At 37.7% G+C, this 72,089-nt stretch overlaps 1 pseudogene; it reads right to left on the bottom strand.

The window, feature by feature from the left end:
• Positions 1-15,497: 15,497 nt before the first annotated feature.
• LOC114087282 (PAX3- and PAX7-binding protein 1-like) lies at positions 15,498-68,036 on the bottom strand (annotated as a pseudogene).
• Positions 68,037-72,089: the final 4,053 nt, after the last annotated feature.

The following is a 72,089-nucleotide window of genomic DNA, read 5'->3' as shown; positions in this document are numbered from 1 at the left end:
TCTTAGTACTGCTTTCATAGTGTCCCAGAGATTTCGATATGTTGTGTCTCTGTTCTCATGTACCTCTAAGAATTTTTAAATTCTTAGAATGAGAATAAGATCATGGCATTTTCAGGGAAATGGATGGCATTAGAGAAGATTATGGTAAGTGAAGTTAGCCAATCCCCAAAAAACAAATGCCGAATGTTTTCTCTGATATAAAGGGGGTGACTCACTTATTTCCACTACCTCTAGATAGGGAATAGGGGTGGGAGGGAAAGGGAGGGAGAAGGGGAATAGCAAGGATGGTGGAAGGAGACAGTCATCATTATACAAAATACATGTTTAAAGATGTGAATTTGTTGTCAACATACCTTATATACAAACAGAGATATGATAAGTTGTGGTATAAAGGTGTATTAAGAATTGTAATGGGCTGGGGATGTGGCTCAAGCGGTAATGTGCTTGCCTGGCATGCGCAGGGTGCGAAGTTCGGTCCTCAGAACCACATAAAAATAAAATAAAAATGTTGTGTCCACCGAAAACTGAAAAATAAATATTAAAAATTCTCTCTCTCTCTCTTTAAAAAAAAATTTAAAAAATAATTGTAATGCAAAAAAAGAGAGAGCTCATTGTATAATGGCATAATTTGGCGTGAACATACTTTATATACAGAGTTATGAAAAATTGTGCTGTGAATGGATAATTATGAACGTAATGCACTCCACTATTGTCATGTATGTAAGAAATAAATTAAAAAAAGGAAATTTGCTTCTTTGCTCTTCCTTCAGAATAGTTTTTATAGCAGTCATAAAGAACATCTTGACAAGAAAAATTAAGAAGACAAATATTTCTGAGGATTCAAAAAGCCCTGGAAGTGGCTGTGACTTGATTGGTAAAAACAAATTAATTACTGCTGCCTTGTGTTCTCAAGTTCCATTCATTCATTACTATAATGTATTGGTGAAGATTATGGAGTTTTGATTTACCAGACTGAAATTCAAACCTGATTCCAACACTTATTTCCACTGGCAATTTACTCAGTCTCTCTCTTATGGAAGCATACTGGATTCTTTGCTTAGCACCCATCTCTGGGTGTAGTGGTTACCCCATACACATTTGCTATCACTCAATTCCTTGATCACACTATATGGGATTAATAGGTGCTATCCTGGGATCACAAATTTGGTTTTCTTCTTTTGGATATTTGTACTAGGTTCAGTCTTTCTCTAGGTAGCAGGACCATAACAAGTAAGATTAGGGGTTGGAGGTAGCCATGATTTTTATTGTGTGGTTGGAGATGTAGAAGAATTGTTTGTTGTGAAGGACATCCAGAGAGAGTAGCAGAGAGATCTAGTTCTTTCTAGACTTGGTTCTAGTTCACTCTGAAATCCACCTACATTCCTCCCAAGAGACAAATTAGATGGCTGTTAGTGGCACAGTTGAAAGGGAACTTTAGTAGGTCTGAGTTAGCACAATAGAGGAGGTGCCCATATCAGCCACTGGGCTCAGGAGACCCCCTTTCAAACAAAGCCATTTCAGTTTCCAGCATCTTCCGTTATTACAGAGTCACGTAGATATTCCCTGACTGCTGGCTCTGTAAGTAGAACATTAGGGGGACAGGGTTTGAATCTTACTTAGTTTGGGCTGCTAATAACAAAATACCATGAACTGGCTGGCTTGTTAATGTTGGAAATTTATTTCTCATAGTCCTGGAGACTGGAACTCTGCCATCAGGATGCTGGCCCTGTTGGGTGCTGGGGAGTGACCTCTTCAGGTTTGCACACTCGTGACTTCTTACTGTATACTCACATGCACAAAGCTAGCTAGTTGTCTGGTCTTTTCTTATAAGCACACTAACCCTATTCATGAAGGCTCTTCCCTATGACCTAATCATCTTCCAAAGCCCCCTACCCCTAACATCATCACCTGAAGATTAGGTTTTCAACATGAATTTTGGCAGAACACAATTTTCAATTGAAATTTTGGTGTGGGTGCATGCAGATGATCTATATCCTGCTTGACCTATGGGACATTGAGATTCAGGAGGACTCTTCCCTCTGTATTTCTTCACCTTTAAGGTTTTACCTGGTGATCCCTATTTTACAACTGGATTGTGTGGTGCTATTGGTTCTTACTCTTGGGCTTTTGTATGATAATTTCTTATCTTTGGAAATGGGCACCTAATATAAATAAATCCACTTTTGTCTCTATAAGTTGATTAAAGTTGTGTTTCTGTTATTAGTAAAGGGTCAAAACAATTCAACTATAGTCTCTTTAAGCCATAATTATCACTTTTTGAAATATGCAGCTAATAATGCTGAGTGAGATAATTAATGTAAAACGATTGTTAAACAAAACATCGTTGCTAAATTTAAGCTGAACAGTTCTTGAGGGATCATTGGTAATATAAAAATATGTGAATGATTGAAAATTCTTGGAATGAAATTACTTTCCACTCTTAGCAATTTGATTTAGTTTCAGTGTTCCATGAGGATTTGCAGAATTCATTTTGATCTTTATTTTTCATTCTGTTACATTTGACCTTTTTTCTTTAGTCTCTCAAAATTTATTTTATTTTCTTATTTTTACTTTTCTGTTAGTTTTAGTTCCCAACTCATTTCTTGTCATCTATTTATCATTTTTAAAAAATATTTGTTCATTTTATTAACCCTCAAATTTCCTCATTTTCCTTCTCATCTTATAGGCTTTGTACAGTTAGGATGTTATTAGCTGTTAGTAAAAATCTCCCAACAGAATTAGTGGCCAAAACAACATCTTTATTATTTCATGTGAGGTGAAATTTTATTTACATGTCTATAGCTGGTTAAGCTGAAATCTAAACAAGATGTCAGGAATGTAAAATCCGCCCACTTGTTCTCTGTCCTCATGAGCCTGTTGGCTCTGTGTTGAAGGTGCCATCCCTTAAGATCACGATGGCTGATGCTGTTTCAGGTTTCATATCTTAAGACAACATCCAGCCAAGAAGGACTTCTCATCATCTGTTTCTTTTTAGAATCAGTGACTTCCTTCCTAGAAGTCTCCAGGGAACTTTTTCATGTCCCAGAAGCTAGAAGTATACAAAACAATTCTTAAACCAATTGTTAACAATGGGAATAAGATTAATGTTACTGGATTCAGAAAGAAAATGCATAATTTTACACTAATGAAAAGCAGTCTGTCCATAGGGGGACTCCTTTGGGAATGTAGTGGACAAAGCAGAAATGAAGGAAAACACAGAACATTTAGTCACTTAGGGGCCATGATACTGGCCCAAAGAAAGCAATAAACTCTTACAGCTCTTAGTTTTGCCCCTTAATGTTCTTACATGATTTCTTTTGGCTTGGATTTAAATCCTGGCCCTGCCAATTATTGCATATGGGCAATTAACTCATATTTAATTATTTCCTTATCTGGAAGTAGGGATAAAAATAGCACCTAGTTCATAAAGCTGCTTTGAATATTAATATATGATAAGCATTTAGGGTGGTACTGAAATGTAGAAAGAGATCAATTATATTGTACAAATCCACACAGGCACACACGTTTGTTTATATTTATTGAATCAACAGGAATCAAGAGGCTGTCAAGGTATTGTTACATTCATGATAAATCCTCCTTTAAACTCCTTTTGTCTTAGGTCAAGTTCCATGGAAAAAATGAGATTTGCTTGCAGGAGTTTTACTGGGAAGTGCTCTTGGAAACAAGTCCTGTGAGGGGTAATGGAAGCAGGCCAGGGCAAAGGCAGACATTGGGCAGCAGTGCAGTTGCCTCAAAGGGACCCCCAGAGCTGAGATGGCCCTTCTGCATCATTCCAGATTGAGGCCAGGAAACTGGGCCTTTGTAGCTCACACACTGAAATGCCATTCTTGCACACTGAAGGGAGGAGGTATAATTTGGGGTTAGGCAGTATTGTTTGGTGAGAACAATTCCTGAAGAAGGATGAATCTGTCGGCTAGCACTCTAAGCTTCTGGACATTCAGAGTGTCTCAGTTCTGAGGTGCCAGGAATCTCGGAGGCCCTTCACAGCATATATCTACTCCACCTCCCCTCCTACCAACTCTGGGAAATAGTTGCTATCAATATAGTGGATAGAACCAAAGGTCACAACACACACGAATGGCATAGGATGAATTGCCCAAGGCTTCTAATGCTAAGGCTTCCAACTGCAGAGAAAAATCAGTCTCTGGTCAAGGAGGTGCTAAGTGTGAGCCCAGGAACAGATGAACTGATGCTTGCTGGGAGACCATAAGGTGCCACCTGTCTGTTAATGTGTCTTAGGCTAGGAAAATTTTATATAGTTGAAAGCTGTAGTTTTGGGGAAAGGACACCTTAGTATTCTCAAAAAACTTTAAATCGCCATTAAAGAGACTGCATGAAGAATTGTGAGAGCCTAACACAGTTAATCTCCAAAAGACGAAAATTTATATAATTATATTGTGATTAATTATTAGGATTAAGTCTTGCACTTTCCCTTAAATTCTGAGGCCCATTTCATGTCTTGAACACAGTTTTTTATTCAGATTTCTTTCTCCTGCTTAGCTCTCTCAGAACATAGGTCTTATGCATGATAAAGGCGTTAAGTATGCAAGAAAATATTGGAACCACCAGGGTCTACTTTGAGTTGATAAATATATGCAATTTGGTGCTTGCACAACAGATGCCCTCTATTAAGCGAGTAATAAATATTTTCAGGACTAAAAGAAAGTGGTGAAAAAGCAGCACCTTTGGGCTTCTTGTGTCACAAAGATGATTACTCAGCTTCAATGCACAGAATATATGTGGAAGTCAAGGCTGATATTGCACTTCCATTCTCTATTTTCCAAATTTTAATTTTGAGAAACACCTATTAGAGCTGCCATGGGGAGGAGAAAGTGAAGAGGATTAATCTTACCAAAGTAAACTAATGAGTTGAAGAGGTAAAGAATTGATCACTGGAGAGGTGCAGCAAGGAAAGCAAGGTGATGCATGCTTAGATCTTCCTTAGAATTCTCTTTTCATGCAAATTTGGAAAAGCAGTATGGTGTGGGGAGAAAGAATTGGACACACTTACAGAAGATTTGGATCCTCAAGAGTCCTTTCCTTTGCTACCTATGTGATTATTTAATGTCACTTCTGTGTTATTATTTGTTCTTTTTAGTTATACATGATAATGAAATCTATTTTGATATATTACACAAGATGCAATGTATCTTATTCTAATTAGGATCCCAGTCTTGTGAATGTACGTGATGTTGAGATTCACTGTGGTGTATTCATTTTGTACATAGAAATTCAGATTCATTTAATCTTTCATATTCCTATTCCCTTTCCCTTCTCTTCTTTCCCCATTGTCTAATCCACTTAACTCCCTCCACCTTATAGTGGGTTAGCTTCCACATGTCAGAGAAAACACTTGACCTTTTGGTTTGGGGGCACTGACTTATTTCATTTAGCACGATAATCTCCAGATTCATTCATTTACCAGCAAATGTCATAAAGTCATTCTTCTTAATGGCTAGTATTCCACCATGTACATATACAACACTTTTTTAATCCATTCATATGATGAAGGGCACCTAAATTGGTTCCATAGCTTAGCTATTGTGAATTGAACTGTTATAAACATTGATGTGGATGTGTCACTATAATATGCTGATTTTAACTCCTTTGGATATATAGTGAGGAGTGGGATAACTGTGTCAAATGGTGGTTCCATTCCTAGTTTTTTTGGGAAATCTCTATTGCTTTCCATAGTGGTTACACTAATTTGTAGTCCCACCAACAATATATCAGTATACCTTTTCCCCTCCATCGCCACCAACATTTATTGTTACTTATATTCTTGATAATTGTCATTCTGACTGGAGTGAGATGAAATCTCAGTGCAGTTTTAATTTGCATTTCTCTAATTGCTAGAGATGTTGAACACATGTTTTCATATATTTGTTGACAATGTATTTCTCCTTTTGAGAAGTGCCTGTTTAGTTCCTTTGCCTATTTAGGGATTGGATTATTATTATTGGTGTTTTGTCAGTTGACAAAATGAGGTGATTAAAGTAAAGTAGGATTATATGTTCACTAAGACTCCTTGTTCTTCATGTTTACATGTGCACATTTTTACACTTACTTTCTAAAGTGCTAGTGAGAGCATAAATAGCTCTCTTCTATTATGAATGAAATATTATAGAATATCTACTTTGGGGAACAACTTCCTCACCTTGAATTAGAACATTGATATATATCCTGGGTGGAGAGTAGCTCTGGCTAGTTCTTTAGGTCATCCAATAATTTTAAATAGAAAATATATCATAAATTGCTATGTTCTTTGGGGAATCCAGAGATATAAAAGAAAAGTTAAATCGTTTAGAAATCATTTTGCTAATCAAAAATATGTCCAATAGTATGGAAACAATTCTTATGTTATATTTTCACTGATGGTTGTGCAGAAATTTTTATTTATATGTGAGAAGGATGATAATTTGAGTCAAAATTGAATTCATTGAGTGTAAATATGTGTCTTCCTGAGGACTAGTAGGTTGAATGGGTTTTCTAGCAAAATACTTTTTCATAGAGAGCAAGGTGCTTCTAGGAAAAGATGTGAACTTCAGGGAAAGAGAACTAATAATGCTTTGTCCAATAACTAAAAAAAAATTAGAAGAATGAGGACCCTGAAATTCAGATTTATCTTTGGGTTGCCTCAGAGTCCAGAGAATGGCAGAAGGGCTACAGATGAAAAATATCAAAATTCAACTGCACTAAGTTGGGAGGCCCAAGGCATCAGGCTTTAGCACAATGAAGTATGGGGGAAACAGTTCCCTGGCACTGTCAGTGGGCAGGTACCCCTTCTAAGTTCTGTTTGGAACCTCAAAACCATACTGAAGGGTTTTACTACAGGCAAGTTGTAGCTGAAAGGAACATTCTGAGGGGGCTCCTAGAAAGAAATGAGTTAGACTGTGAGTGAAGCTCACAGCAACAAATGGGGGTGAAAGTGAGAGAAAGTTAATTTGTTCTCATTAAATAATTTAAAAAAATTTTTATTGATTTTTACATATGACAGCAGAATGCATTACAATTTATATTACACTTACAGAGCACAATTTTTCATATCTCTGGTTGTACACAAAGTAGAGTCACACCATTTGTGTTTTCATACATGTACTTAGGGTAATGATGTCCATCTCATTCCACCATCTTTCCTATCCCCATGCCTCCTCCCTTCCTTTCCCACCCCTTTGTTCTATCTAGAGTTCATCTCATTCTCCCATGCTCCCCCCACAACCCCATTATGAATCAGCATCCTTTCAGAGAAAAAAAATGGCATTTGGTTTTTTGGGATTGGCTAACTTCACTTAGCATTATGTCCAACTCCATCCATTTACCTGTAAATGCCATGATTTTATTCTCTTTTAATGCTAATACTATTCCGTTATGTATATATACCACTGTTTTTAATCCATTCATCTACTGAAGAGCATCTAGGTTGGTTCCACAGTTTAGCTATTGTGAATTGTGCTGCTATAAACATCGATATGGATGTGTCCCTGTAGTATGCTGTTTTTAAGTCCTTTGGGTATAGACTGAACTTGTATTCCAATAAAATATAAAATATCAAAGGCATCATAAAATTTCTAGAGTCATATGATTTGCCCAAATTGAATCAGGATGATATACACAATTTAGACAGATCAATTTGAAGGGAGAAATAGAAGATGCCATCAGAAGCCTACCAACCAAGAAAAACCCAGGACTGGATGGATACACAGCTGAGTTCTATAATACCTTTAATAAAGAACTAGTACCAGTACTCCTCAAATTATTTCATGAAATAGAAAAAGAGGGCGCACTTCCAAACTCATTTTATGAGACCAGTATCACCCTGATTCCAAAACCAGGCAAAGACACATCAAAGAAAGAAAACTTCAGACCAATATCTCTAATGAACATAGATGTAAAAGTTCTCAATAAAATTCAGGCAAGTTGAATACAAAAACATATCAAAAAGATCGTGCACCATGATCAAGTGGGGATCATCCCAGGGATACAAGGTTGGTTCAACATATGGAAATCAATAAATGTAACTTATCACATCAATAGTTAAAGATAAGAATCATAGGATCATCTCAATAGATGCAGAAAAAGCATTCAACAAAATATAGCACCCTTTTATTTCAAAACACTAGTAAAACTAGGATAACAAGAACATATCTCAACATCATAAAAACTATCTGTGCTAAACTCCAGGCCAACATCATTCTAAATGGAGAAAAATTGAAAACATTCCTTCTAAAAACTGGAACAAGATAGGGATGTGTTGAGAGCCACAGCCGAAGGGGCCCCAGCAAACTTCCAGCTGCCAGCTGATTGGCTCCTCTGCGGTGATGCTCATTGGGCTGTTTCCCCACCCTTTCAGACCACGGAGCTGCTCATTGGGGGACTCTTTTGGCTCTGCCCACACGACCCAGCCAATCGGCCTCAAGAGTGGGAGGAGAGGGGGGTTGAGAGGCTTGCCAGAAGCCCATGGTGGCAGTTGGGCTCTGAGGGAATTCTTGAAGAGCTTGTGTGGTGTGGCGTGTGTGTTCTAAAAATAAAGTTCATTTCTGCTTGACAAGTGGCTCGTGAATTGTGCCCAGCCAGACTGCGGCAGGGATGCCCTCTTTTACCACTTCTATTTAACATAGTTCTTGAAACACTGGCCAGAGCAATTATACAGACAAAAGAAATTAAAGGGATATAGATAGGAAAAGAAGAACTCAAATTAGCAGTATTTGCCAATGATATGATTCTGAACCTAGAAGATGTAAAAAATTTCACCAGAAAACTTGTAGAACTAATAAATGAATTTAGAAAAGTAGCAGGATATAAGTGACTCAGTTTTAATCTCTAAGGGTGGCAGAGAGTGGTATACTGTGTTTCATCCCAAAACTAGTTCCTTTATCCTTTTGGAGATATTACCACCAACACTTTCCAGTTTCCTTTGCATTCATCTGTGGCCAGGGGACTGAGTTCTGGCCGATGAATCTGTACAGAAATTTCCACACCACATCTATGCCTGGCCTCTAGGAACTTCCTTCCTAGGCATATCTGATTGCAGCTGGCAAACTTTACATTGATAAATATTCCCATGTTTTTGTGGATTTAGGGTATCATGTAATGTTCCTAATTATAATTCCAATCATTTGTGAGTATTTTTTCTTTCCTTCTTTTGTTTATATTTGAGTGTGTGTGTGTGTAGTCAGTTAGTTTTAGGGTGTCTAAAAGAATGAAACTTTTTGAGTTTACAAGCTACTGACTGATAGACTATATCAAACCCCAGACCCAGACTTATTTTTTCTTTTAAATTTGGCCTGTACAGTAATGAAATACTATTGGAATTAATTTTCAACACACACACACACACACACACACAAGTGAATACACACATGCATCCTCCATGTCTCATTGTGATAAAGGCTGATGTTTTGTGCCTCACAACTCAATGCAGATGAGTTTTGTTATTTTTCATCTGTAGCCCTGCTGTGATCCTCTAGGGCTCTGAGGTAGTATGGAGATAAATCTAAATTTCAGGGTCCTCATTCTTCAGTTACTGGACAACACTTACTATATTAGTTCTTTCCCTGAAGTTCAAATCTTTCCTAGAACCACCTTTCACCACCTTTCTCTCTCTCTCTCTCTCTCTCTCTCTCTCTCTCTCTCTCTCCATATATATATTTATTTTATGGGGAAAAACACCTTTGGATGTTTCTATTTTAGTCTTATTTGTGCTGTTGTAACAGAGTGAGATATGGTTATTAATAAGATTAACTTTTTACAGTTCTGGAGGCTAAAATCCAAGACCAGGGGAAAACATCTGGTGAGGGCCTGTGTTGGGGCAGGCCCCAAATGACTATAGTTTGGCTCGCTCACTGAGGCTTTCAGTGGGCTATGTTATGATTTTAGTGTGTGACCAAGGCCATGAATTGGCTATGTTATGGTTTGTGAAGGCCAGAAACATTCTGATTCAGCATAAATACTCAAGGTCATGGACATTAATTTGTGAGCATGGGCCTCTTTATATAACCTGTTGGCAGTGTGCCTTCTTTGATGGGACTGTATATAAATAATGCATGTCTGCTATCCTAATCTTGTCTTGTATCATCTTCCACTGCCAGGACCCTGAATCTGTTTCCTGGATCTAAGCCCTCACCCCAACAGCCTTAAAACTGCATCGTTGCATGGCAGCAGGTAGAAAGTAGAAACCTGAAGGTGGCCAGGCAGGAGTCAAAAAGAGATCAAGAGTCTGAACTGTCAGTGTCAAGCCCTTTTATATTTGGCATTAATCCATTCATGAGAGTGGAGCCCTCAAGGACTAAACACTCCTCCCAACACTGTTGTATTAGGGATTAAGTTTCTAACACAACTTTTGGGGACATATATTTAAACCACAGCAGTTTTCTAACACTGTAGATAGTAACCCTTGGCTGGGCTGAGCAGAGGCTATACCTGTTCATTGAGTGAGCACGTGTTCTCCCTTTTTATCTGTCCCTCCCTTTCCCAATTGCATCATGGACAGCCCTCCTCCCTCATTTGTCTTCCGTCAGGTCTCGGGAGCTCTTAGGACTTGTTAGCCCTTTACTTTAGCATGTGTTTCCTAAGAGTTGTTTTTATTTTGTTTCTACCAAAGATACTTCAAATGCTATTGTAAGCTCTACAAGGCAGGATGACTTTCTTTTACTCCCTTTGTTTGGATTTTGTAACATTTTCTATACTCCTGGATATAGAATATTTACTCCATCCAAAAACCTTAAACCTATCAAGCCTCTCTTGTCTTCTTCTTGGGGAGCTTTTAATCCAAAATGATCATAGAGGAGCTCTCCTGCTGCATTTAAAAGAATAAATCCAACTGAAACCCTTACACTTGAGCTCTTGTTCAGCTATAAGACATGCAAAGCAGTGGGTGTCAAAAGAATGGAACCACCAAGAGTCATGAGCCATCCCCTCACCCAGGGATATGGAACCACCAATTACTGCAACCCTGCTGCACTAACACAGGGAGCAGCCACCATGAAGCCCCAAGGCCAGTTAGGAGAGAAAGTAAGCCCTGTCACTAGCTCTTCACATAGGTCCAATGGGCAGTGTAAATTGGAACATGGAGAAAGCTTTCCTTTGTGGATGATAGGGTGATGAGGACCTTTTCTTTAAAAGTTTTACTGGGGAAAATGGTGAAGTTTGTCTTAAAAAGAAGCACTTGAAATGATTAAAATTGGTATTACATAAGGAATATGCTGCTTTAGAGAAACAACTCATGGGAACAGTATAATATCCTTTATGGACTAAGAAAGCCAAGGAAATCGTTTAAATTCTTCAATTATTGTAATTTTTGTTTAATTGTTAGAAAGTCACAAAAAGACAGTCCTTTTCCCTCATAGCTCTCTCTTAATGACTTTATTCACATCTAAGTTTCTTTCCCCAGAGTCTAAATGAATGAATCAGACTTGCATTAAGTCAGGCCCAGTGAGAGAAATGGGCACTAGTTAATGAAAGTAATTTCAAATTCTGTCAAAATGTTGCTTGAATGTTTCCCTTTTCCATCTACATTTTAATCCTCCTGTGGATTCAGAAGCAGCATCTGCCCTTCAAATGACCTTGCTTCCTCTCAGGCCAGGCTTGTGATCTCAACTACATTTGGGGATTAGAGTTCACTCTATTACTCTCCTAGCTGATGTGCTTTTTCTATGAGCAATATTATAGTTCAGACTAGCTGTGTAATTCAAGATTCATTTTTCCTTTCTGGATATTTAAAGGCAAGGCTGCAGATCAGTTTCAGCCATTCCATCACAGGTGAGGCCAATTTATTGAACAGGCTCTGTGTAGAACTTTTTCTTTGATTTCCAGTTGGATCCACAAGTTAGGTCCTTAAATTGCAGGTGAAACTTTTTCAGGCAAAGAAATTTTTACAGCTTAGTACCAACATCATGTGGTCAGTCTCAACGACTTCTGAGGTTATTTTTAGTACCAGTAGGGTACTAATTTCTGAGTCTGTAATATTACTAATTCAGTAAATCTCCAATGTTAATCAAACCATTTCTGACACATTTGAATCTTGATTTTCTTCCTTTCTAGTTATGTACAGAAATAGAATAATGTTTATTTCACAAGCACTATATATAATGTGGCAATGAGAAGAGGCTGGGTGGTTCTTGGATAGTTCAAGAATTGGATGACACTTTTTCTACTGTTAAATATGATAGATGACAGGATTAGGGAGAGAAAAAGAACTCAGACTACATTTCTCATGCAGCTTGGTAATAAACAAATGTGGGATTTGGATACAAGCTCATTTATATATATTTATGTTGGCATACATATATCCCTTTTTTTGTACATGTTCTATGGGAACTGTCTAATTATTTTGTAATCTCATATGTTTCACCATAACACATAGCCTTCTACAGTTGATTAATAAGTGAAATTCTGCACATGGCAAATGGATCTGACATTCTATCCAGTGTTTAGCATGTGGTCACCTATGAAACCTATTTGTGAATTTAAATCTTGGTCTACTTTGTTCTAAGTCTGGAAAAAAATATTCTCTCACTTTAAGTGTGTTTCTTAGAATTTCTTTCATGAACTAGACCTCTGAAGTACTTGAAAATGATTGCTGAAATGTTGGCAATTCTTAAAAGGATAGGAAGCATCTGAAAAGCAAAGAAGTTTCTGAGTAATATGATACTTAAAGATAACAAAACCTGCCATTTTCTGGTTTTCCACACTAATGTGAAAATCAGTGGTCATGGAGGCATACATAGAGTAGAGTAGCAATTATTAAGGGGTTTTTCTTCTCTTTCTTGGATTCCAGGTACATTTGGTAACTTCTGTGGTCTGAATGTATGTGTCCTTCCAAAGTCATGTGAGAGTTGAAACTGAATAACCAGTGTAGTGATATAGGATGCAGAGCTTTTGGGGAGTGACTAGGTCCTGAGGATGGACCCCTCATGAAGGAATCAGTGCCCTTTTAGAAGAGGCACAAGGGTATCAGTGATGGATGTGGACCTGTGCCTGCCACTCAATTTGCTGGTGCCTTGATCTTGTACTTTCCAGCCATCAGAACTGTAAGAAATAATTCCCTTTTTCATAAATCACAATTTTATGGTATCTTATAATAGTAGCTCCTTAAGGATGTGTTTTTTGGTATAAGAATCTTGAGTTAATGGTATAGAAATTTAAATTCAGACTACAGAAAATTTATAATATATTCTTATTTTGAACTTCACTCAATATCTAGTTAGTCTATCTGAGAGCCATGAAAGTACAATCTCATCAGCAAATTAATATTAGCTAATGAAAGAACTCTGATGGTCACCTCTATATCCCATAACAAATGTACATTATTATTATTACTTTTGTGTTAGTTTTCTTGACTCAGTCCCTTTATTTTAATTGTTCTCCCAAAGAAAGTACGATGGTAAGAATTCTAAGCCTGGTAGGAAAGGAGGCTTATATCAGATAAATAGAACCAAATAAAAGAAAGAAGTCTCCCAGAACAAATAACATTTTTTCCCCTGTTTAAATCGGTAAGGAATTAAATCAGTCATTGGGTGATCATTTTTTAGCTTCTCATACTCAATTCAGTAATATATTGGTATTTATAAAAAAGTCCTTTCAGTCAAGGTTAACTAAGAATCATAACAACAGTAATAGTAAATTTTACTTATTAAATGCTTACTATGTGTCAGATACTGCTAAACTAATTACTCCCAATGGATTATCTTATTTAGACCAGGTAGCATCCATGTGAGGTAGGTATAGTTATTGTTGAGAGCCACAGCCAAGTCGGGATGGCACCTGGCATTTTGCCAGAAGGAGTGGTTGGGAGGTGGCGCCAGCGAGCCATTGGGATGATGGTGATTAAGTTAAGCTGTCTATAATTATTGGGATGGTGACTGATTGCTGTAACTGGATGATGCTGGATTGGGGCAAGCTGTGTATTCAGTTGTGTATGTGGACCTCTGCTGTCCGGCAGTGGGGCGGCTCCTGCTGCCTCGGGTGCCCGCTACTTTTGAGTTCCCGCGGAGTTCCTGTTGAGTTCTCGCGGAGTTCCCGTTGAGTTCCCGTTGGCTCTCCCAGAGTTTTGGTGGAGTTCTAGAGAGATCCCGTAGGGTTCAGGCAATAAAGCAGTTCCTGTTTGAACCTACAAGTGGCTCGTGACCTCCTGGTTATTTTGTGCCCAGCTAGACTGCAGCAGTTATTTTATCAGGAAACAGAGCATAATGATTTTGTTCTATTGAATTGATGAGAAATGAGAAATGATGAAGTCTTGCAATTGTTCCAGCCAGCTAGCAGCCATGCTGGTTAGTCATAAGCATCAAGAGTAGCAGGACAATTTACAGAATATGTGTCAGATCAAGAAGAAAGTCCCAGAGGCAGTCATGGAATTTTGATCTCCAAGAACCAGATGGTTGTGAGGCTGACAAAGTCAGGGGAATGGTACTTGGGGCTTGTTTAGCATCATTCTCAAATTTGGAGTTAGAAGTGGACTGGCCCTGCAGCAGAACTGTAAAGCCAACACCCGTGGCCTTGGTTCCCTGTGGATTCTCTTACAAAGTGCCACACTACCTATACACTGGCTTGGCATGGAATGATATGGTGCAGAGGAACAGGCTTGGAGTTTGAAGTGCTTCAGGAGAATCAGACTCCTGATGGACAAGTTTTAGAAATACATTCATCATCATAAAAAAAAAAAGAAAATCATTCATCAATTTTTTTCACATATATTTTCCACACAGAAGTGATCTATGAATAAAATCTATGGCTAAGTAAATTTAAATGGATTCTTTTATGAATTATAAAATAAGATATTCAATAGATAAGAATTATTGTGTCAGTCTATAATCACTAGGTTGTTTTGGGGGGGTTTAAAGAGACAAAAGTTTGTCTCTTTAAAGAACATTTTCTGATATGGGCCATGGCATGGAGTTCCCTATGCCTTTGTCACATTATAGGCATGTCAAGACTCTTTCACCATTTTTGGTGACTATGTCCCAAGACAGAAATATCATTAAAAACAGTAAAAGTGAGGATGATGACTAAAATACCACATTAAACTTACGTTGTTCTTTATAGTTTGCACAGTTCTTTCGCTAATTTAACTTGTTTACTCTTTTTAATAATCCTATGAGATAGAAATTGTTATTATCCCCTTATCACATGCAGAAAGAATGAATACGAATCTTTACATATACTTGTTGTTTTATGAGGGGTTCCTTAAAGAGGTCTTTGAGCTGGAAATGTTTGTTCAAGAAAATTTTTGGTGAGTGCCCTCAGGAACAATACTCAGTGGGGTTGGAAGGAGCAGGATGGGGCAGAGGGACAAGTTGAGCTGCAATGTGGTTACAGTAAGTGATTAACATGATTCCCCGGAAAACTCTGGCATTGGGACAGCCATTCAGAGCTGTCCTCAACTTGGCAAGGGGCCAAGCTTGTGGTGCCCTGCATCAACTAGTCATGAGATATGGACTCATGCCAGAGAAGGGGTATAATCTTGAATGAGGTTACTCTTTTCAGTGGATAGCAGTTCCTGAGATGGGTGTCATCTGTGAGTCATTGGCTCTCAAGGCTAACTGCTTGACAATAAACGCGCGGTTCTGAAAGGGGAAACGGGGTGGCATATCACATCATATACTAAAGTATACTTCTTGTGCTATTCAGATCTACCTGCTGTATATAATGAGGTCACTATTTATGGTTTGGATGAGGTGTCCCCCAAGAACTCATGTGTTAATGCAGGAATGTTTAGAGATAAAATGATTGGCTTATTAGAGCTGAAACCTAATCAGTTTATCCTAGTTTGAATGAACTGGGTGGTAATTCTAAGCAGGTAGAGCCTGGCTGGAAGAAGTGGGTCACCTTGGGTATGTCCTGGAATGGTGGATCTTCCCCGTGGTCCCTTTCCCTACTCTCTCTGCTTCCTGGTCAGTAATTAACTGAGCAGTACTCTTTCACGACACCCTTCTTCCTCAAGGTGCTGCCTTACCAGAGCAATGGACTGGGACCTCTGAAACCATGATCTCCAAATAATCTTTCACTCCTCTAAGTTTTTCTTGTCAGATATTTTGGCCACAGTGACACAAAGCTGACTAAAGCAGCCAACCCATCTGGGAACAGCTCCTCTGTGACTCTGGTTGCTTTCTTTTCCTGGGAAGGCTAAGGAGGAAGCTAGTCAGATGAACCCAACCCACTACTTTTGCATATTGCTACTCTTCATCTTTTACCTTTCTTCCCCGTTCCCCTCACCCTTGCTCAGACTTCTTCTGACTAGTGGTTTACCAAGTGAGGTAACAGACTTTGATCCCTGAGAGGCCTAAGCCCCTGGCCGCCATGGCTGTCTTATGCCATGTCTTCTGTATCTTTCTGTTTATCATCAATTCTTGGCAAAGGAGTACTAGGTTATACCTCAATGGATCGCCTGAGTGTCAGATCTGCCCCCATAGTGCAACAGCTGTTCTACCTCCTGATGACCATGGCCAAAGAAAATTAGTCCTTTGGGGGCTGATTGATCAATCCTTCTTTGCCTTTCCTTTGATTTGAGGTGCACAAAGTGACTGGGTGGCAGATATACTGAGAGTTTAATGGAACTTTCACTGGGTCCTCTGGTACAAGTATTCCCCTACTAGCTACCCAGTACCTAAATACACAAAGTCCAGAGTTTTGGGGATAAGAAATGAAAATCCTCCAACTGAGATCCTAGGAGTGATGGAAGCAAGGACAGTTCTGATTTCCTCCTTGTGTCTCTAGTGGAATCTCTTATCATCCTTCATAGTATACAGAGAAGAGCCAGCCCCAACTACTCAATGATAGTGATATGCCTTTCTCCAAAATTTCATATGGCTTGCTAAATGGAGCTCAACAAAAGTGGCCTATAGAGAACTGAGTGAAGAATTTTTAAATATCTGCACTATTAGAAGCTATGGAAAGTTTGCTCTTTTTTTTTAAAAAAAAAGGTAAGAATGTTTTAACAGATCTGAATATTGAGAAAATTTAAATATATAAAGACTTATTTTTTTTTGCCTTTTATAGTTCTAAAAACTACAGGACAAATCAATCCCATTACCTGTTTTATAGTAGGCATAGAGTAGGCATAGAGTAGCCAGTCATTCATCTAACTGTCTATGAATATTTTTGTGCTATGACATCAGAGGTGAATATTTGAAATAGAGACATGATGGCCCACAGAGCCTTAAAATATTTACTCTTTGGCTTTTTTTTTTTTTTTTTTTTTTGGAAGAATTTTCCAACTTCTGGTTTGGCTAGCTGAATTGTGATTAATAATTTGTTTGATCATAAAAACAACAAGTTTGTTATATTTAGAAATAACATTATTAATAAAAACTTTTATTTGAGCATAACATGCAAACAAGAGAGCAAGAGTGACCTCAGATCTGGCAAGAGGTATGTCACTCTTGCTCTCCTGGTGCTCCCTAAACTTTGGCTCTTTGGAGTTCTTTTTGATTTATTCTTCTCAGTTACATTTTTCTTTTAAACAGTTAGCAGTTAAATCTTCACATTTTATGTCCAACACTTGGGTGTAGGGTCTTGGTAGGACTTAGTTCTCACTTGTGCAAGGAACATTCAGCAACAACAATCTGGATATGAAATCCGCCCCTGGCTTTAGTCCAGGGTTATTTTTCTCCTGTGGATGACCAGGAATCGTTGTGGTGTGTCTGGTTACTTTCTGCCCTAGTTTGTTGAGGAGCTTCCAGAAACAGATTCTGTAGTTGGAGCCATAGTTCTGGTCTGCTGCCCTCACTATGTCAAGTGAAGACACAGATGTCTAAACATCACTTGAGAGCTTTACTGTCCACAGGCGAAGTCCCTACTGAGCAGATCAACATAAGAACAGCCATTTTTCAAACTAGAACTGAACAAAACAAGCCCCCTTGAGTCATTCCTCAAAACAAATCTTCTGTGTCTGATTCTCTTATTAGGGATGAATTTAGACTCTGTAAACTGACCATAAGGGAGGACAGGAAAGGGCAGAAGCAGGAAAAGAAGTATTATATGTTCACTTTTCAATTTTTTAAAAAAATATTTCACAGATGACATTGTATGTATTCATCATACACAGTGATGTTTTAAAGTCTACATACGTTGTAGAATATTTAAATCTAGGTAATCAACAATAGCATTATATTAATAGTTATCAGTTTGGGGTACAGAGCACTTAAAATACACTATCTGTATTTTTTTCCAGAATATAACAAATCATCACTAATTATAGTCATTTTGCATTACATGCATATCTGTTTAAAGAAAGGATCTCTTGCCCCCTCCCTGAACTTACTCACTTATAGATGTGTGTGAGATCCTTCTGTATGGCTGCTCACCAAAGCCCTTTGGGGTGGTGAGATTGTATTTGGGGTTTGGGGAAAAGTTTTGAATGCTGAAATTCAAACAAAGAGGATGGAAGTGCTTTGTAGGTACCACCGTGGCCACCCTCATCTCCTCTGTGCTATCAACATTCTGTATTTTTGTGTCCTCAGAAACTCTTGGTACTTTGCATCCATTTGATAGCTCCTGGGCCCCCTGAGCCCACAGATACTGGGGCAACACCACAGCATGTCTGCTGCCCTGCGGAGCTGAGCAGAGCCACCTCATTGCCCAAGCCTGCTATCTGATTGAAATCACCCTAGAAAACAAGTCTTGCCTTAGGGCAACCTGTCAGCAGTGACAGTCCAATTTTACTTTAAATAGACTTTTCTATCCAACTCTTGGCAGCTAAAAATTCTAAAGAATCCAGTTACATTTTTGTTTTTGTTTTTTAATTTTTAAATGCTACCCAGGACAAGAAATCTAATAAGAGCAGCTTGGCACATAGTAGGCATTTGATAAACATCTGGTTTTTATACCAATGCCTCCTATACATAGCCTGAGGAATTTGTAGTCCGTGTCATTATTTTCCCTTTACCTTTTGTTGAAGATCCACCAATGTCCCAATCTTCACAAAAATTCTGAAAACTGAAATGTATGGGAGTGCAGTATGTTTCTGCAGGGATGGGAGTGTCTCCGGGTTTGATAAATCTTCCTCTTAGTGTGAATTGAGGACAGAAGTCCATTATCTTCAATCCTCATCTTTCACCAGAAAGATAAAAGGCATAAGTCAATTGAACAGCTGGGATAAGAGAGCAAAGAGATAATCCTCTGGAAAAGGAAATCTGTGCAGATACCTGAGCAGGGGCAAGAAAGAAGAAAGAGTCTCTCAGCCCACCGAAAAGAGGGGATGGCGCTCTGAGTAGGCATAGAGTATTTTACGGAGGTAGTGAGTCTCCGAGGACTTAAATTGGGTGGCCAGGCTTACTTGAGAGGACAAATCTACATGCTGGGTCGTGGAGAGACAAGGCCCTTGGCCTCAGGAGCTTGTGAACTAGAGAAGAGAAGAACCTTTAAAAAAATCATTTATATTATGAAATCATGAGAGAAATGACTGACATTTTATCATTTATGTTAATCTTTATTGAAATAAATGAGGTGAAAACGGGTCCTGTAATATCTTAAATTATACATAGCATGTCTAGGTGCTCATTTCAGGTTGGACCTACTGGTAGTTTAGCCTGCAGTGCTGGGGCAGATTGTAGCAGAAGGGCTTCAAAAGGTGGTCAAGTCCCCTGCTTCCTAGAGACTGTTCACCAGCCCTGGCGAACAGCTCTGTGGGTGTGTGTTGCAGCCACAGATGGTACAGCACTGATCTCCAGGGACTGCCATTCCCCTCCGATGTCACTCTGCTTCTCACTATGTACTTGTCTTCAGGACACTGAAAACGAATTTAGAATATCTCTCCAGGGATAGAAATTCTGAATTACAGATGAGAGAAAGATCCCTTATTCAGATGATGTTTCCATTTCAAAACTGATGCAGTGTCTAGAGTCAAAACTGACGAATCCTCCTTTGAGCACATATATTTGCTTGAAAATCAAAGAGAGAGATGTATTAAAACGAGCTCTCATAAAAGTCAGACAAAATGCTTCTTGATGTCATGTATTAACTGAAACTGACATCTGATTCCATTAGGATCGACATTCGATACTATTATTATAAAAGTAAAAGTCTCTATTTTTTTTTTCCAAAAGGAAGGGTGACATAGATTGCAGGTGATACCTGTTCTTGTCCGGGTTCAGGGAAATTTTCCTGTTCTATCTGCTGGACAAACTAAGAGAGGATAGCAAAAAATGGCATGAACTCATTGCATGACTTATGAAAAATGTAATTGTCCCTGGAAGCTTAGCAATCATAAAACATATTTTCCTTTAGTTCAAGCTAATGATTTAAAGCCCAAGTCAAAAGTCCTTGATCAATCAAGATAGAAATGCATCATCCGGCACAATGTGGGATGGCAAAGGTCCCAGAAGGCCAGGGTAGTTCAGCCTGTAACCCCCAGGGCAGACTGGAACTGAGGTATCTACAAAAGAGACAGAAGGAAATAATTCTGCAGGGACCCAGGAGCAAAAGGGCAAATAATGTTCACATTTCCCCAGTGACCTCATCTTGCTTTCCAGGAAATTTGGCCACTAAGGTATCTATTTTAAGTTTGTCTTATTTGAAATACTCAACAATGATGTGTGCTATAAATGCCACCCACCCTTGTTTTTTTTTTTTTTTCTACTTAAAGAAGACAGGAAGTCTTGAGGAATTCAGCTTCTTAGGTTAAAACATTCCTATGTCAGATGTGAGGTATTACCTAAGAATGGAGCTGAGAAGAAACAAGGAGAAAAATCAGTACTGGATGGAAAGGGAGAGAATATTACAAAGGAAAGAAGATTGCCCACCAGAGGGAAAAAAAAAAAAACATTTAATACTAGACAGTATAAAATGGTAATTTAAACGGGAAGAGGAAATCATGGGTTCTCCTACGTTGAGAACTTTTCCAGGTGATGGGAAAAGAGTGCTGCTATGCATGGCTCTGGCAGGGTGATTTATGGGGTGGGCTGTCTTTCCAGACTGATGACTTAGGATGTGACCAGTTTTCTTGGACTCATTGATCCGCTCATTCCTAACTCATGACTGAGTAAATGATACTGAACAGAAGAACTCTGGAATGAATCTTTGTGTTCTGGGCTGCTGGATTTAAGGACATGCCTAGTTAAATATGGGATCTTTAGAAAAGAAGGAGATATGGAAATTAACAGGCAACTTCATAAATGGTGTTAACTATGACCCGCTTGTAAATAGGCTCATCTACTTATCGATAAGTAATCGTTTCATCAACATTTATGGATTATTTATTTTATGTTAGGTGTGAAAAATACAAAACAAATTAAATATGACATAGTTCTTTTTAAAATGGATTTTTGACTAATGAGGAAGAATGAAGTAAATCTAATAACATAGAGAGTGATAAAAGATATAATAATGCTGTACCCAGGATGTGATGGAGACAGAGAGGGTTGTTAATTTAAACTGAGGGCTCATAGAAAGTTTTCCAGAGAAAATGTGTCTTGAGCTGAGTTAGCTAAATATAAAAAGGAAGAACTTTCTCAGCTGAGTGCATAGCATGTTTAAAGCACAAATTCCTGCGCTCCTAGAACTTTAAACCTTTCACTATGTCTGGACTCATGAGTGTTGGGGGACTGGAAGGACAAGGGTGGCTCATGCATAAGAGAAATCTGACAGGGTCTTAGGGGCTAAGTTTGAACTTGAACATCAGCCTGGAAGCTATAGAGAATCATTAAACAGTGTTCAGCAGGGGAGTAACCTGTGTCATTCTTAAGTCCTAGGAATGTCACCCTGGGATATGTAAAGAATGGTGGAAAATTTGTTCCTTTAGAGCCCAGAAGGCACAAACACTAGACTCAAGGAAAGGAAAGGAGTTCTAAGTTCTTCTAAGACTAGTTGGTAGGTTTGCTCTGGGGCTTTGAGATCAAGAATATTATGAAACCAAATTTGAAAGAGAGAAAACAGATTATGATGGAGTACAACTAATGTGTCCCTTTAGAATAATTATGGGAGAGATCCTTAGATAAAAAAACAGAAATAAAGATCCATTTACTTCTCAGTCAACAAAACTATGTGTTCTTTGTGATTTTCCTGTCTCTTACTTTTCATATATATGCATCAGCAAGTCCATTAGCTCCTCTGCCAAACATACCCAGAGTCTGTCCATTTGTCCTTATTGTCACTGTTCTTTCCCCAAGTTCATCAACACCATCAACTCTCATTTGGATGAGGACAGCAGCTTCCAGTCTTGACTACCAGCAATCCATTCTTCTCATAAAAATCATTAGAAACATAATTCCAGGACTGGGGTTGTGGCTCAGTGGTAGAGTGCTTGTCTAGCACATGTAAGGCACTGGGTTTGATCCTCAGACCACACAAAAAAAATAAAATAAAGGTATGTGTACATCTACTACTAAAACAAACAAACAAACAAAAAATACACACCCCCATAAATCCAATTCTGTTACCCCTCCTACTTAAAATCCTCTTTACTTTCTATCCAACTTCAATATAATCAGAACTTTCTACCAGGATGACAAACCCCTGTACCAATCACCTTCCACTTCCCCTGGCACGCTTCTTGTTAGTCAAACTGAATTTCCTTCTATTTTCCAACAGGTCAAATTATTATTTTTTTAAAGTTTTATTCTCTCTCTCTCTCTCTCTCTCTATATATATATATATATATATATATATATATATATGGCAGTAGAATGCATTCTGGCATATTATACATACATGAAGTATAACTTGTTCTAATTAGGATCCTCTTCTTGTGGTTGTACATGATGGAGAGTTACCCTGGTCATGTATTCAAATACAAGGACAGGAAAGCTATGACCGATCCATTCTACTTTCTTTCCTATTCCCATACCCCCTCCTTCCCTTCATTCCACTGTGTCTAATCCAGTGGGCTTCTATTCTTCTCCTCCCCATCCTCCCTTGTTGTGAGTTAGCATCCACATATCAGAGAGGACTTTATTCTTGGTGCAGGCCTTTGAACTGCTATACTTTGTGCCCAGAACTCTCTTCCTACAGACCCTTTGGGCTACTGGGTTACTTTTTTTTTGTCACTCAGGCTTCAGCTTAAGTGTTACCCCTCAAAGTTACCCTCCTGAATATCCAGAGGGAGACCCCCTTTCTCCCTGTTATTCTCTGGTTCATAGTCTTGTGCATTTTCTTTCTTTCTTTTTTTTAAATCAACATGTAATAATTGTGCATATGTGTGGTAACCCTGTGATATTTCAACACACACACACACACACACACACACACACACACACACACACACATATATATAAAATGTGTATGATTAGTTATCTTCATTTCCTTATTTCTTGATGGTTGGAACCTTCAAGATACCCTCTTATAATTCTTTATAAAATGTGTGACAGGTTATTGTGAGCTATGATCAGCCCATTGTGCTCTGGAACACTAGAACTCACTCCTCCTATCTGTTTTGGCGTAAAGTCAGTGGTGGGGCCAGCATTGTGACTCTGCCACTAATATGTCACCTTGGACAGGGAGAATGGGAGAAAATGCAAATTCCTTCTCCATAGCAAAGCTAGACTCAGACTTCAGGTAGCTTTCCCAGCTGGGTTCCAAGCCTGTAATGACTAGTATACCTCTTCTGTTGCAAGCATTGATGGAGTCCTTGGTGGTGGAGTCTGATGGGACTCTACCATTGACCATTTCCCTTGCAATGTGGAGTATGCCTGGCCCAGAAACTGAACCCAAAGCAGTAAATTGTGTGCTTTATCCCACTTCCTATGCCACCATCCTGGGTCTCTGTGTCTTACAAGACTCCCCTCCCTCCCCTGCTGGATTCCAGTGCCATTCACCTCAAAATGTTGCCACTTATTTGCTATTCTGGTTCTAGTTTATGGAAGAGCAGGTGAGCGCTGGCCACTTCTTTTGGGTCATCTTACCAATCTTTCTTCAAAGAAGTTACTATGATCCGAAATGCTCTCATCTGTTTCTTTCTTTGTCATCTGCCTAACCTAGTAGACATAACGCGCCATAAGATTAGGGACCTTCCTGGATCTTTTGCTTCTCTGCTATTTACCAGCGTCTGAAATGGTGATTGATTCATAGCACTTGGGAATGAATTCTGGAGAGTGACAATCCTAGTATCTGGATCCAGCCTTGCAGACTGAGTTCTGCTTCAGTCTCTAGAACTTAGAGACCAGGAGAGGTTTAGGTTGGATTTGTTTCTCATCCAAATCTGGCCCAGGTGCCAGTTCTGATAAGATGCCTTTGCCTCACTCCAAGATCTTCTTCTGCTGTTCTGTAACTGATCCTCTCCTTTTCTGAGTCTCCCTCAAATGTTAAGTGAGCCTTTCAGGAGACAAATGTACTATATTATAAACAAGAGTTGTAAGCCATTGAAACCTAAGTTATTTTTAACAATATGGTCTCATTGTATCGTGAGACCTGGGAAAATCTGGTTTGTGGTTAGAAATAAAGCCAGAAGATTTGAATTATATGAAATGCTAAGGAGTTTTAGTAGTGAATATTAATAATGTGTGCAATGTCTTGGTACTGCATCAGTCAGAGGAATAAAAAGATAAACTACACCCTATTCAGCTGTCTTGAAGGACCCTCATCCCCATGAAAGAAGCAATGGTCATACCAGGCTGTGATTCTGCTATACTTATCAGTTGTTGTATTACTAATAGGAGAGAATGTCTCAGGGTCAACAAGAAGCAGGAATCAGGCAAATTTAACATGGAATGTCTATTTTCCTGCGATATTTAGGATTAAAAGTGATCAATACTGGGGAAACATAATTAAAAATAAAAATTTTCTCCCAGCCCAGAAATTCTCTTCCCAAAGTTAGTGGAGAAAGGAAATGTTTTATTTTTTTGAATAAGCATTAAACCAGAATGTGATGCGCATCACAGGCAATCCTATAAGAGACTGCAAAGACAAAAAGGAACCTCAGCTCCACATATAGCCAGACAGATTGCTCGGCCAAGAGGCCAAGAATGTCACATTCTCAAGACATGCCATAACTCGTCCTCAGGTAAGAGGACTTGCCAACACATTTAGTCCATCCTCAGTTTACCGGATTACCAGGTAAATTACCACCTGTTAATTAACTGGCTTTATTCAAAGGAAAAATAAGCTCCTCATAGTTTGGACAGGAGATGGCTTGCAGCTTGGACCAAGGAACTCACAGAACGTCATCCGCTCCTACTTTTCTACAGAAAGCACCATAAGGGCTCTGCCTTCCTTCGTGTTTACATTTCAAAGAACCTACTCTGCTGATAGTAGGCCCGCCCTGGCCCCTGGGGACTCAACCCCCAGTTCTTTGTTATGCATGTCAATGTGGCCAGCTCACAAGGCCATGACGCAGGCTTGCGGTTCCCTGTTTATCTGCCTCGCACCTATGTGTCTCTCGGGAACATCTTGACCTGTTCGAGCCTCCTGATAGGGGACGGTGACGTGACGGTAACCCAAGGACGCAGTTATTACTCTTCCCTCCTCACTTTTGAGTAATTTCCCGCAGCTGTTAAAAAGATATATAAGGGGAACAAATCTGGCAATAAAGCGCGCGCGCACATGCCCCCTCCTGGATGAAGAACCTTGGTGTCCTGTGTATTTTTAACCCCGCCGTCCCTCGCCGGACTCGGCTCCGTTAGCCGGACGCGGCACTACTCCCGGGTCATTAAGACACCCTTGGGTGGTAAAACTGGAAAAAGACTTTAAAAAGTAAAAATAAAGAGATAGGCATATGTCTCAAAGGAACAGAGAAAGAATTTCCAAATTTACCAGGAAAAAAAGTTCTAAGTAAAGGAAGCAGTGGCGTGTGCATGTGTGTGTGATTTTAGGTTCACAGCAAAATTAAGAGGACGGTGCAGAGATTTCCCCTACTCCCACTGTCCCCTGCCCACACATTCACAGCCTCCTGCAATCTCAACATCCCTCCAAAGGGCACATTTAAAAAAATAATCTATGAATCTACATTCACATCATTATCACCCAAAACCCACTGTTTCCTTTAGGTTTCTCTGTTGGTGTTATGCATTCTGTGGGTTTCCACTGATGTGTAGTGGCGTGTGTCTGTCATTATGGGGTCACACCTTACCACAGGAACTGGGAATGAGAGCTCTATCTGCCTGGATGTTTACATTTCAAAGAACTGGCTCCCAGTTTACTGCCCTAAAAATCTTCTGTTCTGCCTTCTCATTTCTTGACTCCTGATAAACACCTGGCACCACTGATTTTTTTTTTAACTGTCTCAGTAGATCTGCCTTTTCCAGAATGTCACGTAGTTAGAATCATAGAGCTTGCTGACTTTTTCAGATTGCCTTCTTTCACTTAGTAATGTGCATTAAAATTTCCTCCTCATCTTTTTATGGCTTGATAGCTAATTGAGGACTATTATTCCATTCTGGGGAGTACCACAACTTATCCATCCATTAATTTTTCTAACGAACATCTTGGTTTCTTCCAAATTTTGGCAATCGTCAATGAAGTTGCTATAAAAATCCTTGTGCAGTTTTTTTTAAACTAATTTTCAAATTCCAGCATGATCGCTGAATTGTATGATAAGAATATTTTTAGCTTTCTAAGAAACTGCCAAATTGTCATCTGAATGGGCTGTATCATTCTGCATTCCCACCAGCAATAAAATGAAATTTTTGTTTGACCACATCTCACCAATATTTGAGTTTCTGCCACTACCATGTTTAGTGGTATCTTGTTGCATTCATTTGCATTTCTCCAATGACATATGATGTGGGTTATCTTTTTTACATTTTTTTTTTTGCCATCTGCATATCTTATTTGGTGAGGTCTCTACTCAGGTCTTTGTCCCACTTTTTAACTCATTTGTTTGTTTTATTAAGTGTCCATTGTATATTTTCAACAGTAGTCCTTTATTTAGTTGTTGTCTGTCTGAGAAAGTATTACTACTTTGTTGTTTTCCTTCGAAACTTAATATTTCACTCCACTCTCCTCTCATTTGCATAGTTTCTGGAAAGAAGTCAGATGCAATTGTATCTTTGCTCTTTGATAGGTAACGTGTTTTTAATCCTCTGGCTTTTCCAGGATTTTTCTTTTCCAGGATTTCTCTGTTTGAAAATTAAATACAGAGATGGAGTAGTTTTTGTTTTTGTTTTGTTTTAGGATTGGGGATTATTTATCCTGTTTGGTCTTCTCTGAGCTTCTTGTATCTAGGATTTGATGTCTGATGTTAATTGGGGGGAAATTATTAGTCATTATTGTTTCAAAATATTCCTTCTGTGTCTTTCTTCTCTTTCTGGCAATCCCATGACATGTATGTCATACTTTTTGAAGTTGTCCCACAATCTGGATATTCTTTTTATTTTTGGTCTTTTTTTTTTCAGTTTTGGAGGTTTATATTGAGCTATTATTAAGCATTTTTTTTTCATATTAGTTACATTTATTGCATTTCCTTTTTTTTAGTGTTATGACATGTATTTACCATTCTATATCTTTCTTTAAAGTTTTAAAATTGGTTTTAATTAGTTATACACGACAGTAGACTGCATTCATATACTTTGATATATCATGCATAGATGGGTATAATCTCTCATTTTTCTGAGTGTACATGTTGTGGAACCACATTGGTCATGCAGTCACATACATAAATAAAGCAATGATGTTTCCTTCTATTATCCTTCCTATCCCACATCCCCTGCCTTTCCCTCCCTTCACTTCCCTCCACCTAATCTAAGAGAATTTCTTTTAAACTCAGTGAATCTTTCATTAACCATGTATAGTCTAAGCCCATCAAATGCATCCTTCATTTTTTTTACAGTGACTTATATCTATAGCACTTATATAGATATAGAAAGGTGGACAATGGAAGCAGAAAGGTGGAAATTTTCTTCTTCAAAAAGAAGAAGAAAAAAATTTCCACCTTTCTGCTTCCATTGTCCACCTTTCTTGCATGTGTTAGTGTTAAAGTCATTAATGTGTTTCTATATTCATCACAGTGGTTTTAAATTCCTGGTCTGATTATCCCAACCTTCAACTGAACCTGGTTTTGATATCTGATACTAGTTCTTCAAGCTGTGAGGTTTTTTTTTTTTTTTTTTTTTTTAGCATGCAATGTGAGTGTTTTCTTGATAGATATGGGCAAAAGAACTGCTGTAAATAAAACTAAAGGAATGTGGTGGTGAGATGTGTGGACAAGGGAATGTTTTAGAGTCCTACAATTGGGTCATCATCTTGTGCCTTTGGACTATGAGCTTCCCAAATGTTTACCAGTTTTTCTCCCTTTTAAGGTGGGACAGAACAGCATAGGGGCTGGACTTTAATTTGGCTCTGGTAATGCCCAGCTGATTAGGTGCTAGTTAACTAGTTCCACCTGAGGGTGATTCTTATTATGAGGATCAGACTATTCTGGCACATTTCAAAATGGTTTCTTTGTCTTTCCCTTTGCTGGAAGAAGAGGATGAGTTTCTCTGATATTTACAGGGAGTGCTCCTTGAGCTCCTGGAAGTAAACCTTATCAACCTGTGAGGACTCCTGCCTTTGGCCTTGGTTCCTTTGATGATCTCTGCTTGGGAGTTTCTGCTCTGGTAAGCTGCACCGGCATTCAGCTTCAGTTCTGGGGACAGTGGTTTTTATTTTTTAATTTTTGTTGTTGTTGTTTTAAACCCCCTCACCCCTATTATGCATCCTAGAGAAGTTGATTTTTCAGTCTGTTTAGGGTTTTTATTGTTAACATGAGGTGGTGACATCTAGGATTCTTACATGCCAAACTGTAAAACAGCTGTTTATTTTGAACAGAGAATTAACTCTAAATTTGTAGTTGTCCTGTGCTAACAAGTTGGACCTCTTGTCTCAAGATTTTTAACTTTTGCAATCAGCGACACAACAGAAATGAGGAGCACAGGAATCCCTTGAACACCAACTCCTGCAATTAAAGCAGAAAACAAATGCCCTTCCCCCTCCATTCAGGGATGAGGTCATTTTTCATTTTCTGCTGAGAGTTTCTATTATGTTACCAATTAATTGTTAGAGTTAAAGGAGAAAATAAATGAATCATCCTCTCATTTTAAAGACGCGTAGCTTCCTTGCAACAATTTGTCACTGTTTCCTAAAAGATGCAACTGTTATTAGTTGCTACTAGGTAAGTGATAGAAATTGCATTGGAGAATCACAGTCGTCCTTTTCACAATATCCTGGTACCAATGTCTCTGGTAGTGGATGGGGACGGGGGATTAGGGCTTTGATGATTCCCAGAATGGAAGTGCATGGCACTGTAAACCATGTCTTATTTTCTACTAAGGAATGTATAAAAATGTCATATTTGTCTGGTTTGTCCTCAAAGTTTAGACATGAAAATTCTTTGGAAAATTGCTATTGATCCCTTGCTGATCAGTTTTATCCTGCCCTCAGATGCCTTTCCCCTTCTTAGTGAACTTGTGTCCAGTGAAATCAAATCTCCAAAGATTATGGATGATTAGAGAATATAAAAGGATTCTAGGAATTTTAGATTTGGAGCCAAATATTTCTTCACGTAGTGCTCGAAGAAAAAATATATCCTTTGTGTTTAACTCTGGGATGGAGCTTATGTGAGTTTCCAAATCAGCAATGAAATAAGCCTGAGCATTACCAGAAGGGACTGTGTCTTTCTGTTAAGACTGTTTCTGGAGGATTGATGGATTTCTAAAACTGGCTTTGTATAGGGTATTTGATCCTGTTACTGGGTCTTAGGTTTGCAGGTCAGATGATTCTACTTGTGGAAGAATGAGGTTCTAGAAGTGAAAACACCTAGAAGTGCATTAAACCTTCCTACCTTGCATCATGTACCCGCCAAAGGCAAAATATCTTGTAACTTTGAAGGCACTTTTTGTTTAGCTCAATGGAGTTTAAAGAACATTTCTTCCAAAGTCCAAGAATACCATTTAAAATAATGTTTTTAACCTTCTTGCTTTCTACCAAGCCCTTCAATATAAATGTCACCTCAATAGAGCTTACATAGCAGTTTATATTTTAGGCTTCATGCCAAGTTCTAACCTCAAAATTCTTCCTGGTATTGTAAAAATAGAAAAGCAAATGTTTATGATTATTCAACTTTATCTACCCTGGTATAATTTATATGTATTTAGTATAAAAATGAATTTAATCAGGTGATAGAAGCACACAATTAGTAGATGCATGGGCTAATTTTATTACCTAGATTTTAATAAAGTACTTCTATGCCTCATGGAGCCAATTTGAAAAATTAAGTCACATTTGCTCAGATGAGAATATTGTCACAAAGGCCTAATATTTGTTGAATTCTCATAAACAAAACATAATGATTTACTAGTTTTAATGTAGTAAAACTTCAGGAAGATTCCCAGAGCAGAGCTTCAGGAAAAAACACATGAGTTTGTTTCATTAATGATACAAAAATAATAGGAGAGGAAGAGGAGGAGTGAGATAATCCTTTAAAGGATTTGGCAAAATGTGATTCCCCATAAGTGAACCCTTATTCTTTTATTGTAGCCATACCTTGACATCTTGAAGTAAGGCATAATCTGAAATGGTCCCAAAATCTCTTGAATATTTTAAATGGACTTCAACCATTAAGTTCTTTTGGTAGAAGTAATTTCATATATAAGTTAAAAATAAGTTGCATTAACTTTTGAAGTTTGCTTCTTCCAGAATGTGTAAACCAGTTTATGTTAACTATTTTGCAGTAACATGTGTGAGATAGCACAAAGGATGAAAATAGTTCTTCTAAGATGTGAGAGGGAGGTGCTGCCTTGCATTTTGAAGCATTGGCAAAGCACTTAAAGTCATGTTTAAAAGTTCTTTCCTGGGAAGATTGTTAAGGACAAGAATCAGCTACTGGAATAGTTGCAAACTTGTTTTTTTGTTTTTAAATAGTTTGTGTTGGTGCATACAGTCATACAGGCAGAAGATGAAGTTGATGATAAACAGACAAGGAGGTATCTTCATGTTTATGAAATGAAAATGTATACTGAGTTTATCTTATTTTAATCAGAAATTAGAAAAAAAGCTCTGTCCTTTCTGCTTTTCTTTTCCAGTTAAAGCCAAGCCCAAATAGCATGTTTTACTATTACCTAATGTGCGACCTATATGAATGCATCATCTATTTTTATTCTGAGGTTTTGTTCTGTTATTTGTAAATTATTTAATTTTAAATATCAGGAGCTCTCATTGAGCTGTGTGCTGAGTTCCGGGGCAGAGGTAAGGGCTGCATCTCTGTGTGTGGCAGACAGGGGTGGGGGTGAGGGTGAGAAGGGTCTACTGGTTCAACCTTAGAAGGACTTGAATTTGAGCCTGGGCTTGGGACCCTTACCACAAAGAACGGATGGAAGGGCTAAAAGACCTGATATGTATTGGTGTGGGGTTTGGACTATGGCTATGTTGCTAGTTTTTTTGGAATGTGTGAATTAAAGGTATTAAGGGCATGCTCATAATAGTAGGCTAAAGAACAGTCCTCCAATATGTCCATGTTCTAACCCCAGAACCTGTGAAATGTTACCTTATATGGTAAAAGAGAAGTTTCCAGAAGTGATTGAGTTAGGGATTTTGTGATGGAGAGATTATTATGGATGAATCAGATGGAATTTAAAGGTCATTATAAGTATCCTCCCTCATGTGAGGGAGGCAGAGGGAGTTTTGACTAACAGCAGAAGAAAATCTGTGATTAAAAACACAGAATGGAGAGAGGTGCTTTGAAGGTGGAAACTGGTACCAAGGAGAGGACCAGAGGAGGTTGCTAGGAAAGGAAATGGTTTCGCCCCTCAGAACCTCCAGATGCAGCCAGTTCCTTGATTGAAGCCCAGTGAGACATGTTTCAGGCTTCTCATCTCCAGAACTCTAAGAGAACACGTTTGTATTGTTTAGTCCCTAAATTTGTGGCAAATAGCTGTGGCCCCAACAGGAAATGAATGTAGGCATTGTTAACAAAGAATGTCCCATCAGTATTACTAGGGCACAAGTTTGAGGATCAATATTGTTACCTGGAGCGCTGCAGTCACAGTTGTAAACAAAGAGATTCAAGGGCAAGATGCTGGACAAGACGACGTGCATAAGCACATAATTAAGGCTTCTAAGTTCCAATCTCAGTAGTTAAAATGCACGAAGGAAAATGGTCAGAATAAAAAGGAATAAATAGACTTACTACGGTTTGACTAAAGCTTGTTTTATCCAAATACTATATTGGAAATGATGGCAAAGAACTTGAACTCCTGGGACAAAACCCCTAAAATCTTAGGGTATAAAAGATTTATAGAAAGTCTTTTAAACAGATTGGTAGCTTCCTCTACTGTCTGGTTGCCTGACCTCGGGTTAGCTTTCCTGGGAACAGACAATCATTGTGAAAAACCTACTGTATAAGCGAATCTCTTAGATCCCAGTTAAGCTCAGCATCATAAAAGGTAGTGTGTCCTTGGGGCTGACAGCAGGATTTCACTTTTTGCTGTTTTTCTAGCATAGTTCATGTGATCAGAATTAAAGAGGAAAGAGGGGAAGGGAAGAGGTAAGGTTTTGGGGTTTGGATGGACTCGGGGCAAATTTTTTTTCCCCCATGAGACTGAAAATGGGTAGATTGTTTTCTTACTGCTGAGGTTTATCAAATTTGAAACTTCTTGCTTTTATGGAACCAAAAAATTCCCACCTAAGAGGGTCTGCAAATAAAGTTCCAGCAATATCATTTCTCCTCATGAAAGAGGCACACTGAATTTCTCAGGAAATGATTTCAGCTCCTAGAGAAGACTACATTCAGGTTCTTGATTATTAGACAATTTATCTCAGGAGTTTTTCACATTCCTTGGAGTAAAGTATTTGCTTTCCAGAGAAACAACAAACTTAATTAAAACTACTTAGGAGCAGTGAAATAATAGACCAAGCAAACTGATACTAAGTATTTGTTCTTTTCTGATTAGAACCATTTTTAATAGTTACATCTTGGGAAAAGGTGATATTTTTGGTAAAGACTTCAGCTAGCAAGAGTGAAAGACAGAAAACAGTATTTTTTTTTTTTTTTTACTTTAGCACAGGGGAAAAAATCATTTTGCTCTGAGAGATTAAAGCAAAGTAGGGTGCTGATGGCCACTAAAGATTTTGGTCCTTTGAGAAGGTAGAAAGCTCTGGAAGGGTCCTATGTCTAACTGGTGGGGAGTGTTAGTGGGATGTACCTTCATTAGATTTGCATTTCAAAAAGCTGTTCTGGTGCTATGTAGAATGAATTGGAGAAGGGTAAGGGTGGATGTGAGAAGCCAGTTAGGTGAATGCTATAGTGAGCCATGCAAGAGAAACGATATATTTTGAGCCAGGGGAACAAAAGTAAAAGCGGAAAAAGGTGAACAAAATCCAGAGACTTGAAAAAGAATATCAGTATGACTTATTAATGGCTTGAACCTGGAGGGGTGTGTGAAGAACTCCAAAGTCATCAATGCTGGGAGCGAGAAGGTTTTTATAGCCTCTTAGCATCTTTTCATTTAAAAAAACTATTTTAGAAACAAATATTCCCCAGTGACATTTTGCAAAAAATCCTAAATTGAGCTAAAATGTGGTATGTCGGGGGAAGAAGTCTATACTGGGAAGAGCTTACATGTTTAAACTCCATATTGAAACATACTTTTATGCATTTATAAAACTTGGATAAAAATTTGTTCTCTAAGATTATGCCCATAGTCTACTTTTCTCCAACATTTAATTCCAGTTTATTGTTTTCTTCAGAATTTTGAGATAGAATATCATTTCTAATACGTAAGAAAATGTCTTTCTGGCATTTTAGGGAACTGGAATTTATGAAATACATTTGCCTAGAGCCCTTCCTGGTCAACATTTGAGGGTATTGCAGATTCTGGTAAAGCTAAAGAGACAACTATTGAGTTAGTTCCTATTCTCATGTCTAATTCTGGTTCCTATGACTATATGAAGTGGATGTTCCAGACATAAGATGACTTATATTTTTGTTTACTCATGTTGCCTTGGCCCTACTTATTAAGAACATCTTTATCACTATCCAAAATGGCCTTGTTTTGGATGATAAATCATATGAGATCAAAAAGCAGTTTCAGGATGAAGGAAAGTTCCTAGTCAGCAGCTACAAGCTTTTGGTAGGCAATATGTTATAATTATCCACCCCACACCCCCGATTCTTTTTTAACATAAAATTACAAAGAAGGATCATTCTGAAATACAATCATTAAATGTTGACTATAATAGTGTTATGATTTCATTAGGCAAAACCACTAGCACTAGTTAATGCTCCGTGGTAACTAGAGAGATTCAGTGGTTAACTGCAGCTGAAAGCCTGATTTGGAAAAGATAAATAAGATTGGCTAAAGAGCTGAGCCTGACTGCTCAGGGGAACTGGGTGAGGAGGGAGGGGAGAACAGAGGGTTAGTTGCTAAACTAATCACTAATCCTGGAGGCAGGAGAAATAATAGAATGTAATAGAAACAATGGACTCTCTTCTGCCTACTTTATTCGTGGGAGTGCTCTTTAAGGCTTCACCAGGAAGGCTTAGCAGAAATAAACATGAAACAACCTCACTGAATTTTGCTGTGCAATTGACCAGGTTAGGTACAAAGGACAAAAAAAAAAAAAAAAAAAAAGAGAGAGAGAGGAATCTTGACAGACCCATCTGGGAATTTTAAGGGAAAGTAATTGGAGGAAAATGAGTCTTAAATACCAGTTGGTTATTTCAGTTTGCATTTTAATTAAATACAATGCACAATACTTCAGGAAATAACAATCTTTTGAATAATCATGGAAGATATTGGCAGTCTGACAAAAGATGCCGGAGAGACTTGGTTGCTATTTAATAGAATTCTAGAATTAATTGATATATAAGTGCTGTGGATACAATTTTTTCTTGGTTTTCAATGAAGCATAAAGTATCTTTTGAAAATTTTATATACAAAATTAATTAAAAGTGGTTTGAATGGAGACTGGGTCACATGGATTGATACATGGTTGAAAGAGTGTATCTAAGAGGCATCGACTTGGGAGTTAGGTATTTCCTTAATGATTGAATTAAAAGAGAGTATTGCAATTGGTTTTGATATCTAATAATCTAGTTGTTTTGTTATATGGAAAGAAACCCGACTCTTTAGCAGAATAAATGGTAGTGAAGTTTAAAAACCCAGAGGGGTTCCTTAGATTAAACATTTTTAAAAATTGTAGAAGTAAAGAAATTATAGTACAAATACTGGAAAATGTAGAAAAGTATAAGAAAAAATGTGTAACTATGAATCACTGCTTCCTGCCTGAGAAATTCAGTCCAGCTAGCAAAACTGATTTCAAGTAATTCTTAAAATCCCTTTTATTTTTCTCCTCCTAATCTAGGCACATTTCAGTTACCCTGTCATAATGACTCCTATATAATTACATACACAGATATAGCACCTGAAATTGGGATATTTTATTCACTTAGTAAAATATTTATTAAGTAGCATAGGCCATAATTTTGGTATGGATTTGTATTCTAGCCTTTCTGTTTTATATTATAAGCAAGTTTCAATATCTGTTTTTTAAATATATGCTTCTGATATTTGAATAATATTTCATTGTTTGACTATATCCTAATGTATTTTTATCTCTTGTCTATTGGTCATTGACTCTTTTATTATTTTCAATACTTTTTTAATAGCATCTGTATGTATTTGTCCATATCTCTGATTTATATTTTTCCTGTTAGTACTAACTTTTTTTTTTTTGGTGTGGGGGGGGGTGTAGCAGAGATTGAACTCAGGGGCACTCAACCATGGAGCCACATCCCCAGCCTTATTTTGTATTTTATTTAGAAACAGGGTCTTACCGAGTTGCTTAGTGTCTCACTTTTGCTGAGGCTGGCTTTGAAATCTTGATCCTCCTATCTCAGTCTCCTGAGTCACTGGGATTATAGGCATGTGCCACCATGCTCAGCTAGTGTTATGATTTAATGTTAAATAAACATGTTTCTCATGTATTTCTTTAACTACTGGTGAGGGAAAATCTTTCCTTTTGTTGGTATTTGTCTGGAAATATATACCTAATATGAGTAGTTTTCAACCAGGGATAATTTTAGCACCCAGGGGACATTTGCCAATGTCTAGGAACATTTTTGCTTATCACAGCCAGGGACGGAGGGCGGGAGAGGTGGGTGGGTTGGAGTTGCTATTGAAATATACCAGGTAGAGGGCATGGATGTGCTAAATATCCTACAATGCATATGATGGCTGTCACTATCCACACCACCCTCTAGCCCCCAAATTTTTTGTTCCTATTTGAGTAGCACTGGAGTTTGAGAAAACCCTCTTTTAAACCCTCCTTTAAATCTCCAAATCCTTTTGACACTGTGGTAAGGGAAGATTAAATAATTTTCCAAATTGTTTGTCTTTATATAAATCTATTTCTCAGCTATCTACCCTACTCTGCTTGCATATGCAGAAATTGATTTTGTGCCAGTACTGTGTGACTCTATTACTGCTTTTAGAAGTTATTAATGTTTTGTTGGGCAGCCCATTAATCAATAATTTATTTTAAAAGGATTAATGTCAATATAATGTTTAATTTCCTCAAACACATTTGTAGAATATCCATACATTAGTTTCAAGTATCTTTTTAAATTCACAAATCATATTTTATAGCTGTACCCAATTCTTGTGCAGAGTTTTTTATGTTTATTCATGGTATAGTGCATGTAGGATTTTTTTAAACTAGATTTTAATAGTAATAATTTCTAAAATGTGATTTTGTATATTTATTTAAACATGATGTATAAATAATAATAATTATAAAACTCTGGTGTTAAGAAATGAGATCATATCAAGCAAAATTTTTAAGTTTTTCACTCTCTGAAAATTCTCTAACATCAGAGGGACTTTTCCTGTCTTGCCAAAGGATGTACCTTCCTTCTTTCATTATGTGTTTGTAAATATGAGTGAGTACATTATGTGTAGGTATAAAAAGGTTTTTGTACAATTGGAATTATAACTCATATATTTTTAAAATCTCATGATTTCACAAAATAGTGTATATTAATCACCTTACATCTGCATATATGTATTTATACATGTCTGTGGAAAGCTGAATAATGTACCCCCTACACCAAGGTGTCCAAAGTCTTGGTCCCTGGTCCCTGTGAGGGTAATACCTTATATGGCAAAATGGACTTGGCAGATGTCACTTAAGTTAAGAGGGGGAGTTATCTTGAATTTTCCCTGTGGGCTCAGTCTAACCCCAGCAGTTCTTAAGTGTGGGAGAGGGAATAGGAATGAAGCAATAGGAGAAGGACTTGGCCTGCCCTTGCTGACTTTGAACATGGAAGAAGGAAGCCAAGGAATGAGGGTGGCATCCAAAAGCAAGAAAAGGTTCTCTCCATTAAAAAAAAAAAAAAATCTAGAAAGAAACCCAGTTTTGTCGGCACCTTGATGTTAGCCCAGGAGACCCTCTTTGGACTTCCTGGCTTCATGTAGGACATGGCTGTGAGACCAAGGCTGGCTTAGAGGAAGAACCTGCAGGAATCTGATGTCTGCAATTGATGTTGGATTGGAGGAGTGGTTGCTTATACCTTCTTGCTAGGCAGAGGTCTCTAGCTCACAGAGACATAATGAGATCCAAGTAGAGAGTAGAGACTATTGGTCCTTCAATATTCTCCTCTCTAGGCTCTAGTGATAGTCTTGAGGAATTGGGGACATAGATGCTGAGCTGGTGATGATCAGATTGGGGATCTCAAATGGTGAGTCATCAAGTTCTCAGGGGTCAGTCTGGTCCAGAAAACATTGTTTTCTGCAAATCGAGCAATTGTCTGAAGAATTAAAGAAAATTAAGTGGATCAGAAATTTGAAATGTGATAAACATTAGAATTGGATTAGTAGAAAGGCTAGGAGAAAGTTAAGAGATGAATACCATGTTTTTGGAAGCTGCTAATTGTGGCCAATAAAAATGTCTCCAGTTATTTTGTTATTTGAGGAATTTTCAGGTTTGGGTATATTTTTGTTTGTTTTTAGGGGAGACAAGGATTATTGGAGTAACTCTGTTTTCCCTGAAGAGCAAAATCCAAATGTGAAAAGACATGATTGGAAATATGGAAAGACAAATTTAAAATCAGGAAGAACAAAACCATGTGTAATCAAGTGGCTCTTGTAAATATATACTAAGTATTCAGAATGATAAAATGTAGACAGGAGTTACTAAATATTCACTGAAGGCATACAATGGATTACATATAACACATGACTGTGACAACAAAATAAAGCAAAGCATGAAATGGATTTAATTGCATATTTATTTAAATGATCTTACTATAATACATATTTGTACACATTTATGAGTTTCACTATGATATCACCATATATAAATTTATCATCTTTGAGTATGTCTACCCTTCCTTTTATAAAACTTTTACTTCCTTTTACTCTGTCTTGCCCTTCCTTCTTTCAGTCTTCACCCATCTGATCCTTCTCCCTTTCTCTAATAGTCATCTTCTACTCCCTGGTCTAAGTTTCCATATGTGAGAAAATGTGTGATGCTCATCTTTCTGTGTCTGCCTGATTTCCCTAAACAGGATGTCCTGCATTTCCATTCATTTTCATGCAAATGACATGGTTCCCTTATTTATGGCTAAATAATGTTCTTTGTATATATGTACCACATTTTCTTTTCAAGCCAAAGTGTCTATTGATGGGCACCTTGGCTATCATGAATACTGCTGCAGTAAACATGAGTATGCAGGTATGTCTTTTATAGGCTGAATTCATTTCCTTCAGATGAGTACCCAGGAATGCACTTATCTGGATCATCTTATAATGCAAGTTTTAGTTTTTTGAGGAACCTCTGTACTGTTTTCTGTAATGGATGTACCAATTTATATTCCCACCAACAATATATTTAGTTTTCTTTTTTCTCCACATCTTTGTCAGATGTGGGGTGTGTGTGTGTGTGTGTGTGTGTGTGTGTGTGTGTGTAAAAGCCATTCTAACTGGAATAAAATGGAATCTCAGTGCAGTTTTATGTTTTCCTGATGACAAAAGGTATTGAGGACTTTTTTGTAGACTTATTGGCCATTGAGATGTGTCTGTTCATGTCATTTGTGCATTTGTTGATTGGGTTACTTGTTCTTTTGTGAAGTTTTTTTTTTTCTTTTATATTCTGGATATTAATCCTATGTCAGATAAATAGTTGGCAAATATTCTCTCTCATTTAATGGGTTGTTTCTTCACTCTGTTTCTTTTGTTGTGCAGAAGCTTTTTAATTTTTTGTAATCCCGTTTGTCAATATTTCTAGTTCCTGAGCTATTGGAGTCCTGTTCAGGAAATTGTTCTTTCTGCCTATTTATCTATCATCCATCCATCTATCTATCTATCTAGTCACAGATTGAACCTGGGGCACTTAATCTCTGAGCTATATCTCCAGCCCATTTTATTTTTCATTTTGAGATAGGATCTGCTAAATTGCTGAGGCTAGCCTTGAATTTGTAATCCTCCTGTCTCAGCCTACCAGGCTGCTGGGATTATAGATGTATGCCACTGTACCTGACCCGTGACAATACCTTGAAGCACTTCCCTGGTGTTTTCTTGTAGTTTCAAAGTTTCAGGACTTACATTAAAGTATTCCATCTCTTTGAGCTTATTTTTGTACAGGGTGAGAGATATGGGTCTCCTTACAATCTTTTACATGTGAATGATCTCTTCTCCAGCACCTTTTGTTGAAAGGCTTATCTTTTCTTCAATAAGTATTTTTTTGTACCTTTGTTGAGAATCACTTGGCTGTAGATAAGAGTTTACCAGTCATTGCATAATTGTCAACAACACATTAACATATATTCATGAGTATACTTTGCATTTGAATCTTACACCAAAGAAAGTTTAGTAATATGTTTAAGTAATACTGGTATATTTTTTAAAAAAGTTTCACATAATGGTTGCACCCCATTTTTTTTTTTTTTTTTGCAAAAAAAAATTGTCATAAAATCTGCAATGGTGAAATATGGTATTGTTTAATTCCTCTGGTGTATGTATTGGTTTTTACCATCGATCTATAGTATATTTTGAAATTAGGCATTGTGATGTCTGAAGCATTGCTCTATTTGTTCAGAATTTCTTTGGCCATTGAGTAATTTTGTACTTTCATATGAGTTTTAGGATTATTTCTAGTACTGTGTAGCATATCATTAGTATTTTGATGAGTATTGCACTGAATTTTAGATTGCTTTCACTAGTATTATTTTAACAATATTAATCTTCCCAATTCATGAACATGTCAACTCTTTCCACCTTCTAATATTTTTTTCCAAAATTTTTCAGCATTTTGTATTTTTCATTGTAGAGCTCTTTCACTTCCTTGGTAAGGTTTGTTCCTAGATATTGTAATTTCTTTTTGTGTGTGAATGGGAATACTTCTCTGATTTCTTAGTATATTATTGATGCATGAATGAGGTATTAAATTTTATATGTTGATTTTCTTTAATCCTGCTATTTTGCTAAATTTTATCAGTTCTAAGATACTTGGTGAATACTTCAGGATTTCCTAAGTGTAGAATCATATCATCTGTAAACAAGAATATGGGATTCATTACTTTCCTGTTTGAATCAATTTTATTTTTTTATCTTGCTTGATTGACCTGGCTATAATTCAAAGTATGATATTGAATAGGAAGGTGAGAGTAGACACCCTTGTCTTGTTGCTGATCATAAAGGAAATCCTCCCTGCCATTTGGTATGATGTTAATATATAGCATATATTATGTTGAGGTATAATCTTTTCCTGCCTAACTCATTCAGGGCTTTTAGAATGAAGGAATGTGGAATTTTAGTCTCTTCTGTATTTATTAAAATAATTATGTGATATCATCCTTGATTCTATTTATGTGCTCTATCATGTTTATTGATATGCACTATTCAAGCATCCTTGTATTCCTGGAATAAAACCAACTTGATTGTAGTCCATAGTCTTTTAAATGTATGGTTAAATTTGACTTTCATGTATTTTATTGAGAATCTTTACATCTTTGTTCACAAGGTATTGGTGTATAATTGTCTTCTCTTTCTCCTTTCTTCTTTTCTCTTCTTTTTTCATCTTTGATATGTCCTTACCAGCTTTTGTAGCAGGTTGATATTGGTCTCATAGAATGAGTTTGGAAGGATTCCTTCCTTTTTATTTTATGGAATGGTTTGAGAGGATTTGTTTATTAAGAATCTGATAAAATTCGGCAGTGAGTCTGTCTGGTTCTGGAGTTTTCTTTGTTGGGAGACTTTTTATTGCTGTTTCAGTCTCATTACTTATTACTTATTTACTTAGGTTTTCATATCCCAATTGGTCCAGTTTGGGAAGATCATATGTCTCCAGAAAATTTTCTACTTATGGATTTTCTAATTTGTTGGCATATAGTTTTTCAAAATATTTCCTAATGATCCTGTGAATTTCAGTTGTGTTTATTGTAAGATCTCCCGTTTTGCCTATTATTTAGGTCTTGTTCTTTTGAGTAGTTTAATTAAGGCTTTGCCAATTTTATCTTTTCAAAGAACTGGCTCTTTGCTTCATTGAGACTGTAATTTTTTACTCTGTTTTGTTTATTTTTGTTCTGATTTTCTTTCTTCCTACTGATGTTAGATTTGGTTTGTTCTTGTTTTTTTTTTTTTTTTCCCCTAAGACCTTGAGATGCATCATTAGGTTATTTATTTGAAATATATTTTTTTTAAATATTGGTACTTATAGCTATGAACTTGTCTTTTAAGTTCTGTTTTTGCTGTGACCCAGAGATTCTGGTATGTTTTCATTTTCATTTGATTCTGGGCATATTCCCGCCCCCATCTCTTCAATAACACATTGCTCATTCAAAAGTGTGTTGTTCAGTATTCACATTTGTATATTTTTCGTAGTTTCTCTTGCTGTTGATTTCTAGTTTAATTCCATTGTGATCTGATAAGATGCATGGAATTATTTAAGATTTTATGAATTTAAGATTTGCTTTATGGACTAATACATGGTCTGTGTTGGAAAATGTTCTATGTTCTGATGAAAAGAATGTATATTCTTCAACTATTAAATGGAGTGTTCTGCAGAAGTCTGTTAAATCCATTTTATCTATCACATAATTTAACTGTTTCTTTTTTGATTGGGGGAAATTGGATAATCAATTTTGCTTTATGGACTAATACATGGTCTGTTTTGGAAAATGTTCTATGTTCTGATGAAAAGAATGTATATTCTGCAACTATTAAATGGAGTGTTCTGCAGAAGTCTGTTAAATCCATTTTATCTATCACATAATTTAACTGTTTCTTTTTTGATTGGGGGGAATTGGATAATCAATCTATATTGGGTATTGAAATCACCCACTACAATTATACTAGAATTCAACTCTCCCTTTAATAGTGTTTGTTTTAGTAAAATTGGGAGCTCTAATTTTTGGTATATATTTATAACAACTATTATATTTTCCTGATGAATTCCTCCCTTTACCAATATGTGGTGACTTTCTTTGTGTCTTCTGGTTTTTGTTTGAAGTCTGTTCTATCAGGTGTGAGTGTAGCTACTAGTACTTGCTTTAGGAGTCCACATTCTTAGAACATAACTTTCCATCCTTTCACTTTTAATCTGTGTATATCTTCCAATGAGGTGAGTTTCTTACAGATAGCAGATTATTGGGTCTTGTTAAATCGAATCAGCTAGTCTGCATCTTCTTTTTTTGAATATATGAATATAATGTTTTTTGCATTAAAATAAAAATCAGTATTTGATAGTATAACTTTGCGTATATACTAAATTATGGGAATAATATTAAAGCAGATAGGCTTTTCAATCTCATAGGTCTATTTTCCTTCAATCAAAGATTTAAATTCTTTCACATCGTGGTCACTTACAGCAGACATAGCATGATTCAAAGCTTGAATACTTGCAATAAGTTTTACATTTTCCCTTGCATTTCTTTTATCCACATTAGAGCACCCAATACTATTCCTATAAATTGTATCTGCTAGGTATTGGCAGAAGTTCTCTTTTCTTTTTTTAAAATATTTTAGTTACAGATGGACACAATACCTTTATTTTGTTTATTTTTATATGGTGCTGAGGATTGAACCAAGTGCCTCACACGTATGAGGCAAGCAGTCTACCACTGAGCCACAACCTCGGCCCCTTGGCAGAAGTTTTCTAACAGAGAAATAGTTCTTTCTACTCTCAGATTCCATAAACCATGGTTTTGGGAAACAGTTGATTACATTTTGGGCTTTTTGGAGATGCTGTCATCTCCATATTCTAAGTTCTGAAAAGCCATGAGAATGTATCTATTTAATAAACCGTCCATTGATAACTCCTGAAGAGTTTTATTTGAGAAAATGCCATACCACGGAATAAAATTTCCTAATAGCTTCACTGAAGAGCAAAACTATATTCTCAAGAGGAGTCCATGTGAGGAGCTGCAATCTGATGAGAGGTTGAACAGCTTTGGCAAACAAAGGCCAATGTGTCTGTGTAGGACATGTAGTATTTTAACACCACGCTTTACATTGTGATTTAATGCAGTCAATTAAATAGAAACCCTCAAGGACATCTACAGAAAGCCTTGCTGGACTCTGACAGATTGAAATTAGTAATATCTGTAGAAGTTTCTTTATCATTACTAGAAAGGCCTTTAAGGTGATCTGCCGTCTTCTGGCTTGTCTATGATGGGTCTTCCTGGCCTCCTGCTCTGTAATCTGACATTTGGCATGCTTTTGATACAGTGCCCAATCATGCCCCAAAACATCAAGATTTGGTGTGATGGGTGCTTTATTTGAATGGCTTGAAAACTCCCACAATTCATCTTTTTTTTTAATTGGTTGTTCAAAACATTACAAAGCTCATGACATATCATCTTTCATACATTTGATTCAAGTGGGTTATGAACTCCCATTTTTACCCCAAATACAAGTTGCAGAAAATCTTGACGTCTTTGGACAGGAAGGCAGGAAGCTCGTTGTTTGTACAGCTGATGTATTGCTGATTCAAGTTCATTAATCAGTGACACCTGTTCACTGAAACACTCAAGCAAGTCTTGGACATACCCTCGCATTTCTTGCAAAAATTCACACCATTCACCAATACCCCCAGAAGACCCTCCTAATCTTTCAATAGCCCTGGAAGAATCCATTCGGCTTGCAGATGCTTTCTATGCTGCTGTTGATTTGTTTTGTGCAATTCTTTCATGGAGTCCATTTAAAATGATAGGAACATATTCAATATATTTTTCTTTTTCTTTTTTGGCAATGCTGGAGATTAAACCCAGAGCTTCTGAACAAGCTAGATAAGTACTCTTCCACTGAGCTATGTCTTCACAGCTGTTTCTTTACCAAATCAATAGTAACAGAAGTCATCTCATTACTGGGAGTTTTAAAAGGGGCTGGATTGTCTGTTTTTTGAGTTTTGGCATCTGACCATCCATAGGTCATGTAACTATAAGGAATTCCATAGGATGAACCATCAGGCATTGCCTGGTAATTGTTCTGCTAGTACATACTCACTTCTGCGGGATGACTCACTTGAACCTGAGGGATAGTAATTCCTTTTCTTACCTCCTCCTGTTCCCATCTGCTGAGCTCTTTGTCCTGCTCTCCAGTTACTAAAACATCTTCGTCATTCCCCTCAATACCTATGTCCTTGGCAAGTTTTTGTCTTTGTGACTTTTCTTTCACAGAAAAAAAAAAACAAAAAACTACAGGGCACTTCTCATCATTATCTTTACCATCGCTGGTATCATTTCCATCTTAAGGAGGCAGCCTTAACCAGGCTCATTGTCATGAGCAGTGAAATCTCCCAATTCCAGAGCCATTTGATGCTTTTCCCTTGCAGCATGTATAAAAGCTTCATCTGGAATTTCTCCTGGACAGAGACCATTCAAAGATAAAACATTTGAGAATGTTCCACCAGCCTTTGGCTTCTCCTCCTCCTCCTCCTCCTCCTCCTCTCTCCTCTTCTTCCTCCTCTTCACCCTCCTCCTCCTCACCCTCCTCACCCTCCATGTCCGTTTCATCTTCACCGTGCTCACTGGAGATAACTCCATCGTCCTCATTTTTGTCTTTGACATGCTCTGTTTTGTCCAGAGGCTGTTCATCGCTGATGAGTTCTGTCTTAATCTTGGATTTTTCAAGATCCTTGTTATATTCTTTCTTGAACAATTTTACTATCTTTTTTGCTGTAACTTGATTTCTTCACTTTGAAAACTTCTTCATTTTCTTCCTCCTTGTGGGGGCTGAGCAGGCTGGCCTGGGGCACCTCTTCTTGCAAGGCCTCTTGCATGGCTTCAACCCACTGCCAGGTACCCACTGCAGCTGGGGAAGCTTCCCTCGCCCCCTCAGCCCTGACGTAGGGGTCAGCCTGGAGGGCAGGGACAGCCCTGGGCACAGAGCAGCAACTCCCCCTCAATCACCCCCAGGGCCCTGTCATAGCTGCCTTAGTTGATGAACATTGTTTTCCTAATGATCAGTTGTATATCCATACTTCTAGTGAAATTTATTCTTTCCCATGCTTTAATGATTGGTTATCTTTCTGCTGCTTCTTAATGTAGGAGTCCCTGAAGCATCTTCTATAATGCTTGTTTAGGGGCCATGCATCCCCTTCATTTATTCTTATCATGAAAGTATACAAGCTTCTAAACTGAGACATGTTCTTAGTCACGTCTAGATGTTGAGCTATGCCAATCTTCCTAGAAGTCAGGGAGGGGTGAAATTATAGTTGGTCACTTGGACAGTGCCCTAAAAAGCTGGGGACACTGGTAGTTCACCTTTTCTCCTCCTCCCTGTGAGAAGAACTTGTGAGGTATGGAGTTCCTTCTGTATACTGAGCTGTGGCAACTTGGGAAATGGGAAGACACAGACAAAAATGAAACAGTTCTACCCTTTTTGTGATGTGTTCTTCAGTCTTTTTCTTCCACAGTATTGCTGTAGCTTTATAAGAAGATTCCTTGGCTCTTGCAGAGTTACTTTGTTCTCTGTATCTTTTTCATGATACTTTATAGGGGGAATAAAGACTAGGTTCTCCTATTCCACTGTTCTGCTAATCTCACCCTCTCTCAAAGTTTAATCTTGATACTCAAGATAATGCTTGTGAAATCCGTAGAGGGCTCTACACAGCCAAGATATGTTAGTTTTGTTCTCAGTTTTGAGGGTGTATTATTTTAAGTGATAGGAACATATTCAATATATTTTTTCTTTTTCTTTTTTGGCAATGCTTGGGATTAAACCCAGATTTAAACCCGGGATTAAATCTCTGAACAAGCTAGACAAGTACTCTTCCACTGAGCTATATAATAAAATCGCCACTATATTGAAGTATCAGTTTGGAAACTTGTATACTTATGTGCTTAACAGTTATTTTTATATTGTTAATTTCCATTGTTACCTTATCCATAATATGCATGTTTGTTTGCTAAATAGTGCTTAATAATGCACTGATTAGACTTATAAATGTATTTTATTTTTTTTGATGTTAAATTTTTTGAGTTCTTTATATATCCTAGAGATTAATGCTTTATCTGAGTTTCATGTGGTAAAGATTTTCTCCCAATCTATAGGCTCTCTCATCACATTATTGTTTCATTTGCTGAGAAGAAGGTTTTGAGTTTGAATCCGTTCCATTTATTCGTGATTTTACTTCTTGGGGTCTTGTTAAGGAAGTCAGATGCTAGGCCAACATGGTGAAGATTTGGGCCTACTTTTTTTTCTATTAGGCACAGGGTCTCTGTTCTAGTGCCTAAGTCTTTGATCAACTTTGAGTTGGTTTTTGTGCAGGGTGAGAGACAGGGGTTTAATTTCATTTTGCTACATATGGATTTCCAGTTTTGCGAGCACCATTTTTTTAATAGGCTATCTTTTCTCCAGTGAATGTTTTTGGCAACTTTGTCCTGTATTTGTGTGGGTTTTTGTATTAGTCTTTTATTTTGTACCATTGATCTACATGTCTGTTTTGGTGCCATTACCATATCATTTTTGTTACTATAGCTCTGTAATGTAGTTTAAGATCTAGTATTGTGAAACCATCTGCTCCACTCTTCTTCCTAAGGATTGCTTTGGCTATTCTGGGTCTCTATTTTTTTCAAATGAATTTTATGATTGCTTTTTCTATTTCTATGAAGAATGTCATTGGCATTTAAATAGGAATTGCATTAAATATGTAAACTGAACAGACACTTCACAGAAGAAATGTTGGGAGTCGCCTCGGCTCCAAAGACTTACTTCCCCATCCCCCAAGAAGAACCGTCCAATGATGAGCCCTGCTGGCTCACATGATCCTGACATCCAATGGTGATCTCTGCTGGCTCACATGATCCTTACCCACCAATCAGACTAGCCCTGCTGGCTTCACATGATCCTTACCCACCAATCAGAAAGCACCCCAGCCAACTATCAAACCATTCAACCATTAAACTGTCATAACTGTCAAACCGCCCCCAGCTCTATAAATATGCAGAATCATGTGAGCCAGCAGGGCTCACCATTGGATGGCAGGATCATGTGAGCAAAACAGAAATACATTTTACTAGGTTCTTAGTAAGTACTGTTTCAAGAAAAATGAGTTGTAATTTTTTTTACTTTGTTACTTCCAGTTAGAAAGCCTGCTTTTATAAATATTCTTTTTAAAATAAATTATTTTTTCTTTAAAAAATGTATTTGAACCATCACTTTACTATTGGATGTTTGGGTTGATATGTTTTTGAGATAGCATACTAATTTATTAAATGCATTTCTACTACTTTTTACATTGTAACTTTTTGCCTTCCTAAGCCTATCTCAGAATACTAAGTAAGAATCAAGTGACTGCTGGGTCTCAGGGGATCTCATGGGAGTTTATCAACATTTTTGAAGACTGAGGCTGAAAGATAAAGTATTGTTTCAGTGAAATTCAATGGAGCAAATATTAGATTAACACTCCAATCCATCACTGAAGTTATTTCCTCAATATCTACCTATTCTCAGAACAACTTTGTAAAATGTACAGTGGACACTAGCCATATATAGCCATTGAGCACTTGGAATGTCGCCCATCTGAATGGAAGTGTGTTATAAGTATGAAATACATAGTAGATTTTGAGGGCTTTGTATGAAAAAGAAAATTAATTCACTAATATTTTTGTATTGGTGATAGCCCAAATGATATTTTAGATGTACTTGATTAAATAAAACTCATTATTAAAATTGCTTTTATCTACAACTTTTTATGCTTCACCTCCTCTCCCATGACCACTAAAAAAATTAAAATTAAAATGTCACTTTAATGAATGCTACTTTCAGGTCTGACTCAGGTTTATTTTAGTGTCAAAGAAGAAATGTTATAAAACCAAATAAATCCTGAACCAGGATGTCAATAAATATTAGAAACACACTTGATTACCCTGGGATGAACTATAGTGCAAGTCTCATCATATGTAAACAGTGATTCATAGTGTATGTCATACTCCAATGCAGAAAAACTGACATTTTATGTCTGAGAGCAGGATTAATGTATGTTTTACTGAAGGCAAATAGACTTGGGGAGAATATGTGGAAATTCCGAATTAGCTTGAATAGGCTGTAATTGTGCATGTTACAGCAGCCTGTAACTTGCACATGTGTAGTGGTATCATTGTTTCCTGAAGCAACAAACTTCTGGGGAAACTTTAAAAATGTTGGGATTTTTCACACATGATATGTAGAAGTTGTCTCATCTTGGCATCTGTTAGTTGAATGAGATTAGGATAATTGCTTACTTTCACCATATTTGAACTTTCTCATCAATAAATAAAGATCAGTCTCATAGCAGGTTGAAGGATTAGATGAAGATTAGGGGGAAAAAAAAAAAACACATGATGAGCACTGTGTCCGGCACATAGTAATACTCCCTGAATGGTGACTATCATGTGCTTAGGGTTTCTGAAGAACGCAGAACATGAGGTCCATGGGGCTCAGAGTGCCATCCTATCTGCCACTTGTGTGACGTTTGACAACTCATTAATTCTGTCCTGTCCTTGGTATCCAAATGTGTGCAATGGTGTTAATAACCCTGTATTGGAAGAGGGAGCAGTGACACAATCAAGTGTCTGCACAGTAAGTTCATTTTAAGTAGCTCATGGTGACTCCAGCTGTCAGGTCGTGGGCAAGGAAACATAAACATCAAATTGTTAATCATAAAATTAAAACTTTAATTCCACAAGGTCATCCCAGTCCTTGAATTTTGTAAGATTCTGTTTGGTAAAACTGTAGACTTTCTACATTTTTCCATAGTGAGTCAGTTTAGTTAAGGTTTCTTCTGAAGAAATAAGACAAATTTGTCCATAGTACAGAATTAGCTGTTATAAAGCCATTTATTCAAAAGCCCAAATTAAACTATTTCATATCATTTACCATCTGACAAAGGACACCTGAAGTGCTTGACTCTGAGCCTTTGACCCTGATGTGAGAAGGTCAAGGTGCACCTCAAAGCCCTACTCAAACATGGACCCTAAGGTGCCCAGTTGGGAGGGAAGGAGCCTGGTGACCTCCCTGAGAGGCTTTGACAGGAGGAGTAGGGACTTTTATTCTGCCATGTCTAATAAAAAAGACTATTTTTGTTGTTTTGGTAATTATATCTTCATTCTTTTTCAACAAGTCAATTTGTCTTGAAAATGTCAGCCTGTCTCCTTCAAACTAAAGGTACCTAAATAAAGTTACTTTACCTTTGTTTGGAGTGAAAATTAAGATTATTTGAAAAATATGTAGCACATGCTCATTATAGAAAGTTGGAGAGCATAATGATAAATAAGAAAACGTTAATGAATATCTCATCAGGCTGGTATCCTCATTGTTAGCATCTCATTGTTTTTTTTTCTGCATAAATTTGTGTATGTGCTCATGTGTGTGTTTGTGGTTACTGGGGAATGGTCCTAGAGGCAGTCTAACAGTGAGCTAAATCCTCAGCTCTCTTTATTTGAAACAGGATCTTGCTAAATTGCTGAGACTGACCTTGAACTTGAAATCCTCATGCCTTAATCTCCCAAGTATCTGGAGTTACAGGTATGCACCACCATACCTGGACTTCTCCATAAAATTTTTAATGGCTATATATAGTTTTTACAATGTTGGAATTCATATGGATCTTTCTTACATATAAAATAAAATATGCTACTATTATACTACAGAACAGTACAGAGAGTTGGCATTTAATAAATATTGGAAGTCTTTTAAAATGTATTTTATTATATATGCTATTATTAAATATGCCTTGAAAAATATGATTTAGAAATGGCTGCCAATTTTTAAATGTTTAATAATAATTTGCTTAACCACCTTCCTACTATTAATCATTTGTTTTTTAAAATTTTTATTTCTGAATTTCTTGAATGAACCCCCCTTTGACTTAATAAATCATTATACATACTTCTAATTGTCTTAGGTAAGTTCCTATAGTAAAATTTTGGGGTCAAAGAGAATGAATGTTTCTTAACCCATTTATAACAGATTGCCAAATCATCTTCCAGAAACATCTATCTTAATTTGAAGTGTGAAATTTCTTTTACTTATTAAGACCTCTTTATCCCCAGATGGATTTTTGTTGTTTGCAATCCAAGTGTTTTTCACCTTCAGTCATCGTTTGGCAATCTTTTCCTTTGTGGTTTTTATCTGTTCCTCTTGTGCTTTACAATAGCTTTCTCTTCCAGAGATCAATTTACCTTTCATCTATTTTTTAAAAAGTGCTTTTACCTGCAACTCTTCAATCTCATTTTGGCTTAAGACAAGGAGACAACTTCTTTAGTAGTTAACCATTCATCTCAATATGATGCATTGAACAATCCATCCTTTCCTTAATGGGTTAAATGTTAGCTTTCCACTAATGCACCGTTATACAAAGGCATTAAGTTTGCTTCTGTAGTTTTGCTGATCTGTCTGTTCATTCTGACTATTCAGTTCAAGTCATTTTTCTTAGAGAAAAATAGTTTTTGGCAAGAAAAGTAGCCTTTATTTCCTCACACTGTTCACATCTCAATCTCTGAGACCTGACAAGCTACCTTTGGAAATGCTTTTGAATTCCTCTGTCTTTATGCTCTTCCTGCTACTGCTCCCTCAGGCCACCAACACCTCTTTGCTGCACTAATTCATCACCCTAATTCCAAGCTTGCCCCCCTATCATTCATTCCATACTCTACATACAGCCAGAGTGAGTTTTTGAAAATGCAATGTGGTCTTTGGGTTTATTGTGTGCTTGTAGAATTTGATCAATATGATCATAGAGTCCTTAATGGATTCTCATTGTCTTTATATAAAAGGAGAATCTTTAACTTATAGTTTAGTCAGATCTTTTGGCACAGATCTATTTTCAACTGTGCACCTTATAATAGGCAGGCAGACAGGCCTCTTCTGACCTAGCAGAATAAGGATGAGCTTAAGCAGATTGATGGTGCTAACTTCTGTCTGTCTGCATGGCATCAGGTGGTGTCTATGCTGGGAAATATGGTGGCTCTGAATTATGAAACTGGGAGTACAGCCTTATACTATGGTTCTCTGCTTATAGTACTTCTTAAGCTTTATAGCTTATGTACATTTCCTGGGGATTGGTGCTAAGATGCTGTTTATAATTCAGTAGATCTGGGGTATGGCCTGAGATTCTACATTTCCAACAAGCTCCTGGATGGTAGAGATGTGCTGGGTGAGAACCATGTTTTAAGTCATAAGGCATCTAGCAGGTACCTGGTTAAAGAAAAGATTGTTTTCTTCTCTCAGTGCATCCTGGAGGACAAAACAAAAAACATTTTAAAATGTTTTAGTTTTCTTAACAAATTCAATTTGGAGACTGCATATTTTGAGTGAGTTCTATTGAAAGTTTTGCTGTTGAACTAATAATAGAGAACCCTTTGCCCATCTCTTAGGGTCCTTGAGAAGGAGAAATTTCATGGAAAATCAAAAATGAGAACCTAGAGTGCTGCAGTGTAAGTGTTTGATAACAATTTGTTAATAGAAATATGAAAATATATTTCCTATAGCTGATAAGGAAGCCTTGGACTGGACTCTATATTTTGATAGTGCACAAAACTCTGCTATAGTTTGGAGCTAGAACATCTTCAAAGGCCCATGTATTAAAGGCTTTGTCCACAGTCCATGGAACTACTGAGAGGTGGGGGGGTGGGTGGCTAGTGGAAGGAAGTTAGTCCCTTGGTGGCACACCCTTGATGGGGATATTTGGACTCTGGTTCCCTTCTGTTTCTCTTGCTTCCTGGCTGTCTGGAGTTGAACATTGTCCTTGGCCATGCATTCCTGCCATTTTGTACAATGATGCTGTAGGCCCACAGCAAAAGGGCCAATCAACTATGCACTGAAATCTCTGAAACTGTGAGCTTAAATAAACCTTTCCTTATTTTAAATTGATTATCTCAGGTATTATGTCACACCAACAGAAAGCTGACTAATGCATAACCTTATTACCAGCAAAAATGAGACTATTTAGGAAGTAAGGAAAGCAGAGAAATAGAAATGTGTTTTGGCTACTTCTAAAGTTATAGTTTATGTTAAAGTATAGAATAATGGTTAATAGAAAGCAGTCTTCCTGAGTTAAAATTCCAACATTGCCCAGTACATTACTTCCTTACTCCTCTATTTTGTAATCTATAAAATGGGAATAAGGAGAGAGTCTGTCTCATGAGGACTTAATGAGATACTAGTCAGAAAACACTTTAAATATGCCTTCTACCTAGTTTAGTGCTCATTGAGTGCTAATTATGATTAAAATAAATATATCAACACAGAGAGGATGGCATTTCAGCCCATAGAAACAACATGTCCTTTGGTTTACTTTAGCCCATTATATCTCATTATCTCATATGGGACACCCATAAAATCTTAAATTGAACAAAAAAATCTATAATTCCTGGTAACTTTAAAGTAATTGTTTTTAGAGTTCTATTATTTTGAGAAGTAATCGAACAATTGGTGAAAATATTCATCAACATTAATGATAATAGATCATACAATAAGCTCTTGATGATAGTTTCCAATTTAGATTAATGGACCTGTGTCAATTTTATTGAAATATTTGAAGAATTGAAGAGTTGGGAATTAATGGACTAAATTTTAATCTTGTGAGTTCATATTCTATTTATAACATATTTGAGAACCATCATGTCATTAACTTAGATTGACCTGCTTCAAATTGAGCTCTACACCTAACTGCTAAGAGGAGAGAGACACATACTTTTGTGCCAGATTCTTACCTCACAAAGGACCAAGCATCTAGGAATAAACCCACATTGATGGTAGATGACATGCTAGGGAAAAACCTGTTCTAGCACAGAATTGTAGCCTGTTGGAATAAATTCAGAGCACATCAGGTTATATTTTCCTATCAGTGATTGACAGTGCAAAGGTTGTTAAAATGACTGTACATCTTTATTATATGTGTAAATTTACTTTAAATATTCTGGGTGTCTTTTTAAGTGAGAAATTTAAATCTGTAGACTCATCTGAAACAATCTGTAATACATGGAATTATGAGCCACATAAACTTGATATGAATATTTATTTCTTGAACATCTGCTTGAGTACAAAATATGTGGCTTAAGCAAATCTAATATGAAAAATATTGCAATTAAAACTAAAAGCATTTAAGAAGAACATTGTATTGAAAGAAATAGATTTTATTTACCCACTGTTGATGAGATTATGAAACAGTGCATAATACATGACAAAGAACAACAAAAGAAATAGTTTGCTGAAATTAGGCAATGTTAATGAGAACTTATAAAGAACTGTTTATTATTACCTTCAATCAGCAAAAGACATGAGTCAAAACTTTAATAAAACAGTAATAAAATTTTAATAAAACAATTTGAATCATTCTTTCAAAAATAATGTTTTTTTGGGGGAAATATTTTAAAAATACTAAAAAGTATAGAAAGGAAACATTATCCCTAACACTCTCATTTCATGATATTATGTATTAGAACATGGAAGTTTCCTACAAAGTCATTAACAGTATTATTTTTTAATAAGTGTCTTACAATGATTTTAATGTTTTTTATTTTGCTGTTTATCAGGACATATCATTTGAAAAGGATATTAACCAGTTTACCTGTAAGAAAATTCTGACTTAGGGGTAATCTAGAGTTGTCTTTTGTATTGCTGGTGGGACTATAAATTGGTGTAGCCAATATAGAAAGCAGTATGGAGAATCCTTGGAAAACTGGGAATGGAACCTCTATTTGACCCAGCTATCCCACTTCTCAGTCTATACCCAAAGGACTTAAAAACAGCACACTATAGGGTCACAGCCACATCAATGTTTATAGCAGCACAATTCATAATAGCTAAACTGTGGAACCAACCTAGATGCCCTTCAGTAGATAAATGGATAATGAAAATGTGGCATATATGCACAATGGAATATCACTCAGCAATAAAAGAGAATAAAATCATGGCATTTGTAGGTAAATGGATGGAGCTGGAGAATATAATGCTAAGTGAAATTAACCAATCCCCAAAAAACAAACATTGAATTATTTCTCTGATTTAAGGTTGCTGATTTATAATATGCTGAGGGGAGGGGTTGGGAGGATTAAATAAACTCTAGATAGGGAAAAGGGGAAAAGGGGTGGGAGGGGAAGGAAGGGGGCACAGGGATATGAAAGACGGTGGATGCAATGGTCATCATTACCCTAAGTACATATATGAAGACACGAAGGATGTGACTTTGTGTACAACCTAGATATGAAAAATTATGCTCTATATGTGTAATATGAATTGAATGCATTCTGTTGTCATATATAACAAATTTAAAAAAAATAGGGCATTGTAGTATTATGGCTACAAATGTCTTAAGACCTAGACATGTCCTACTAACATTTAGTACACACCTTGAAAATGTCAGTGCAGGTAGATTTCTTCATCAAAATTGAGCAATTTACCCAGAAAAACAACCCTTTGTCTTGCAATTGTTTAACAGAGTAACTGAAGTAAGTTCCCCATGTCAAACAGTGAGAAGAGGCAATGGTTATTGGTTGGTCTTGCCTTCCTAGAACATCAGCAACTTATAATTTGATTGTGACAGTTTGAATGTGAGCTGTTCCTGCCAAATGCTCCTGTGTTAATGCAGAAGGTGAAATTATAAGATTATGACAGGAGTAACCTCATCAGTCCCTCCCCCATTTGAATTGACTGAATGGTAACTGTAGGCATGTGGGTCAATGTTGGAGGAAGTATGTCTTATGTTCCATGGGAATCACATCTTATTCCCTCTGGCTTCTTCTCTGTCTATGCTTCCTGGATGCTATGAGTGGAGCAGAGTTACTCCAACATCTTCTACCACCATGATGTTCTGCCTCATTTTGATCCCAGAGTGATGTAGTCAGCTGACCATGGATTGAACCTGTGAGCCAAAATAAATATTTCCTCCTCTAAATCATTTCTGTCTTGTGTTTTAGTCATAGCAACACAAAGCTGACCATCACATCGAATGAGTTCTAACTTTAGATAGCATACAATTCTCTCATTTCACCCTTTTTCCCACTTTAACCCACTCTTCACATCATCTATGATATTCAAAACGTGCATTTAGCCTGTTATGCAAAAGAGCTGCAAGGGTATTTTCTGTCAGCAACCAGTCTTGCCTTATCTTAATTTCACATATAAATCAGGATTTTAAAAATGGGTTTCACATCTCTTTTGGCAGTATGGAGTGCCTCTCTCCACTATGGAGTGATTCTGGATTTCTCCAGAATCCATTGATTCAGTCAGCAAATATTCTACCTACTCTGTCCTAATCATTGTCTCATTGTCCTGGCTGTTGAAGATCCAATGGCATTCCTGAGAGATAAAATCCTTCCTCCTCAGATCCTATATCCTGTAATCAGGTGACATGGCATACACTCATGCATACATACATACTGAAGGTCATTTCCATTAGCAGTAGATATAGAAATACTGAACAGAGTGCTGTGACGGTAGGTGGGGGCTACTGTGCTCAAGATAGTTCTCTTCTGCACTGCCTTGGGTTTCATTGTCCCCACTGCAGGGAACAAATGCCCTAATCTATGGGACTGAGTGCAGATGCACAACCTGAGATTCAGACAGACCCTCTGAAATCTTTATTTTGCTTTTATCTTTTTTTTTTCCAATATGAAGTTTCCAATCCCTGATTTCATGCTCATTTACATAGATAGCTCTTCCTACTATATTTGATATTTGTTGTCAGCACCAAACATGTGTTTAAATGTTTTTGCTATGATCTGCACACTTATTAATGAAACACTTAGATTGTATTATCCCATTTGGGGGCTGTGTGGGTCTAACGTGTTTAAAGGCAGATAACATAGATAAAACCTTGGTGAAGACAGAGTGGGTGGTTGTGAATTGTTTCATTTTTTTCCCTTCCTTTTGATTCTCTCCCTACATACTGGAATTAACTCCAAACAGAGAGATTCAAATCATCTTCCATGTTGGCACCATCAGAGTAAATACTGTTTGCCTGGAAAGAAGAAGAAGAAAACCTGACTTTACCCAAGCAACCCCTTAGAATTCGGGAAAATGCATGGAAATGGAAGGAGACCCTCAGAGTTATACAAAAGTACATACAAGAGGAAGTGAGGGGAAGGGGAAAAATAATACAAGGGGGACAAACGAATGTCAGTAAAGGGGGCAGAGAGAGAAGAGGGGAGGGGAGGGGAGGGGAGGGGAGGGGGGATAGTAGAGGATAGGAAAGACAGCAGAATACAACAGACACTAGTATGGCAATATGTAAATCAATGGATGTGTAACTGATGTGATTCTGCAATCTGTATATGGGGTAAAAATGGGAGCTCATAACCCACTTGAATCAAATTGTGAAATATGATATATCAAGAACTATGTAATGTTTTGAACAGCCAACAATAAAAAATTAAAAAAAAAAAAAAAAAAAAAAAAGAATTCAGGCCTCGGCAGGTAACTTGGATTCCTTACTTGCGAGTCTATTTTTGTACTGTCCCCTTCATATGAGATCATTGATCTTTTGAATATAGATTTTGTTCCAGAAAGATTGTGTTGGTAATCCCCCATTTTAAAAAATATTATCATAATTGCTCCAAAAAATCTGTTAGGTTTTAAAAACCTATCTCTATAGAAATGCTTCCTTTCCTTCAAGCCTGATTCAATACTTTCAAGTACTAATAGGTTTCTACTTGACATTTTCCCTTTTGTGAATATTGCATTTTTATTCTGATGTTGAGATACATAATCATAAAATAAGATTGTTTTGAAGAAATTCTAGATTCAAATGTAAGATAAGAAAATGAGACTTATTAGGCAAAGGAGCTGCAGTTCTGAATATTTTTTCATGAAGAGCCTCAATCAAAGCAGTATTTCTACTAGTTCTCTAGGAAATGGAGGTTTTTGAGATACTATTTACTTTAACATAAATATTTATAGACTCTTAAGAGGTACAATTGAATACATGTTTTAAAAAACATAAAAACTGTGTATAAGCTTATAACATTAAAAACTCTCACCAGAAAATTGATATTTGACAGTTTCCTTGTGAACTTTTAAAATGTGGCCTGAGTTCTCAAAGATCAAATTGGAGAACAAAAGTATAAATAGGTCATTTCAGTTACAGCTTCATATTCACTTTACGAATACATTCAGATATTCATGACTCTTTCAGGAATTTTAGGAGGTGGCTAAATTTTCATAAGGAGACATGTTCAAAGTTAGGAAACTACTTTTGCTGGAAAACAAATATCCCCTTTTTTGTGGCTTGAGGCACAATATACATTACCCACAATACATTTTAAGGTAGTTCCCACAGTGAGAATGAGGTAATAACACATTTTTACCTCAAAGAATTGAAGAAACAATATACTGACAAATTTCTTTCTGCTTAAATTACAATCATCAAGGAAGATTCTCCAGATATTGTACCATATGCTTCATCACCTTTTACTTTTTGTTTAGGAAAAAAAGTATGAAATAATCCTCAAAAAATTCCTTCCTACTCTGCCTGCTTTCAGTAGAGAAGGGCTGTAAAGTTCCTACCTCCACTGGCTGGGGTTGTGGCTCAGTGGTGGAGTGCTTGCTGGGATTGAAATGACCAACCACTCACAGGTGAAGTTTTTAGTTGCTCTTCAGGGGTAGTCTTGAGGGTAGCTACCTTTTCTTTCCTTGGTCCTTGGTCTCAGAACCAGGCACCTTGAGTGAGGTCCTTGACTTGGGCATTCTAAGAGGCCGGGGATCACAAATTCCATTTGTGGATTAATTACCATCACCATTTTGGTGTGCCTAACTATAGTACCCAGCCATATAGAGACCCAGTACTGCACCTCCACAGGGCCATTTGCTACCCAACTGTCCCTATCTCTTAAGAATCTCAGTCACTTTCTGTGGAGACCCTGATGAGTCCTCTCCTATCTCTCTAGCAAGGCCTCCTAAGAGGGTTTTCATAATTAACCCTCAAGCCTCATTAACTATGCTAAGTCTAGTCTAGCTGATTTAGGCAGCTTTTTTTGGCGCCTCTAGCATATTATTTCGATGGCAAATAAATTTGCCAAGCTAATTCAGTGTGACAGGCTTTTGCTTAGGAGCTGGTCCCATTTGGAGAACTGCTCTTTGAGATTCCTTCTTTGCTTTTCAGCTGCCAGCAATTCTTTTCAGCCAGCAAAGCTGTCATTTATTTACCTTTAGCACCAAAAGGGACTGAAAAGAACATTTATACCAATTATCTGATATTTTTGGAGGGCTCATCTTCATGCCCTGTTTTAATTTTTTCCTCCTCCTCCTCCCCCTCCTCCTCTTCTTCTTCTTCTTTTCTCTTCCTCTCTCTCTTTCTCTCTCTCTCTCTCTCTCTCTCTCTCTCTCTCTCTCTCTCTCTCCTTCCTGGGCTTCCTCCCTGTTTTCTGAATTTCTTCCTCTTCCTTTTGGTACATTTCCACTCCTCCAGAAACCAGGACATAAACATGTCAAACCTTTTATGCTGTCTTTATCCTGGTCCTCTGTAATCCCATTTTAAAAAAAAATCTTCTTGTAGTTCTTCCTGCCTGTATCTCCTATTTTTATTTTCATTCCAACCCTGCATAGGAGGACTTCTTTGTAATGCAAATCATTACAAAGTTTGCCCTTGAGCAATACCAGCATAATACCTACCTGGTTTCAGGTTTTCCAGAAATTTTATTGAGAGAGATCCTGGCATTGCAATTGTGACACTTTCTGAAGACTTCCCAAGATAAGGAAGATCCTCTGAACTCTAGCCTAGGTGTAGCAGATGCTTTCTGGGTTTACCAGGGATCCTTATGTCCCCTCCCTAGGAACAAGGTATTCAGAAGCTTCTCTCTGCCTTGTGATTCTGTTTTTATAGGGTCTTGTTGACTCTAAAAGATTTAGCAGTTTTGTTGGGGAAGTCGTCTTGGATGAGGTGACTCAGTCTGAGGCAAGAATGGAAACAAGGAGCTGACTGTGCAGTGACTGGGGGGAAAGGTGTTCTGGGCAAAGAAGTTAAACATGGCCCAAGGCTCTGAGGGGGAATGAGCTTGGAGCTTTAGAGCAAAAAAAGTAGACCATGGGACCAGAGTGTAGTGATTTCCAAGAATGAAGAAATGTGAGAAGAGGCTGGAAAGGGAGCTTTACATAGAGCTTTGTAAACCACAGGAGGAGTAATTGATTTTAGTTTTTAGTGTGATAGTCATTGGCAAGTGTTAAGCATGAGTGATGCCATTTGATTTATGTTTTAAACAATCACTGAAGCAGAGCTGTATGGAGCAGGGGGCGATAGGGTTATAGGAGTACAAGCAGTTACATCATTTAAAAAAATTAGATAACAGGGATTGAACCTTGGGGTGCTTTCCCACTGAGCTACATCCACAGTCCTTTTTAAAATTTTAAGACAGAGTCTCACTAAGATGTCCAGGCTGAACTTGAACTTGCCATCCTCCTGTTGAAACCTCCAGAGTCACTGGGATTCCAGGCACATGCCATTGTGCCTGGAAACAGTGACATCATTTTAAGATCACTGCCATCATGGCAGTGGTGATGCTAAGATGAGAGGGAGAGCAGTGGAGATGGGAGGAATGGGTGAGCTGGAGATATATATTTGTATAGCTGGCAGAATTCACTGCTAGATTGATCATGGAGTGAGAAACAGACGGATTGTCAGCCTCTACCTTGAGCAATCATAGGATCATTTACTGAGTCTGGAAAAGCGTCCTAGGGACATGTTGGGAGGAAAATGGGAACATTGTGGACAGATGAGAGATCTGTTAGTTATTAATGTGAATTTGTTGGATAGAAGTTGAGTTCAGACACATTTGGAATTGTTGGCCTATGGGATCTGTCTAAAGCCGCAGGACAGGAGGAGATCACTTCTCTGGTAGTAGGAGGCCAGGAAAATTGAAAAGCCGGCCTGAAACCTGACTCTGGAGAAGTTCATCCTTCATGGCCATAGGAAGAGGAGGATGGCAGCAGACTGGACAAAAGCTGCCATGTGTTAGGGAAATTGTTAATGTCATGGGAACAAAAGGTATTTTCAAGGAAGAGGAAGTGGCTGTCTGGGTCAAATGCTCAAGGATGCCCTTTCAAGCCTCAATGCCCAGGATGTAGCAATGAAATGTGCTCTACTAGAACAGGCGCAGCGGCCTGCTAAGAGGCAGAGCCGCCCCCTCCCCCTGCACCTGCAAGGTAGGCAGAACTGTGACCACCCACAAAACAGGCCCAGCGGCCTGCTGAGGGGCAGAGCCGCCCCCCACCCCCACCCCCCGCGCCTGCAAGGTAGGCGGAACTGTGACCACCGACGGAAAAGGCCCAGTGGCCTGCGGAGGGGCAGAGCTGCCAACCACGCCTGCAAGGTAGGCGGGCCTGCGACCCACCGGAAGAACAGGCCCAGCGGCCTGCAGAGGGGCAGTGCCGCTGCCCGCGCCTGCAAAGTAGGCAGAACTGCGACCACCGACAGAACAAGCCTAGCGGCCTGCAGAGGGACAGAGCCTCCGCCCTCGCCTGCAAGGTAGGCGGACCTGCTACCGACCGGCAGTACAGGCCCAGCGGCCTGCCAGCGTGGTAGGCACATTGCCCCAATTGGAGGAGGGGCAGAGTCGCCGCCCGCGCCTGCAAGGGAGACTTTGCAACTATACAAGAGCAATATAAATATATAGGGGGAAAATTCAATACCACAACAGTTTCACCAAGCAGAAAGAAACGCGAACAGTATGAAGAGACAAGGAAAGAAAGGACCACAAGCAATGCAGGTCAACTCAACTTTAGAAGAGGTAATATCTGCAGCAGATGGAATGTCAGATAAAGAATTCAGGATATACATGCTTCAGATGATCTGGAGTCTCAAGAAAGACATCAGACAGCAAAATCAGACAGTGAAAGATCACTTCAACAATGAATTACATAAACAAATCTAAGAAGCAAAAGATCAACTATACAGGGAGATAGAGGTTATAAAAAACAAAGAGAAATCCTAGAAATGCAGGAAGCAATAAACCAACTTAAAAACTCAATTGAGAATACTACCAGCAGAGTAGAACACTTAGAAGATAGAACATCAGACAATGAAGACAAAGTATTTCAACTTGAAAAGAACATAGACAGCTCAGCAAGACTGTTAAGAAACCATGAGCAGAACATCCAAGAAATATGGGATAACATCAAGAGACCAAATTTAAGAGTCATTGGGATACAGGAAGGGATAGAGTTTCAAACCAAAGGAATGAGCAATCTATTCAATGAAATAATACGAGAAAACTTCCCAGACTTGAAGAATGAGACAGAATCCCAAATCCTAGAAGCCTACAGGACGCCGAATGTGCAAAATCATAAGAGATCCACACCTAGACACATTATAATGAAGATGCCCAACATACAGAATAAAGAGAGAATTTTAAAAGCTACAAGAGAAAGGAAGCAGATTACATTTCAGGGTAAGCCAATCAGGATAACAGCTGATCTTTCAACACAGACTCTGAAAATAGAAGATCCTGGAATAACATATTTCTAACACTGAAAGAAAAATGGGTTCCAACCAAGAATTGTGTATCCAGCGAAATTAAGCTTCAGGATGGAAGATGAAATTAAAACCTTCCACGATAAACAAAAGTTAAAAGAATTTGCAGCTAGAAAACCATCTCTTCAAAACATCCTCGGCAAAACATTACAGGAGGAGGAAATGGAAAATAACAATGAAAACCAACAGTGGGAGGTAGGACAGTAAAGGGGGGGGAAATAATCAAAGAGGAAAACAAACCATGTTTAGTAACAGAAATAAACAAATATGGCTGGAAGAACAACCCATATCTCAATAATAACCCTAAATGTTAATGGCTTAAACTCACCAATTAAGAGACACAGGCTAGTAGAATGGATCACAAAACAAGACCCAACAATATGCTGCCTACAGGAGACGCATTTGATAGGAAAAGACATACATAGGCTGAAGGTGAAAGGTTGGGAAAAATCATATCACTCATATGGACTTCGGAAACAAGCAGGAGTGTCCATACTCATATCAAATAAAATAGATTTCAAGCCCAAGTTAATCAAAAGGGATAAAGAGGGACACTACATACTGCTTAAGGGAACCATACACCAACAAGACATAACAATCATAAATATTTATGCCCCAAACAATGGTGCAGCTATGTTCATCAAACAAACTCTTCTCAAGTTCAAGAGTCTAATAGACCACCATACCATAATCATGGGAGACTTCAACACACCTCTCTCGCCACTGGACAGATCTTCCAAACAAAAGTTGAATAAGGAAACTATAGAACTCAATAACACTATTAATAACCTAGACCTAATTGACATATATAGAGTATACCACCCAACATCAAGCAGTTACACTTTTTTCTCAGCAGCACATGGATCCTTCTCAAAAATAGATCATATATTATGTCACAGGGCAACTCTTAGACAATATAAAGGAGTAGAGATAATACCATGCATCTTATCTGATCATAATGGAATGGAACTGAAAATCAACGATAAAAGAAGGAAGGAAAAATCATGCATCACTTGGAGAATGAACAATAGGTTACTGAATGATCAATGGGTTATAGAAGACATCAAGGAGGAAATTAAAAAATTCTTAGAGATAAATGAAAACACAGACACAGCATATCGGAATCTATGGGACACATTGAAAGCAGTTCTAAGAGGAAAATTCATTGCTTGGAGTTCATTCCTTAAAAAAAAGAAAAACCAACAAATAAATGATCTCATACTTCATCTCAAAATCCTTGAAAAAGAAGAGCAAAACAACAGCAAAAGAAGTAGAAGGCAAGAAATAATTAAAATCAGAGTTGAAATTAATGAAATCGAAACAAAAGAAACAATTGAAAAAATTGACAAAACTAAAAGTTGGTTCTTTGAAAAAATAAGTAAAATCAACAGACCCTTAGCCATGCTAACGAAGAGAAGAAAAGAGAGAACTCAAATTACTAGCATACGGGATGAAAAAGGCAATATCACAACAGACACTTCAGAAATACAGAAGATAATCAGAAATTATTTTGAATCCTTATACTCCAATAAATTAGAAGATAGTGAAGGCATCGATAAATTTCTTAAGTCATATGATCTGCCCAGATTGAGTCAGGAGGATATAGACAACCTAAACAGACCAATATCAATTGAGGAAATAGAAGAAACCATCAAAAGACTACCAACTAAGAAAAGCCCAGGATCAGATGGGTATACAGCAGAGTTTTACACAACCTTTAAAGAGGAACTAATACCAATACTTTTCAAGCTACTTCAGGAAATAGAAAAAGAGGGAGAACTTCCAAATTCATTCTACGAGGCCAACATCACCCTGATTCCTAAACCAGACAAAGACACTTCAAAGAAAGAAAACTACAGACCAATATCAATAATGAACCTAGATGCAAAAATTCTCAATAAAATTCTGGCGAATTGGATACAAAAACATATCAAAAATTTGTGCACCATGACCAAGTAGGATTCATCCCTGGGATGCAAGGCTGGTTCAATATACAGAAATCAATAAATGCTATTCACCACATCAATAGACTTAAAGATAAGAACCATATGATCATCTCGATAGATGCAGAAAAAGCATTCAACAAAGTACAGCATCGCTTTATGTTCAAAACTCTAGAAAAACTAGGGATAACAGGAACATACCTCAATATTGTAAAAGCTATCTATGCTAAGCCTCAGGCTAGCATCATTCTGAATGGAGAAAAATTGAAGGCATTCCCTCTAAAATCTGGAACAAGACAGGGATGCCCTCTCTCACCACTTCTGTTCAACATAGTTCTCGAAACACTCGCCAGAGCAATTAGACAGATGAAAGAAATTAAAGGCATAAAATAGGAAAAGAAGAACTTAAATTATCACTATTTGCAGATGACATGATTCTATACCTAGCAGACTCAAAAGGCTCTACAAAGAAACTATTAGAGCTAATAAATGAATTCAGCAAAGTGGCAGGATATAAAATCAACACACATAAATCAAAAGCATTCCTGTACATCAGCGACAAATCCTCTGAAATGGAAATGAGGACAACCATTCCATTCACAATATCCTCAAAAAAAATAAAATACTTGGGAATCAACCTAACAAAAGAGGTGAAAGACTTATACAATGAAAACTACAGAACCCTAAAGAGAGAAATAGAAGAAGATCTTAGAAGACGGAAAAATATACCCTGTTCATGGATAGGCAGAACTAACATCATCAAAATGGCGATATTACCAAAAGTTCTCTATAGGTTTAATGCAATGCCAATCAAAATCCCAACGGCATTTCTTGTAGAAATAGAGAAAGCAATCATGAAATTCATATGGAAAAATAAAAGACCCAGAATAGCAAAGACAATGCTAAGCAGGAAGAGTGAATCAGGCGCTATAGCGATACCAGACTTCAAACTATACTACAGAGCAATAGTAACAAAAACAGCATGGTACTGGTACCAAAACAGGTGGGTGGACAAATGGTACAGAAACCAATCCACAAAACTACAACTATCTTATATTTGATAAAGGGGCTAAAAGCATGCAATGGAGGAAGGATAGCATCTTCAACAAATGGTGCTGGGAAAACTGGAAATCCATATGCAACAAAATGAAACTGAATCCCTTTCTCTTGCCATGCACAAAAGTTAATTCAAAATGGATCAAGGAGCTTGATATCAAATCAGAGACATGGCGTCTGATAGAAGAAAAAGTTGGCTACGATCTACATACTGTGGGGTCAGGCTCCAAATTCCTCAATAGGACACCCATAGCACAAGAGTTAATAACTAGAATCAACAAATGGGACTTACTCAAACTAAAAAGTTTTTTCTCAGCAAAAGAAACAATAAGAGAGGTAAATAGGGAGCCTACATCCTGGGAACAAATCTTTACTCCTCATACTTCAGATAGAGCCCTAATATCCAGAGTATACAAAGAACTCAAAAAATTAAACAATAAGAAAACGAATAACCCAATCAACAAATGGGCCAAGGACCTGAACAGACACTTCTCAGAGGAGGACATACAATCAATCAATAAGTACATGAAAAAATGCTCACCATCTCTAGCAGTCAGAGAAATGCAAACCAAAACCACCCTAAGATACCAACTCACTCCAGTAAGATTGGCAGCCATTATGAAGTCAAACAACAACAAGTGCTGGCGAGAATGTGGGGAAAAGTGTACACTTGTACATTGCTGGTGGGACTGCAAATTGGTGCAGCCAATTTGGAAAGCAGTATGGAGATTTCTTGGAAAGCTGGGAATGGAACCACCATTTGACCCAGCTATTCCCCTTCTCGGTCTATTCCCTAAAGACCTAAAAAGAGCATGCTACAGGGACACTGCTACATCGATGTTCATAGCAGCACAATTCACGATAACAAGACTGTGGAACCAACCTAGATGCCCTTCAATAGATGAATGGATAAAAAAAAATGTGGCATTTATACACAATGGAGTATTACGCAGCACTAAAAAATGACAAAATCATAGAATTTGCAGGGAAATGGATGGCATTAGAATAGATTATGCTAAGTGAAGCTAGCCAATCCCTAAAAAACAAATGCCAAACGTTTTCTTTGGTATAAGGAAAGTAACTAAGAACAGAGTTGGGAGGAAGAGCATGAGAAGAAGATTAACATTAAACAGGGGTGAGAGGTGGGAGGGAAAAGGAAAGAGAAGGGAAATTGCATGGAAATGGAAGGAGACCCTCAGGGTTATACAAAATTTCATACAAGAGGAAGTGAGGGGAAAGGGGAAAATAATACAAGGGGGAGAAATGAATGACAGTAGAGGGGGTAGAGAGAGAAGAGGGGAGGGGATGGGAGGGGGGATAGTAGAGGATAGGAAAGGCAGCAGAATACAACAGACACTAGTATGGCAATATGTAAATCAATGGATGTGTAACTGATGTGATTCTGCAATTTGTATACGAGGTAAAAATGGGAGTTCATAACCCACTTGAATCAAAGTGTGAAATATGATATATCAAGAACTATGTAATGTTTTGAACAACCAACAAGAAAAAATTTAAAAAAAAAAAAAAAGAAATGTGCTCTACTGAGTGGCTGTCAGCTGCTACTCTTGAACCCATTCTCTCTCCCAGGGGATCTGTGGGACCAAGCAGAGAGCCCTAACCCCTGCTCCTAAAGGGTTTCCTCATGAAACATCTTCAGTTAGAAATAAACCTACAACCAGAGGCATTTGTCTTTGAGCATGGCCTTTATGTGTTTCCCCCACCCACCTAAAATGTGTCCTTCTAGGTCTTGAAAAGGGGACAAATGGTTGGGAACATTCATTTTCTGGTTCTGGTTTGCTCCACAGTCTGCTAGATCCTGGAAATGCTGAAGCATCTCTTCATATTGATTGAAGATACCTGGGCTAATCAGTTTGATTTGAGCTCTTAGTGATTTACATATACTTTGTTTTTTTGTATTTCTATATTCTTTCCAGAAACTACTAGCTGCTGTTAAATTTGATTTTTCTTTCTTTCTTTTTTTTAACCCCCTCAGGATTACTAACAATAACCAGTCTTTAGGATGTGACTTCCTCTTAACTAGTCATGTCTCCAAATTTATAATTCCAAACCAGGAGGTCTCAGCATCTCCTTTAGGAATTGGTTAAAGAGACTAAAATCTGGTTAATCAACGTATCTTATTCATCTGTAGTGTGAGGAGGAAGGTTTCTATAATATCAATTCGTAGAGACACCCAGTGATGGCTTATGATAGGAAGTAATTTGGCCACACTGTGGCCCACTAGTTTTGCATGAATAGATACTCACCAGGTTTACAGAGTTGCTGGCTCTTCCTTTCATCCTTGCTCTTCTCAAAGGTCTTCTTAAATTACGGTTTGAGTCACCACCCTGGCTGTTGCTATGATTCATTCTACTCTGACGTGAATGAATGAGGCAGGCTATGAGTTCCACTTTATTTCTTTGCCTCTGACATTTATAAACAGCTGAGTGCATGTGCATTTTTTTGTGATGCTGTTATGTCTTCATTTTTATATTTTCTGACAATATTCTTTTATTTCTTACTCTTTTTAGAGAAGAGAGTTATACTATGTGTGTGTGAGTGTGTGTACACACAGGGAAAGTGGAATAGATATTGATTGGAACAACATGTCACCTTTTTCCACAAGGAAAGGTTTGACAGCCAAACACAGCTATCTAACTCCAATCACAGTAGGGTGTAGAATTCCTCCCTCACTCCTCTTTCATTGCTGCTCAGGAGGAAAGCTATGATTAAATCCATAATGGGCATATGCTTAGGAGAAAACAAAATGATGATGACATTTGAATACGTGATTCATTTTCTCGTATAAATGTGAGGAACTCCAGGTCATCAAGGACAGAACATTTTGTTCCAAGGGATGTTACTCGCAGACATGCTGTATCCAGAGTCCTGTATTTGGGAAAACCAGAGCAAAATTCTCATGTCTCTAATGTGGTCTTCTAATTGCAGCTAGAATATTAAAGTCAGTTCTCTGTTCCAAAGATAGGAGAAAAGATGCAGTCAGCCGAGAACCACAGCAGACCCTTGAGCAGTAATTTCAAGGCCCTAGCAAGGTCTTGGTCTTAATAGGTGACAGAGCTGTTCCTTTATTGGACTTGCAGGGCAGATACCTTTGTCAAACTCATTTGCTGCAATTTTCACCCATTTCAAGATACTAGATTTCACAAAGGGGTTGTAAGGGAGCCTTCCAGTGATGTTGATGTGGTGCAGGAGGCTTTCAGTGGTCTCTACTTCCTTCATCAACCCCCCTAACCCAACTCTAAGCTCTCAACTGACTTCACAGCTTCTGTCCTGCTGGGTTGTACCCATACAGTCTCTTTTTGCATTTATATGTCCCAGTTGTCAAGTCTCACTGAATTCTATTCAGATAGCATGTTGACGATTAGGCCATTGGCACTCAAACCTATCCTCCCTACTCTGCTTTTGGATGCAGGGCTGAGATCCTGTAAACTGCATTCCATAGTTTTTCCATGTGGCTCACTAGAGAAGACGAAGAGGAAGGAAGGAGAAGGAATTCACTCCTTCTTGCTTTGCTTCCTGTTGCTGTCAACATCACCCAGTGTCAGTTCTCCACTCTGGATATGGCAACCAGTCTGGCTTGGCATTTTCATGCACTCTCAGAAGCACTGCAGCCCTCAGTGCAGCCAGCGCCTGCGATGGCCTCCCCGTGCCACACCCCTCCTGGCATGGTGGCTGGATTCCAACTCTGCATGACCCCTTCTCCTGAGATTTTAAATTCCAGCTCTCCTCCACTCTGTTCCTCAGCCCCAGGGCTTCTGTCACAACTTAGGGTCTTCGCAGTTCTCTAAAAACTTAGTCTACAATCGTTCATATTAAATTTCTGTTAAAATAAATAGGTTGTTTCAGTATCCTGATTGTCACCTGCCCGATAACAGTCAAAATTCTCCCTTTGTGTCCCACTCAAAAGCCCTCCCACAGGTTGGCCCTTCCATGACCCAGGCCAGTAGATGGTGCAATCCTACCCGGAGGCAGGAACTAATGACCTCTCCTTGCCCCTTTTGCACTGATATTATTTCTGGGTGGGGTTCTTTATATCCTCAGGACATTTGGTAAAAATTGCCCATGTGCATATCCATAACCCCCTAGGATGTTCACATTTTACCTTCAAGCTTCAGGTTTCTGGGAAGCATAACACTGTGCTGAGTTGTACCACCCCAGAAATAAGTTATATTTAAATGGCTAAGCAATTCCTTAGGAATGAAGGTTGAAGCCTAAATGAAGACAAATGGATTTCTTAGGCTTGTGAAACTTATATGATATACACAGAGGGAATTCTGATTCTTTTCAAGGAGCTGGTTGTGTTTTATAAAATGTATGTAAGTTTTCATTGTGGATCTTGGTCTATTTGAATTAAGAGCAAAGCATTTTTCTATAGACTTATACTTGGGCTACAATTTTTTAGGTGAGTTTACTATAGTTTTTGTTTATAATAAAAAGCACAGTTCTGTGCTTTTCTTAAATTTCATGATTTATAAGAAATAAAAATTTACTGAAAAAATTCTCATCATTCATCAGATGTCTAAGTTCCTGAAGAAATGTTTGCAAAAAATCCTCAAAATCCTGGCGAATCGAATACAAAAGCATATCAAAAAAATAGTGCACCATGATCAAGTAGGATTCATCCCTGGGATGCAAGGCTGGTTCAATATACGGAAATCAATAAATGTTATTCACCACATCAATAGACTTAAAGATAAGAACCACATGATCATCCCGATAGATGCAGAAAAAGCATTCGACAAAGTACAACATCCCTTTATGTTCAAAATACTAGAAAAACTAGGGATAACAGGATCTTACCTCAACATCGTAAAAGCTATATATGCTAAGCCTCAGGCTAGCATTATTCTGAATGGAGAAAAACAGAAGGAATTCCCTCTAAAATCTGGAACAAGACAGGGATGCCCTCTATCACCATTTATATTCAATAGAGTTCTCAAAACACTGGCCAGAGCAATTAGACAGATGAAAGAAACTAAAGGCATAAAAATAGGAAAAGAAGAACTTAAATTATCACTATTTGCGGATGATATGATACTATATCTAACAGACCCAAAAGGGTCTACAAAGAAACTACTAGAGTTAATAAATGAATTCAGCAAAGTGGCAGGATATAAAATCAACATGCATAAATCAAAGGCATTCCTGTATATCAGCGACAAATCTTCTGAGATGGAAATGAGGACAACCACCCCATTCACAATATCCTCAAAAGAAAAATAAAATACTTGGGAATCAACCTAACAAAAGAGGTGAAAGATTTATACAATGAAAACTACAGAACCCTAAAGAGAGAAATAGAAGAAGACCTTAGAAGATGGAAAAATATACCCTGTTCATGGATAGGAGGAACTAATATCATCAAAATGGCAATATTACCCAAAGTTCTCTATAGGTTTAATGCAATGCCAATCAAAATCCCAAGGGCATTTCTTGTAGAAATAGATAAAGCAATTATGAAATTCATATGGAAAAACAAAAGACCCAGAATAGCAAAAGCAATTCTAAGCAGGAAGTGTGAGTCAGGCGGTATAGTGATACCAGATTTTGAGCTATACTACAGAGCAATAGTAACAAAAACAGCATGGTACTGGTACCAAAACAGGCAGGTGGACCAATGGTACAGAATAGAGGACACAGAGACCAATCCACAAAACTAGAACTATCTTATATTTGATAAAGGGGCTAAAAGCATGCAATGGAGAAAGGATAGCATCTTCAACAAATGGTGCTGGGAAAACTGGAAATCCATATGCAATGAAATGAAACTGAATCCCTTTCTCTCGCCATGCACAAAAGTTAACTCAAAATGGATCAAAGAGCTTGATATCAAATCAGAGACTCTGAAACTGATAGAAGAAAAAGTTGGCTCCGATATACATGTTGTGGGGTCGGGCTCCAAATTCCTCAATAGGACACCCATAGCACAAGAGTTAATAACTAGAATCAACAAATGGGACTTACTCAAACTAAAAAGTTTATTCTCAGCAAGAGAAACAATAAGAGAGGTAAATAGGGAGCCTACATCCTGGGAACAAATTTTTACTCCTCACACTTCAGATAGAGCCCTAATATCCAGAGTATACAAAGAACTCAAAAAATTAAACAATAAGAAAACAAATAACCCAATCAACAAATGGGCCAAAGACCTGAACAGATAATTCTCAGAGGAGGACATACAATCAATCAATAAGTACATGAAAAAATGCTCACCATCTCTAGCAGTCAGAGAAATGCAAATCAAAACCACCCTAAGATACCATCTCACTCCAGTAAGATTGGCAGCCATTATGAAGTCAAACAACAACAAGTGCTGGCGAGGATGTGGGGAAAAGGGTACTCTTGTACATTGCTGGTGGGACTGCAAATTGGTGCGGCCAATTTGGAAAGCTGTATGGAGATTCCTGGGAAAGCTGGGAATGGAACCACCATTTGACCCAGCTATTGCCCTTCTCGGACTATTCCCTAAAGACCTTAAAAGAGCGTACTACAGGGATACTGCCACATGGATGTTCATAGCAGCACAATTCACAATAGCTAGACTGTGGAACCAACCCAGATGCCCTTCAATAGATGAATGGATAAAAAAAAATGTGGCATTTATACACAATGGAGTATTACACAGCACTAAAAAATGACAAAATCATGGAATTTGCAGGGAATGGATGGCATTAGAGCAGATTATGCTAAGTGAAGCTAGCCAATCCCTAAAAAACAAATGCCAAATGTCTTCTTTGATATAAAGAGAGGAACTAAGAACAGAGCAGGGAGGAAGAGCAGGAGGAAAAGACTAACATTAAACAGAGACATGAGGTGGGAGGGAAAGGGAGAGAAAAGGGAAATTGCATGGAAATGGAAGGAGACCATCATTGTTACACAAAATTACATATAATAGGTTGTGAGGGGAATGGGGAAAAAAACAAGGAGAGAAATGAAGTATAGTAGATGGGGTAGAGAGAGAAGATGGGAGGGGAGGGGAGGGGGGATAGTAGAGGATAGGAAAGGTAGCAGAATACAGCAGTCACTAATATGGCATCATGTAAAAATGTGGATGTGTAACCGATGTGATTCTGCAATCTATAATTGGGGTAAAAATGGGAGTTCATAACCCACTTGAATCTAATGTATGAAATATGATATGTCAAGAGCTTTGTAATGTTTTGAACAACCAATAAAAAAAAAAGAAATGGTTGCAATACTGTTAGTGGTTCATTACCAAAGGACCCGAGGCAATTTATGAAGAGTAAAGGCTTATTTTGTGGCTCATAGTGC

This window comes from Marmota flaviventris, chromosome 4, assembly GCF_047511675.1.
Source record: "Marmota flaviventris isolate mMarFla1 chromosome 4, mMarFla1.hap1, whole genome shotgun sequence".
NCBI classification, from domain to species: Eukaryota; Metazoa; Chordata; class Mammalia; order Rodentia; family Sciuridae; genus Marmota; species Marmota flaviventris.
Note: the sequence above shows the minus strand (reverse complement) of the source record. Positions and strands in the feature narration are given on the sequence as shown.